Raw genomic sequence first — 72,089 nt, 5'->3', positions numbered from 1 at the left:
TTGTCCTCCAAAATGCTGACTATCTGCAGTGCCGGGGCATTGATGTGGTTCCTTTTCCAGGCTCTAGCCTTACTGGGGACGGCGATAAGAGGAGTGGGGAAAAAAATCTTAGATAGGCCCACAGACTTGTAGCCAGTATCTAAGATATACAATCAGCCTGGCCATCATGAGTTTAGGTCTTGGATGGACATGCAGGTCCTTAACCCCCTATGTGCCTGAGACCAGCTCGTCCTGCACCCGGCCCACGGGGAGCGCTAGTGCTCCCCCCAGGACCTCCCACCCACACCCCCAAGTCGGGGATGGAAGGGGAATCCCTTCCCCTTCCACCCACAACCCCCCCTCGGCAATCTGATGATGTCAGCATGCTCACAGCACGCTGACATCATCAGAAGCTGCCGAGGATGCGCTAGAATCCATTTGCTTCCAGCGTGAGGGGAGAGAGGACGTCCTCCTGGTAAGTCCTTCTCCCAGGAGGTTTTTTAGGGGGGAAAACAGACACGGGGGAAAGGAAAGAGTTTTTTCTTTCCCACTGTGCCTGTTTTCAGTGGATTCCTGGTCCACGATTGCAGGCGGGGCCCATGATCGTGGAAAGGAATCCCCACTAGGCACCAGGGATTTTCTCATGCTTTTATTTTGGGGAGCGACCCCTAGGGCAAAGGTCTCTCCCTGGGGGGCTATTGTTATTCCTATTTCGGCCCCCTTTGGGGAATATCTGCCATTTTTTCAGCCGATCTGCCCCCGGGGGGGTTGAAAACCTCTAGAACACCAGGGATTTTGTTTTCAGTTTTTTTAAAATGGTCGCCACCCGAAGGGGGCACAGAGCTGTTGGCCATTTCCGCCCCCCTTGGGGCCCAAGGGGGCCAGAATCCACTTAGGCACCAGGGATCTTGTGTGTGGGTGTGTTTTGTGTGTGTGGGGGAGGGGCCCCTTTGGCAAGCGTTGCTCCCCAAAGGGGGGCACATTACTGATGACCATTTCTGCTCCCCTTGGGGGTAGATCAGGCTATTTATTTTAGGCCTATCTGCCCCCCCAGGAGGCAGAAGCCACCAAGACAGGAGGGATTTTTCTTTTTTTGCTCCCCTTAGTTTTTTTGTGCTGGGGGCGCCCCCTTTGGCAAGGCCCTAACAGGGTACAGAGGTGTTGGCCATTTCTGCAACCCTTGGGGGCAGATCAGCCTATTTCTTTTAGGCCCATCTGCAGCGAAGGTGGGCAGAAGCCACTTAGGCACCAGAGAAAATTTGTAAATTCTTGGTGGTGGGGTGTTTGTCAACTGGCGAAGTATTTGTATTTGGGATTATAACAGTTTATTTCTTCTTTTTGTTCTATTTCAAAGCGTTTGCTTCCTTTGCTGTGGATCCTTGCGGTTTTGGCAGTAGTTGTCATGCGATTTGCATAGTTGCATGTTTTAGGTAAGTGAAAGCAATTTACTCCAAAAGACTATTGTTGACATGCATGAATGACATGTTTGTAGGTGATGTACTAAATGCAGTATTGTGTGTGGAAATGTCCTTAGATTTGAGCAGAATGATATTTGTGTTGTCATATGTCTAATTTGCTTTTTTCGTTTTTCTTTTTAGTGGGAGATCATTGCTGATTGCTGTGGGTGTGCAGAGTAATTGCTTGTGAGTAGCTCTTTCAGGCAAGTGAGTGGTATAGTTTTTAGTACATAACTCTTTGTGATAAAGCTACACTTTGTTTATTACTTATTTTAGTGCTGATTGTTGTTGGCAATCCATTTTTTGTTAGTGAGAATCATGGCTAGCCATAGAGTGACCGCTCAGCAGGTTATTGGCATGCTTTTTGAGTCATCTTCAGACCATGATTACGAGACTGACTCTGCATCTGAGGCAGAGGAAGAAATGAGAGATTCTGGCAGTGAGTTTTCTGTCCGAAAGGATTCTTCTGATGAGGAAGCCACTCTCAGTGCAGATGAAGGGCCTGTTTTAGAGGAGGACATTGATGTGCCAAGAGTTCAGCAGCCTGGGGCTGAAGGGTTTCCCATTAGAAGACCTAGCACCTGGATTGGATCAAACGTGGAGCAGCCACAGTTTACTGCATTTACTGGTCTCCCAGGGTGTAGAGTCAATATGGAAAACTTTTTGCCTGTCAGTTTCTTTCACTTGTTTATGGACGATGTATTTTTGGAAGAGATTGTGGAGCAGACTAATTTGCGGAGCAATATTTGAGGGACGACGCTGCCAGACTTAGGCCTCAGTCTAGAGCTACTCAGTGGGATCCCACATATCTGGAAGAGATGAAAAAGTTTTTAGGTTTGACTTTTTTGATGGGGTTGATAAGGAAGCCGTCACTGGCTTCTTATTGGTCTACGGCTATATTTCCTGCAACTATGACACGTAATCGCTATTTGCTTCTTCGTATGCTGCATTTTGTAGACAATGCTTTAGCCTTGCCATGAGATCACCCTGATTGTGACTGTCTTTTTAAGATTAGGCCTGTCCTTGATCATTTTGTAGATCGGTTTCCAGACAAAGAGATAAGTGTGGACGAGTCTTTGGTCCTTTTCAAGGGGCGTTTAGTTTTTAAGCAGTACATTCTTAGTAAGAGGGCACAGTATGGGATTAAATTGTATATGCTGATCAGAAAGGAGTACAGGATACATGTCTAATTTTTGGGTCTACACTGGTAGGGATTCCAGTATTGACCCTCCTAGTTGTCCGGCCACTTTTGGAGTTAGCAAAAAATTTGTGTGGGAGCTTGGTAGACGACTGTTTAACAAAGGTCACCATTTGTACGTAGATCATTTCTACACTGGAGTCCAGTTGTTCAAGGAATTGTTTGGAGTGGACACTGCTGCTTGTGGCACAATCCATTCTAACCAGAAAGGCTGTCCAAGGGAGCTTGTCTGTAAAAAACTTGAGAGGGGACAGTGCAGTGCCTTGCGGAATAATGAGCTGCTACCTTTGAACTTTTCAGACAGGAGGGATGTGTACATGCTATCTACCATCCATGATGAGAGTACTTCCCTGTGACTGTTTGGGGTCAGGTTGCCAAAGTGTGCAAACCTGCATGCATTTTGGACTACAATAGACACATGGGTGGTATTGATAGAGTAGATCAGAGGTTGGAATCTTACACTGCTCTTCATAAGTCTTCCGTGTGGTATAAAAAGTTGGCCCTACATTTATTTCATTTGGCAACTTTTAATGCTTTTATTGTGTTCAAGGATTGTTCACCTGAGTCAAGGATGAAATTTGTTTGGTAAGAGTTCCTAGAGTAGCAGTGGTGGAGGATGTGGCTAGATTGAAAGATTGCCACTTTCCAGATCACATTCCTCCCACTCCCAAAAAAGACTTACCCACTAAGAGATTTGGAGTATATGCCCGAAAAGGTATCCAGAGGGAGAACCGGATGTACTGCCCCGATTGCCCTTCAAAGCCTGGGCTGTGTGTGGCCGGCTGTTTCAGAAATTACCACACGAAGAAACATTTTGGGGAAATACCGTGAGCGTAAACTGCCTATTTTATATTTTCATATGTTCAGTTTCACAGTTGGCATTACTGTCATGTATTTAATTAGAGCTTTTGTGTTTGTAGTTTTGCACTTATTTTATAATTAGTTAGTGGTTTCTTTGTTGTTTCTAAACAAACAAAAAAAGTGATGGTGGTGAGCGTGAGGTGGCGCTTGGCTGGCGGTGTGCTTGGGGTGACGGTTTGCTGGCGGTGTGCGTGGGGTGGTGCTTGGTTTGCGGTGTGCTTGGGTTGGCGCTTGGCTGGCGGTTTGCGTGCTGTGGCACTTGGCAGGCGGTGTGCTTGGGGTGGCGCTTGGCTGGCAGTGTTCGTGGGATAGCGCTTGGCTGGCGGTGAACTTGGGGTGGCGCTTGGCTGGCGGTGTGCATGGGGTGGCGTTTGGCTGGCGGTGCCAGACAAACGTCAGTCCACAAACTCCCATCAGCTAGTTTGACTGCCGTATCAGGTATGTGGGCGTATGTAAGTGATGGGCCCTTGAGTGACGCTGTCTGTCGATGCGAGTGTTGTAATGTGCTGGGCCCTTGGCTGGCGGCGTGAATGGTCTTGTGCATGTCATGTATGAAAGGTGTGTGAATGGACTATAAATCGGTTGGTGCCTTGACGCAGCTTTACAGCTCATGAGCTGTGAGTCATTGGTTCAGTTTTTTGGCCTTTCAGTTATTAACAGTGCATTTCACTGTTGTGATTCTCTTGTTAATAAAATTTGCTCTGCCGAACCATCACTCACCCTTGTGCCAAATCCAACCAGTATGTGAGGTACAAATGACAAAACCTGCTCCGCTGTAATTAGGTGTCACAGCACACTTGTGACACACTAGGTGTTTCAGGTGGGACCCCGATAATAAAGCATGCCACCAACTTGGTTGGTGGGTGAGTGGTCTTTTTCACATAACTTAAGTGTGTTTCTTTTCACAATTTTAGTGTTTGGTACATCACGGACGTACGTGGACACATCAAAATGATATATCGCAAAACAACCTGTGTTTGGGGAGGAGGGGGCACCTATGTTTTTGGTCCTGGGTGCGGCCTTCATCTAGGGAAACCTACCAAACCCAGACATTTTTTTAAATTAGACACCCCAAGGAGTCCAGGGAGGTGTGGCTTGCGTGGATACCCCAACACTTTCTCACCCAGACTCCTCTGCAAACCTCAAAAGTTGCTTAAAAAAGCATATTTTCCTGACTTTTCTTAGTAGGATCACCGCTCCAGCACAAAGGGCCAGATGTAGGTAAGTAAAATTTTGCGACTTGCAAATTGCGAGTCTCACCGACTCGCAATTTGCAACTCACAAAACCATATGCAGAAAGGTGTCTCAGACACCTTCTACGACTCGCTATATGGTCGCAAAGACCCACCTCATGAATATTAATGAGGTGGGTCGCATTTTGCGACCCCATAGCGAGTCCATGCATTCACAGGGATGGTGGCCTGCTGAAGACAGCAGACCTCCATGTCTGTGACTGCTTTTTTAATAAAGCAGTTTTTTTTTTTGAATTGCAGCCCGTTTTCCTTAAAGGAAAACGAGTTGCAATACAAAAAAATAATGAAACCATTTGCTCTGAAAAATTATTTTTAGCGACATTCACAGAGGGGAAGGGGTCCCATGGGGGCCCCTTCCCGTTTGCGAATGAGTTACCACCCACTTCAAGTGGGTGTTAACTGCGAGTTGGTTTGCGACCGCTTTCGCGGTCACAAAGCAACTCAGCATCGCAGTGCAAGTCGCAAATAGGAAGGGAAAACCCCTTCCTATTTGCGAGTCGGATTCACATTTTGCGAGTCGGTACCGACTCGCAAAATGTGAATCAGCATCGCGATGGCCGTTTTGCATGTCGCAAACTGCGGTTTTCGCAGTTTGCGACATGCAAAACGGTTCCTACATCTGGCCCAAAATTCCTACTCCCCAGCGTTCTCCTCAGTCTCCCAAGTAAAATGACACCTCACTTGTGTGGGTCCCCAAAGCAGAGTCCGCCTAAAGATGTATAAAAGAAGAATATGTGCTTATCAACTCGCTGTGCTATCCCCTCAATCTCTACACATTTTTGGCCTTTTTCTGTTGCAGGCACCTGGCACACCCACACAAGTGAGGTACCATTTTAATTGGGACACTTGGGGTAAGCTGAGTGGAAGGAAATTTGAGCTCCTCTCAGATTCCAGAACTCACTGTCACCGAAATGTGAGGAAAAAGTGTTTTTTTAGCCAAATTTTGAGGTTTGCACAGGATTCTGGGTAAAAGAACCTGGTGATAGCCCCACAAGTCAATCCATCTTGGATTCTGCTAGGGGTCTAGTTTTCAAAAATGCACAGGTTTGGTAGGTTTCCCTAGGTGCCGCCTGAGCTAGAGGCCAAAATCCACAGGTAGGCACTTTGCAAAAAACACTTCTGTTTTCTTTGAGAAAATGTGATGTGTCCACTTTGTGTTTTGGGCCATTTCCTGCTGCGGGCACTAGGCCTACCAACACAAGTGAGGAACTGTTTTTATCGGGACACTTGGGGTAACGCTGGGTGGAAGGAAATTTGTGACTCCTCTCAGATTCCAGAACTCTTTCTCACCGAAATGTGAGGAAAAAGTGTTTTTTTAGCCAAATGTTTAGGTTTGCAAAGGATTCTGGGTAACAGAACCTGGTGAGAGCCCCACAAGTCACCCCATCTTGGATTCCCCTAGGTATCTAGCTTTCAGAAATGCACAGGTTTGGTAGGTTTCCCTAGGTGCCGGCTGAGCTAGGGGCCAAAATCCACAGGTAGGCACTTTGCAAAAACACTTGTTTTCTTTGCGAAAATGTGATGTGTCCACTTTGTGTTTTGGGGCATTTCCTGTCGTGGGCACTATGCCTAGCCACACAAGTGAGGTACTGTTTTTATCGGGATACTTGGGGGAACGTCGGGTGGAAGGAAATTTGTGACTCCTCTCAGATTCCAGAACTCTCTGTCACCGAAATGTGAGGAAAAAGTGTTGTTTTAGCCAAATTTTGAAGTGTTTAAAGGATTCTGGGTAACAAAACCTGGTGAGAGCCCCACAAGTCACCCCATCTTGGGTTCCCCTAGGTCTCTAGTTTTAAAAAATGCAAAGGTTTGGTAGGTATCCCCAGGTGCCGGCTGAGCTAGAGGCCAAAATCCACAGGTAGGCACTTTGCAAAAAACACCTCTGCTTTCTTTGAGAAAATGTGATGTGTCCACTTTGTGTTTTGGGCCATTTCCTGCTGCGGGCACTAGGCCTACCCACACAAGTGAGGTACTGTTTTTATCGGGGCACTTGGGGGAACACTGGGGGGAAGGAAATTTGTGACTCCTCTCAGCTTCCAGAACTCTCTGTCACCGAAATGTGAGGAAAAAGTGTAGTTTTAGCCAAAGTTTGAGGTGTTTAAAGGATTCTGGGTAACAGAACCTGGTGAGAGCCCCATAAGTCACCCAATCTTGGATTCCCCTAGGTCTCTAGTTTTCAAAAATGCACAGGTTTGGTAGGTTTCCCTAGGTGCCGACTGAGCTAGAGGCCAAAATCGACAGGTAGGCACTTTTCAAAAAACACCTCTGCTTTCTTTGAGAAAATGTGATGTGTCCACTTTGTGTTTTGGGCCATTTCCTGCTGCGGGCACTAGGCCTACCCACACAAGTGAGGTACTGCTTTTATCGGGACACTTGGAGGAATGCTGGGTGGAAGGAAATTCGTGACTCCTCTCAGATTCCAGAACTCTTTTCACCGAAATGTGAGGAAAAAGTGTTTTTTTAGCCAAATGTTTAGGTTTGCAAAGGATTCTGGCTAACTGATCCTGGTGAGAGCTCCACAAGTCACCCTATCTTGGATTCCCCTAGGTATCTAGTTTTCAGAAATGCACAGGTTTGGTAGGTTTCCCTAGGTGCCGGCTGAGCTAGAGGCCAAAATACACAGGTAGGCACTTTGCTAAAACAACTGTTTTCTTTGAGAAAATGTGATGTGTCCACTTTGTGTTTTGGGGCATTTCCTGTCGTGGGCACTATGCCTAGCCACACAAGTGAGGTACTGTTTTTATCGGGATACTTGGGGGAACGCTGGGTGGAAGGAAATTTGTGACTCCTCTCTGGTTCTAGAACTCTTTGTCACCGAAATGTGAGGAAAAAGTGTTGTTTTAGCCAAATTTTGAGGTGTTTAAAGGATTCTGGGTAACAGAACCTGGCGAGAGCCCCACAAGTCACCCCATCTTGAATTCCCCTAGGTCTCTAGTTTAAAAAAATGCACAGGTTTGGTAGGGTCCCTAGGTGCCGGCTGAGCTAGAGGCCAAAATCCACAGGTAGGCACTTTGCAAAAAACACCTCTGCTTTCTTTGAGAAAATGTGATGTGTCCACTTTGTATTTTGGGCACTAGGCCCACCCACACAAGTGAGGTACTGTTTTTATCGGGACACTTGAGGGAACGCTGGGTGGAAGAAATTTGTGACTCCTCTCTGGTTCGAGGACTCTTTGTCACCGAAATGTGAGGAAAAAGTGTTGTTTTAGCCAAATTTTGAGGTGTTTAAAGGATTCTGGGTAACAGAACCTGGTGAGAGCCCCTCAAGTCACCCCATCTTGGATTCCCATAGGTCTCTAGTTTTCAAAAATGCAAAGGTTTGGTAAGCTTCCCTAGGTGCTGGCTGAGCTAGAGGCCAAAATCCACAGGTAGGTACTTTGCAAAAACACCTGTTTTCTTTGAGAAAATGTGATGTGTCCACTTTGTGTTTTGGGGCATTTCCTGTCGTGGGCACTATGCCTAGCCACACAAGTGAGGTACCGTTTTTATCGGGATACTTGGGGGAACGCTGGGTGGAAGGAAATTTGTGACTCCTCTCAGATTCCAGAACTCTCAGTCACCGAAATGTGAGGAAAAGTGTTGTTTTAGCCAAATTGTGAGGTTTGCAATGGATTCTGGGTAACAGAACCTGTTAAAACCGTGACAAGTCACCCCATCTTGGATTCCCCTAGGTCTCTAGTTTTCAAAAATGCAAAGGTTTGGTAGGCTTCCCTAGGTGCTGGCTGAGCTAGAGGCCAAAATCCACAGGTAGGTACTTTGCAAAAAACACCTCTGTTTTCCTTGAGACAATGTGTTGTGTCCACTTTGTGTTTTGGGGTCTTTCCTGTCCTGGGCACTAAGCCTACCCACAGAAGTGAGGTACCATTTTTATACGGACACTTGGGGGAATGCGGGGTGGAAGGAAATTTGTGGCTCCTCGCAGATTCCAGAACTCTCTGTCACCAAAATGTGAGGAAAAAGTGTTTTCTTAGCCAAATTGTGAGGTTTGCAATGGATTCTGGGTAACAGAACCTGTTAAAACCGCGACAAGTCACACCATCTTGGATTCCCCTAGGTCTCTAGTTTTCAAAAATGCACAGGATCGGTAGGTTTTCCTAGGTGCCGGCTGAGGTAGAGGCCAAAATCCACAGGTAGGCTCTTTGAAACAAACACCTCTGTTTTCTTTGAGAAAATGTGATGTGTCCACTTTGCGTTTTGGGGCATTTCCTGTCGCGGGCACTAGGCCTACCCACACAGGTGAGGTACCATTTTAATTGGGACACTTGGGGTAATGCTGGGTGGAAGGAAATTTGTGGCTCCTCTCAGATTCTGGAACTCTTTGTCACCGAAATGTGAGGAAAAAGTGTTTTTCTAGCCAACTTTTGAGGTTTGCAAAGGATTCTGGGTAGCAGAACCTGGTGAGAGCCCCACATGTCACCCCATCTTGGTTTCCCCTAGGTATCTAGTTTTCAGAAATGCACAGGTTTGGTAGGTTTTCCTAGGTGCCGGCTGAGCTAGAGGCCAAAATCCACAGGTAGGCACTTTGCAAAAAACATCTGTTTTCCTTGAGAAAATGTGGTGTGTCCACTTTATGTTTTGGAGCATTTCCTGTCGTGGGCACTAGGCCTAGCCACACAAGTGAGGTACCGTTTTTATCGGGATACTTGGGGGAACGCTGGGTGGAACGAAATTTGTGACTCCTCTCTGGTTCCAGAACTCTTTGTCACCGAAATGTGAGGAAAAGGTGTTTTTTTAGCCATATTTTGAGGTTTGCAAAGGATTCTGGGTAACAGAATCTGGTGGGAGCCCCACAAGTCACCCCATCTTGGATTTCCCCAGGTATCTAGTTTTCAGAAATGCACAGGTTTGGTAGGTTTCCCTAGGTGACGGCTGAGCTAGAGGTCAAAATCCACAGGTAGGCACTTTGCAAAAAACACCTGTTGTCTTTGAGAACATGCGATGTGTCCACTTTGTGTTTTGGGACATTTCCTGTCGTGGGCATTAGGCCTAGCCACACAAGTGAGGTACCATTTTTATCGGGAGACTTGGGGTAAGGCTGGGTGGAAGGAAATTTGTGGCTCCTCTCAGATTCCGGAACTTTCTGTCACCGAAATGTGAGGAAAAAGTGTTTTTTAGCCAAATTTTGAGGTTTGCAAAGGTTTCTGGGTAACAGAACCTGGTGAGAGCCCTGCAAGTCTCCCTGTCTTGGATTCCCCTAGGTCTCTAGTTTTAAAAAATGCACAGGTTTGGTAGGTTTCCCTAGGTGCCGGCTGAGCTGGAGGCCAAAATCCACAGGTAGGCACTTTGCAAAAAACACCTCTGTTTTCTGTGGGAAAATGTGATGTGTCCACGTTGTGTTTTGGGGCATTTCCTGTCACGGGCACTAGGCCTACCCACACAAGTGAGGTACCATTTTTATCGGGAGACTTGGTGGAACATAGAATAGCGAAACAAATGGTATTGCCCCTTGTCTTTCTCTACAATTTGTCCTTCCAAATATAAAACAGTGTGTAAAAAAGACATCTATTTGAGAAATGCCCTGTAATTCATATGCTAGTATGGGCACCCCAGAATTCAGAGATGTGCAAATAACCACTGCTCCTCAACACCTTATCTTGTGCCCATGTTGGAAATACAAAGGTTTTCTTGATACCTATTTTTCACTCTTTATATTTCAGCAAATGAATTGCTGTATACCCGATGTACAATGAAAACCCACTGCAAGGTGCAGCTCATTTATTGGTTCTGGGTACCCAGGGTTTTTGATGAACCTACAAGCCCTATATATTCCAGCAACCAGAAGAGTCCACCAGATGTAACGGTATATTGCTTTAAAAAATCTGACATTGCAGGAAAATGTTACATAGTAAAACGTACAGAAAAATGGCTGTTTTTTTCACCTCAATTTCAATATTTTTTTATTTCAGTTATTTTCAGTAGGAAACTCTTGTAGGATCTACACAAATTATCCATTGCTGAATTCAGAATTTTGACTACTGTTCAGAAATGTTTAGGTTTCTGGGATCCAGCATTGGTTTCACACCAATTTCTGTCACTGACTGGAAGGAGGCTGAAAGCACAAAAAATCGTAAAAATTGTGTATGCCCCAGTAAAATGCCAAAATTGTGTTGAAAAATTGGGTTTTCTGATGCAAGTCTGCCTGTTCCTGAAAGATGGGAAGCTGGTGATTGTAGCACTGCAAACTATTTGTTGATGATGATTTCAAGGAAAAAACCACAAGCCTTCTTCTGCAGCCCTTTTTTCCAATTAAAAAAAAAAAAAAGAAAAGTTCACTGTGTTTTGGCTAATTTCTTGGTCTCCTTCAGGGAAACCCACAAAGTCTAGGTACCTTTAGAATCCCTAGGATGTTGGAAAAAAAGGACGCAAATTTGGCGTGGGTAGCTTATGTGGACAAAAAGTTATGAGGGCCTAAGCGCACCCTGTCCCAAATAGCCAAAAAAAGACTTGCACCTGAGGGGGAAAAGGGCTGGCAGCGAAGGGGTTAAAGTCTCATTATTTGCAAACAACAGACAGGTGTTTGTGTGGGAGATATGGGCTCTTACTGACCAAAGCATCTCTGATCTGGATGGTTGGAGTTGGCTCCCGAGCATCTTGTCTCAAGCGCGGGGGTCGAGACCTCTATCCAGCTACTTTAACTAGCGCAGGCCTAAATATTATCTCCTGGAATATAGCAGGGATAAAATATTCGAAGGAAAAGTTATTGTCCCTTAGCTCCTTAAAACCCAATTTGAGGAGACATGGTTCGATAGAGATCTATTGTGGGATGATTATTATGTTATCGATTGCAAGGCTACCACGTCTAGGAGGGGGCATGCCAAGGGAGGTGTGGCCCGTCTTCTGTCATATCAACTTAAGTGAAATTTAGACTGTTTTAATGACCCCAGTAACCTTTTTATGGCTCTATCTCTTCAGTTGCAAAACAATAAAGGTTTTACCTCTTTGTTATTGATACACGCTTACAACCCGCCTGATTCGCATCACAATGTTTTGATACAAAAAGTCTTTGCCCACATAAAAAATGCATTGGTTAGTGAGTCTCCCCCTTTATAGTTTTGGTAGGTGACCTAAATTGTAAGATATCTAACCATGCCATTTTGCAAGTCCGTGAGGTTGAGAGAGAGACAGCCCTGCGAATTCCAGCTTGCCTCTTCCCTTCCTCGATTAGAACAAATAAAAGAGGGAAACTCTTGCTTAATCTACTTACGGAAAGTGACTGCATTATCACAAATGGCAGATTTCCTTCTGACTCCCCTGGCTCTTATACCCACCTTGCTCCAGGGGGAAAGGCAATCTTAGATTATGTGATATTGTGGTATAGCACTTTCTCCTTGTTAGTTGATTTAAAAGTTATGAACACTTTGGTCAGTAATCATAACCCTATCTCTTTTTCATTAGATTTAAATCTGTTAATGTCCGGAGCTCAGGAGTTGGATGGGGTAATCCCAGTCTTTGATAAAAAGACAGTAAGGACCCAGTGGGATCCTAGAAGATTACTAGGTGTAAGGGAGTCGTTGGATTCTGTGGTTGCAGTCTTGGATACCTGGGAGGGAAATGAACTGAACAGTTTTACAAAATTTAAGTCTCAGTTGCTCATTAACTCTTCCTTGAACATCCCCAAACTTTATATATTGGTCCCTGGAGGAACATCTTATGTGTGTTTTTTTTGTAGGTGCTTTATTTCTCGATGTATCCTCCCTCAGGGACTGGTAGCATTATTATACCTCTATTTAAGAAGGGCGACCACAATTGCCCTGCTAATTATCGGCAACTCGCACTTCTAGATGCAATAGGAAAAATCTTTGCAAAATGTGTGCTTTTGAGACTCACTGATTGGGCAGATGAGGCGCAAGCGGGGTTCGGGTGCAATCATGCCACACAAGACAACATTGCAATGCTACAAATTATCACAGAAAAATATGTGAAATTAAGAGGCAGAGCGATTTGCGCCGCTTTTATCGATTTCTCAGCAGCGTTCGGTAAAGTGGATAGAGCTCTCTTATAGGAAAAACTGCCCACTTTGGGTATTCCTCCCACCCTTCTTGAGCTATTGATTGCTCTCCATTCCTCAGCCTGGTGCAGAATCCTCCTGGGGGCGGATAGAGGCTCATCGCCCGAGATGCCTACTCTGAATGGATTAAAGCAGGGATGCCTTTTGGCTCCCTTGCTCTTTTCTTTATACATCTCGGATTTGCCCTCCCTTCTATCTCAAAGTCAGGGTTTTCCCCCTCAATTAGGCAGACGCCCGGTCTGTTGTTTACTGTATGTGGATGAAATTATTATTTTTAATCTAACTCCCAAAGGCCTACAGAAGCATCTTCAATCTCTGTCACAGTTCTCTGAGTATCACTTTGTAAACATTCATTTTTCAAAGAGCAAGATTTTGCGCTTCCATGGCAACAAGAGAGCAAACTTTTCTAATTTCCATTGGGCACTTGTAACCAAAAACTGGAAATCGTGAATTCCTATACCTTTTTTGAGGGAAAATTGTATGCGGGAATCTTAGTGACTAGCCAACATCCCCTCTAATAAATCTAAATCTGATGCTCAAGCAAGAGGTTTGGGGGTGATATATATATGGCCACAGGAAGAAGACATTTTGCCCATCTCCTAGCAGTTTACCGAGCTAAGATCCCTGCTTCTCTTCTCTATGGTTTGGAATTCATAGATTCCTCCAAATGCAGGTTCTGAATCTTCAGGAGGGAAAGATCCTCAGAAAGCTGTTATCTGTAAATACAGCTGTTTTGGTGGCTGCCCTAAGGTTGGAATTGGGCTTTAGAAGAGTGTTTGCCCAGGGTCTAGCCAGGGTCATCCATTGGGCTGCTTCTCTCATGAAAGCAGAGGATAATACTCTGAGGGCCTTACTGCAAAAATAAATCTTTGCAGAAAATGATTGCTTCAGGTATACCTTTTCCAAGAATCTTAGATACGCCCTAGAAATGCTCGAAGTGATTTAAAGCAGGTCTTGGCTATTCCTTCCTTGCAATTGAAAAGCGGCCTAAAACAGACAACTTGGTCCTTAAGTCATCGATTGCACCTAGAGAGCTGTGCAAAAAGAAGAACATTTTCGATTTTAGCAAAATCCTTAATAGCAATAAAAGCACAACCTTACATAAACTGGAACTTACCGCATGGGTTGAGGCGGTTTTGGTTGCTTCTGCGATTGGTATTGTTACCTTTAAATGTATTTTTGTCCAAATGGTATGGATCAACTAAAGAGTGCAACTTCTGCTCTGACGAAACTCAAGACCTAAATCATGTTCTATTTCTTTGTCCTTCCCTTACCCCGTACCGGTGTAAATGGCTAAGGCCCATCTGTTTTAACTTCTCTCTGATGTTGGCACTGGAGTTTCTCCAAGCCTTGTACTCCCTTCCAAATGAATTGTTTAGTTATAGAGTTTTTATTTTTAAAAAATGTTTTTTACATTTGTTTTAAGATGCAAATGGTTCTTTTCAGTTGGTCGATATAGGAGATATAGGAGAGAGGTGATATGATCAGAGTTTCAGGGAAGCCACAATTGCGTGACATCAATTGATCAAACCGCTCTAATTATTATTATTATTTTATTACATTGTTATTTGTACATTTAGTGCAGTTGTTTAATGATTCATGTATATTTTGATATTTTATGCCTTGTTCATCTTTGTATGTCTTATCTTGTTTTATTATGTGGACCTCGTTTAGAGTTCCAAAACATAAATAAATTGATTGATTGAAATTGAATTGATTGATTGATTGGGCAAGCAGTGGACCTCCCCCATTTCCTGCAAAACCAGATAGCCAGGTACCACTGATCTGATTAAGACAGGGATGGAAAGGGGTGTGTTAAAGGAAACTTAGCCGCACCAGTGGGTGCGCTCAGCCAGACCTAACCTTGGAGATTGAAGTTTTGCCAGCTTGGATTTTTGGAGAAAGTTGCTCCCTGGGATTGATTTTGCCACACTTCCCAGGAAATGGTCACTCAAGAGGGTGGTGGCCTGCACATCATTGGACAGAGGCCCTCCCTGCATTCCACCCCCAGGACCAAGTATTAAACTGGCAGGGCTGTACCCCACCTCAGTACTCTACAAGGAACAAGACAAAGAAGAAGAAAGACTGCCCTGCTGGACCTCTGAACTGCAACAGGACACTGCACTCTGAGGGACTGAACAAACTGCACACTCGGGGTTCTCCACTAGAAGAACTTTGCCTACCTTCAACTGGAGCAAGAAGGGACTACCTGTTTTCTACTGGTAGAAAATAGCTGTCCAGAGGCCCCTGCATCAAGCCCCAAAGAAACTGACCAGCTGACCAGTTGCTCATGGTCATTTTTGGATTTGAACCAGGTGCATTCTGGGAGTTGGAGTCCTAACTCCGAAGGAGCAACTCAGAACTTCTGTAAACTTGGGGTGAGTTGTGGACTCCTAAAGGACCTTCAGAGACCTTCTGGAAAAAGATCCAGAAGCTTGAAGAAATTTTTGAAAAAAGCTCCATAACTGGACCGACCCAACATTGTGAGTCAAGCTGGCGTACTCAAAATTACCTTGTTTTGGAGGGTTGTCCGACATCAGAGTTCCAAAAAAAGTTTCTAAGTCCGAACTTAAAAAGTTGACCAAGGCTTCCCAAGCAGTGTATCTGAAGAGGGCTCCAAGGAGGTCGGCTTCTATTTCAAGTTTGTGCCGGATTAAGATTTCCATCACAAAAAATCATCTAAGTTCGAACATAGAATCCTTCACCGAGGTCTCCTACTATGTGCATCCAAAGAGGGCACCAAGGAGGTCAGATCCGACTTACAACTTCTTCCTGGTGAAGAAAACCTTCAAGAAAAAGACTATGGCCCTCATTACCGCAGCGGACCCGGCGGTAAAGATCATCACATTACAAGTTGTGGGGTTTGGCAGATGCCAAATCTCCACAACGTCTCCTGGCCCACCGGTGCAGTTGCACTTCCCACCCGGATTATGAGGCTGCAGACCGCCAGGCTTTCCGTAGCAGTCACCCCGCCACAAAAACCCATGCAGAAACGCACACAACTACAGGAATCCCCATTCCTGTCACTGGCACATGCCCCCCACATGTCCACACACATGCAGACCACAACCACCCATCCACACATTTCCAAACATCCCCCCTTCATGCACGCATGCATTCACATACACACCCCTTGGCATATGCATACATTCATACAGACAACCCCACGTACTCAGAGACGTGCACACACCCCCATTCACTTGCAGACATGCAGACACACCCCCCCATTCATGCGCACATACACACACACAAATATTTGCATTCAATCAAATACACGCACGCATTCACCACCGCCTCCCCCTGCACCGCATACTCGCACCCGCAAACACCCCCAACCATGCACATCCACTTACAAACCTGCGCTCACACATGTGCACCCCATCCACTTACACACAGACACCCCACTCACTCCATCACAAATACACACTCATACACCCCATTTCGCACACATACACGCACATGTACCCAACACTCCCCACCCCACCCTTTCGAACAATCGATTACCTTCTCCATCCAGAGGCCACCCGGATCATAATACGGCAGGCAGAGTCTTGCTGGCGTGGCGGTGCTGGCGATGCAACCGCTTCTTCGGAATTGGACTTCGGCCCATAAATGAGCGGGATGTCTCCAAAGACTCCTATTATGGCAGTCTGTTGGCTGCAGCGGCTTCAGCAGTCTTTCAAAAAGACCGCCAAAGTCAAAGTGAGGGCCTAAGTCTGAAGGTTAAATTTTGACCGAGGCCTCCCACTCACTGTAGCCGAGCAGGGCTCCATTGCAGTTGGCCTCAAATTTTGACTTTGCCCCCGGTCAAGTGCGGCCCGATGTCCAGATTGGCACTTTTAATTTCTATACGCTAAAAAACATTTAGGGCTCTGACTGCCACAGCTATAATATGACCGCTGTGTCCGTCCTGGTCTGACAGCCGGCATTGCCAAGTTGCTGTCAGCCGACGGCCTGGCAGTGCCGGTGGTCTCAATCTGCCAGGGAAGCGCTGCAAGCAGCGCTGCCCTCCAGATTACGACCCGCGTTTCCACCAGCCTTTGCATGGAGGTCCCACCGCCATGCAAAGGGTGGCAGAAAGGGGGTGCCGGGGACCACATGGGGGCCCCTGCACTGTGCTTGGCATGGGCAGTGCAGGGAGCCCCATGGACAGCCCTATCATACTTTTCACTGCCTGAACTATGGGTGCTGTCACACCCTACGCACTACTACATTACCGTTGGCTCTATTACGATCCGGTGTCAATGTTGTGGTGTGTTTCCCGCTTGGTGGGAACTCTGTTTCCGCCTGCCGGCCCAGCAGGAAACTCAAAATAGATACCAGGAGGGACAGCCGCATATGCGGTCATCCCGACCTGGGACTTTGGCAGACAGCCTCCGCCAACCACCAGAGTCATAATGAGGTCCTTATTCTTTAAAGATTCATATCTCTGGTTCCCTTTATTGGAGTTTTGTCATTTTAGTGTCATTTGTAAGATAAAAATATAATCTATTTTGATAAATTGGTGTTGAATTTTTGTTGTGTTTTGTGTTTTACTTATATACTGTTTTGTGATTTTTAAATGCTTTACACACCTGTCTCCGAAGTTTAGCCTTTTTGCTCACTGCCAAGCTACCAAGGGTTGAGCTGGGATTCATTTATTGAGACCTAACTGGACCTAGTTGGGGTTAGTGGCCTCTTGCTAAGTGTAGGTACTTGGCTGCCATTACTAATAATCCATTTTCCGACAATCTTGAAGAAAAGAAAGGACAGAAATACAATACAGACAGTGCTAAGAAGAGGAAAACTGGGAAATTATGGTGAAATTATAGGTTACCAATTGGAAAACAGTACAGATGTCACTTGTTACACAAATGTTGTTCTCAATGTACTTTTCCATTTACCCAATGTAGTAAACCAAATTGAACAAAAGTCAGATTAGAGAATTTGTTCTATACTTTTTGCTGTAACATTTAATAACTTATAGAAGAGTAGAATATTCAGCTTTAGGAATTCAAAATGTTTTAGATGTAAGGAGTGCTTCAACAATGTTTACTCTAAATACTCAACAAGATGCACAAGAATTCATTATGGTGATGCGTGGAGTTTTAAAAGAAGAACAAACTAATATTGAGAATCTTTTTTGACTCAGTTACAAAGGGACCCATGACTGTGAAGACTGCTCTTTTACATCTAGCACTGAAATCACCTCTGAGTGATTTCTGTACTTAACTTTCCCTGATTGTAAAAGTGTACCTTTTGAGAAACTGTACAGAAATGCTAACCAAAACATGACCTGCCCAAACTGCAGATCTCAACTTCTCTCTACAATATTTCTACAAAAAATAGGAAAGCATATTATAGTAATGCTACAACACCGCAGACCAGATGGTACCAAATTAGAAACTGAAATTATAAACTTTAAAACTGGACAAATAACACTTTCATGAAGAACTTTTACTACTTTTTCTATCACATTTCATGAAAGAGATACTACCACCTCTGGACACTACACTGTATATTTAAAAAGTAAAACTGGATGGAAAGAATGGAACGACATCAACCTGAAGTACAAACAAATATTTACCTTTAAACTACCAAACTCATATCTTCCCTTTTTTCAACCAAAGTTATAAGAACATATTATGGTTAGAAAACTGGTATACTGTGTTTCTTCTACATGGTTCATCTCTTGTTTAGACATTATTCGGCCTCATAAGAGAATTGTCATGGAAACAGTCATGTGTCAAAAGTCCTTTTATCAATCTACAAAGGAGTTAGGGGGTCATTCTAACTCTGGCGGGCGGCGGAGGCCGCCCGCCAGAGTTCCCCCGACAGAACACCGCTCCGCGGTCTGAAGACCGCCGCGGTGATTCTGTGTTTCCCGCTGGGCTGGCGGGCGACCGCCAGGAGGCCGCCCGCCAGCCCAGCGGGAAACCCCTTCCCACGAGGAAGCCGGCTCCGAATGGAGCCGGCGGAGTGGGAAGGTGCGACGGGTGCAGTTGCACCCGTCGCCAATTTCAGTGTCTGCTCAGCAGACACTGAAATTCTTTGTGGGGCCCTCTTACGGGGGCCCCACGACACCCCATACCGCCATCCTGTTCCTGGCGGGCGAACCGCCAGGAACAGGATGGCGGTATGGGATGTCGGAATCCCCAGGGCAGCGCAGCAAGCTGCGCCGCCATGGAGGATTCCAGAAGGCAGCGGAAAACCGGCGGGACACCGCCGGTTTTCCTGTTCTGACCGCGGCCAAACCGCTGCGGTCAGAATGCCCTGCGGGGCACCGCCAGCCTATTGGCGGTGCTCCCGCCGACCCCGGCCGTCAGAATGACCCCCTTAATGTATGAAATCGATGCAATGCTCTCTAAATAAACTGAAAAAATGGAAGAACATACTAAAATTACAGCAGCTCTATGCTGAAACAATAACGTTTCTTCAAAACTTTAAAAAAGTGCCCTTTTGTTTCTCTAACAACACTTCTACATCCTAATTGAGGAGAAAATCTATTGAGTTAAATTTTGTATAAATGGCTTATCAACATCTTACACATCATTTGGCCTACTAAAGATGATGTTATTCAGAAGGACTGCCAAAAATGAATACTACTTTACATTTATTTCTCATATTGTACCAGATATAATTATTCAATAAAAATACAAAAATGTAGTTGTTTAGATTACTGTAGTAACTATAGAGAAAATCACTAATTAAAGATATGAAGTGAGTGTAATGCATACTGTCACTTATTTGTAGTGATCTACTGTTTTGTTTTTTTTACAATCCATTGATTGTTCCCCCCCCCAATGCTCTAAGATAAAGCTTTATACAAATCATCGTTATATGGTGAGGAAGTATAAAACCTGAGAACAGTGAAAAAATAAAAGTGATATTTTAAGTATGTTGTAATAATGCTTAATAGTCATGCAATGGATATTAATATGGTTGTGTAACTGGAGATGGTCTTGTGGAAGAGGTGGAGCCTGTGGACAGTGAGGAAGAGGAGGCACAGGATGAAGATGTGGACAACAGAAGTTTTCTCATTCAGCAGTACTTCCAGTGACACACAGGTAAGACACTGTAACTTCACTTTACATTGCAATTTTGTGTTTGACATTGGATATGGCAGCCTGATATCCCTATGTCTATGGCCACTTACTGTACCCTTTGGGATCTCTATTTTCAGATCTCTGGCTCCTGGTGTGTTTACTGCTGCCCACTACAGGTCATACCAATGTATATATAACTGTACATATGAATTGCAATGTTTATAGCTTGTAGAACTAATACATATTTCAATCAATTGACAGACTCCATACTTGTATTTGTTCCAAGGGTCTTTATTTAAGTGCTAAGAGTTGGAGGGGGATGTGCAATGGGCTGGGGTGATGGTGGAGGATTGTCCAGATGGAGTCCAGTCTCTTTGTATCAAAGGTGCGTTGTCCTAGGGGGCAAAGGAAGTGGAGCAAGGCAGTTCAAGGTGGACAGGGTGACATAGTGGGACACAAGGGTGACATTCAGGAGAGTCCTATTTCCAGGCAGGGGTCTTGGCAATGTTCTCTGGCTTCTGCCTGGATCACAGGGACCATTTGAGGGGTGGTTCTCCTTCTGCAGGGGGCGGGGTGCTGGTGGCCTGTTGTTCCTGTGGTGGGGCCTCCTGTCCACTAGCGCCAGCGGAGGTGGAGGGCTGATTTCCGGTGTGGCTAGTGTCAGTGGCCCGTTGGTGTGCCACTGCCTCCTTCATGGTGTTGGCCATGTCAGCCAGCACCCCTGCAATGGTGACCAGGATGGTGTGGATGTGTTTGAGGTCCTCCCTGATCCCCAGGTACTGTTCCTCCTGCAGCCGCTGGGTCTCCTGCAACTTGGCCAGTATCTGGCCCAAGGTCTCCTGGGAACGGTGGTATGCTCCCAGGATCCCTGCAAGTGCCTCGTGGAAAGTGGATTCCCAAGGTCTGTCCACCCCCTGTCGCACAGCAGTCCTCCCAGCTTACCTGTTGTCCTGTGCCTCTGTCCCCTGGACCGTGTGCCCACTGCCACTGACCCCAGGTCCCTGATTGTCTTGGGTTTGTGGGGTTGCCTGGGGTCCCTGTAGTGGTGGATACACTGCTGATTGACGTGTCCTGAGGACAGAGGTATGGGCCCACTGGGTGGGTACTCTGCTGGTGTTTCGTGAGGGAGGAGGCTCTCTGGTGGTATGGGACTGAGGCAGGGTAACGGACTGTCCAGTGGTCCCTGATAGGCCAGGTTGGTCATCATGATCCAGGCGTGCAGAGCTGCTGTCATCACTGTGGGTCTCTTCTTATGGGGGGGCTGAATGTTGGTGGCACCTCTTCTCCGGTGACGTTGAGGGGAGGGTCATGTGGGGATGTAAATGCAGTGTTATTGTATCTGTGTGTGCCATCTTGTGCATGGGTGTGTTTCCCTGTACGGGTGTGATTGCCCTGTCAGCTTTGCCTTGTGTGAGTGGGGATTTTGTGGGCTAGGTGATTCTCTCTAATGGGCATGCTTTAGTGATGGATGTCCATGCAGGTCTGTGATGGGTGTCCATGCATTGGTGATGCATGCAGGGCTTGGTATTGGGATGGGTGGGTTGTGATAGTGGGGTATATGTGAGGTGGTGGAGTGATGGGGTGAGGGTGGGAGTAGGAGTTTGTGATGGCATGCAGGTAGGGTGAGGGATATAGTAGTAAAGATTTGACTTACCAGAGTCCAGTCCTCCTGCTGCTCCTGCGAGGGCCTCAGGATGCATTATTGCCAAGACTTGCTCCTCCCATGTTGTTAGTTGTGGGGGAGGGGGTGGGGGTCGCACTGCCAGTCCTCTGTACAGTTACCTGGTGTTTTGCAACTCCAGAACGCACCTTCCCCCATAGGTCGTTCCACCTCTTCCTGATGTCATCCCTTGTTCAAGGGTGCTGTCCCACGGCATTGACCCTGTCCACAACTCTCTCCCATAGCTCTATCTTCCTAGCAATGGACGTCTGCTGCACCTGTGATCCGAATAGCTGTGGCTCTACCCAGATGATTTCTTCCACCATGACCCTTATCTCCTCCTCTGAAAACCTGGGGTGTCTTTTGGGTGCCATGTATGTGGTGTGTGTGGTATGTGTGAGGATGTGTGGGGTGATGTGTTGGGGTGTGTGCTGTGAGGTGGGTGGATGGTGTATGGGTTATGGTGTTCTATGGCTCAGACTGAGTGGGTGCTCCTGGCTTGTTTCTCTCTCTGTTAGCAATCTTTTTTTTCATTGAAAGGGTTCTGGGTAATGTGGGTGTGTGTTTTATAGTGGTGTGGGTGTGTGGGTGTGATGTGTGTATAGTTTTGTAAGTGTGTGTGTATTTTGAGCACGGTGGTGTGAACCGCCAATGGTTTACCGTGGTTGAAAGACCGCTGCGATGATTCGTGGGTCCTGATACTCTGGGCGTATTTCTGTTGGCATAACGGTGTGGGTTTTGATACCGCCAGTTCATCACTGACCTTTGGGCTGGCGGACTTTTGTGGGTGTCTGTATAGTGGCAGAATTCTCTGTGTGGTTCATAATACCCGTAGCGGTATACCGCTGCGGGCACGGTATGTTGGCGGCCATCAGAACGGCGGTAGGTGGCATTTACCACCAATGTTGTAATGAGGGCCATACTGTCAAACAGCTGAAGGGGTTCTGCAAGGATATAGAAGTACCTACCCAAAAGGCCTCCAGAAAGGAGGGATTCCAAATGGCACTGAGGGCCTGGGCAGAAGCCCATTCTGATGAGAATGTTGAGGAGGAGGGTCCAGAGGAAGGCCCCTCAGAGGATTTTTTGCCATTAGTGGAGGATGTTACCATGTGATTGTGCCCCCTGCCAAACCAGAGAGCAGTGTCTCTCTGATCAGGGCCTGACCGCAGAGGAAAGGAGAGAGGAGAGAGAATTCCAATTATAAATGGCAAGGTTAAAAATTTAAGCTCAACAGGAGGAGAGGAGGGCAGAGAGAGAAACCAAACAAGCTGAGGCTGCATTGATGGTGGCAGCATACATGCAGAACCTGTTGGAGAGAAAAAGGTTCATATACCCAAAAGGGTGCTGCCAGGTTATGTGGTGGAAGATGACATTGATAAGTGGTTGGCTGCCTATGAAGTTGCACCTTGTGGTTTTATGCACCAGTAGTGGGGAGGGGCACACTTCTTACACTAGATCCACAAGATCAAAATGTATATGCACCCATGAAAGCCGCTTTACTGGCCAAGATGGGGCTGACTCCTGAAAAATACCATCAGAGGTTCAGGGACAGCACCAAACTTTCCACACAGACTTGGGTAGACTGTTTTTATTTCTCCAATAAGGCACTGAATGAATGGGTGCTGGGTAGCAAAGTAAATGATTAGAAAGGATTATATGATTTGATTCTGAGAGAGCATATGCTCAGTATTTGTTTTACAGAGTTGTGCCAGCACTTAGTAGACAGTAAGCTGCCTGATCCCAGGAAGCTTGCTGAGGAGGCGGACCGCTGGGCTAGCACCAGTGTCTAGAAAGGTGCCTGGGGTGACACCCACAAAGGTGGTCAGTTTTCCCAACAGAAGAAAGAGGGGGGAGAAATACTTAAAGGTAAGGAACTCTCAAAAGGCCCCCAAAACAATTCCCAAGGGCAGGTGGTAACCATTCCTCATCTAAATTTGGGAAGAAGCCAGGGTACTTTGATACGAAGTTAGGGAAGTTCATCCCCAAATGCTTGGAGTGCTACCAGTATGGACACTCTATGGCGACTTCCAGTGTCCCAAGAGGGCACAGCCCACCACTGGAGGGCAAACACCTGGGTTGGCTAGTGTAGCGCTCGGGGGGAGACAGTCCCAGTTAGTTTTGGGGAGCGGATAGAGGTGTCCCTAGTTTCCCTGGTAGATAAGGAAATGGTGCCAACAGCCCACATGCCTGGCAATACTTCCAAGTATAGGCAGTGGGTCACTGAGTGGGGGGTCTCTGGTACTCTAAAGGTAGCTATGAGTCCTGACATGCCTGTAGATTGTCTGTGAGGCAATGATCTTGAGCATACTGCCTTGAAAGAGGTAGAGCTCAGATCCCACATGGAGATGTTGAGTTTGCCTGAGTAGGTCTGCATGACCACAAGGTCCATGGCTGCCCAGGAAGGGAGTCAAGGGTATCTGGAGCCTGGAACAATGGCCCAGATGGCTGCACAGAGGAAGGGCAAGAGGTGGGGGAAACCCGCCTCAGATATTCCCAAGGTGGTGGACGGGGTCCCAGAGGAGGAGGCCCCTGAGCCAACTGGAGAGGATATTGCTGACCTGGGTAACCTGCTGGCTGGCAAGTAGAGGGTGGGCCAACCCAAGAGGAGTTCTGAAAAGCAAAGGAGTACCCCACTCTTGAGGGTCTGAGGCAACAGGCCACAGCTCAAGCAGCAGGTGAAGCCTCTGGCGATCACCATATCTACTGGGAGAATGATCTCCTTTACAGTGAGTCTAAGGCTCCGGCCATTGGGGCAGCACGTGTTACTGGGCCTTCCTACTGGGCCAAGCTCACAACATCCCCCTGATAGGACATTTGGGCCAAGACAAGACCTTTGCCAGGCTTGTCACCCACTCCCATTGGCCGAGAATGCGGTTAGCCTCAGATCATTTCTGCCGGGCCTGCCCCCACCTGCCAGGCCAGTGGGAAGACAGGGCAAAGGCTTAAGGCCCCCTTGATCCCATTCCCCGTCGTTGGCACCCCCTTTGAAATGGTGGGCATCAACGTCATTGATCCCTTGGACTCCAAAGCTGCCTTAGGCAGCAGGTTTATCCTGGTTTTGGTGGACCATGCCACCCGCTACCCAGAGGCAATCCCTCTGAGGACAGTGACTGCACCGGTGGTGACCAGAGCCCTGATGGGAATATTTACCCGTGTGGGGTTCCCAAAGGAGGTTGTGTCTGACAGAGGCACAGACTTTATGTCAGCCTACATGAAGTCCATGTGGGATGAGTGTGGGGTAACCTACCAGTTTACCACCCCTACCATCCTCAATCCAATGGGCTTGCTGAAAGATTCAACAAGACCCTAAAAGGCATGATCACTGGCCTACCAGAGGCCATGAGGCGTAAGTGGGACGTCATCTTGCCATGCCTTCTCTTTGCTTATAGGGAGGTCCCCCAGAAAGGGGTGGGGTTCAGCCCCTTTCTAACAGGCACATATGGCAATTTGCATTGGGGCACAGTCCCATACCCAATAAAGGCCATTTTAAAGGTTGAGTCGTCAAGTCACAGTCCAAGTGGCACGTTTCATGCACAAATTGTTGATGACCTGATAGATGATGTGTACACATGTGTTGCAAAGCAGGGTGGTTACAGGTTACTTCTGTGTGATTAACAGTTGTGATGTGTACTGTGCATCATGTTATCAACTTACAACATACCTTGTCACAGTTTGTCATTGACATGCATCATGTATGTTGCAAGGGACGCATGGAATGAGGGCAAAAATGTATTCCTTGTCATTAATAGGTACCCAGGGAGGGGAAGGATCAGACAAGCCCCTGTATATCGTCTACAACCAGACCTTCAGACCATGGAAGAATGCCACTTCATCCAGATCCACTGTCTGAATTGGCAAACAATTGTGGATCTATGTTATCAGTTGGAGCCAGATCTGATGCCTGCCATTCATTATCCAAACAGCATACCACCCATTGCACAAGTTATGTCAGTGTTGCACTTCTTGGCCAATGATACTTCCAAAATACAGTGGCCCTATCTGCTAGGATGTCCCAGCCTATGTTCAGTCTTGTTTTGAAGGATGTACTCTCAGCAATGTTGAAACAGTAAGCAAGTAATATTTATTTGCATGATTAATTAAAATCTTAGCAAAAGAGGGAGGGGAGGAAAGGGGTAGAAACAGAATACATAGTCACCACAGACAACATACTTAAGAACAATCCCTAAATTTCAGCACAAATTCTTGATGCTTTACATAAAATCGTTAAAACTATTATAAACATCAAGTCTCTTTAAAGTGCTGTGAGTGTTTAAATTTGTTCAGATATGAAGCGCAAATAGAGGGGAAGCAAAAATACCTAAGCTCTCTACATAATACTTCACATAAATCCACTAAAGCTATTGCAAGTATTAAATCATTTTAAGCGCTATGAGTTTTAAGTCCATCAAGTATAAAGTGCTAATGAAGGGAGAGCAAAAGTATGTGTACTTTTCAAAATGCATAATTATAGTTGAGGCTTCATGATTACAATACCCATACTTGTTGCTTTACTGACATCAGTTGAAACTATAAAACTATACAACTTAAATTCATTAAGATATACAATTCATGTAACTTTACTAAAACAATAACATTTATGTAAAAGAGGTCATTAAGTCCTCATAATGTACTAAAATTTACTACAAAATTGAATGTTATAAAATTCTTAGAAACACAGTGCTTACTGATTGACTTCAACACACTGTAAAATCAACATCTAGCCAGAGAGAGCTCGTTAGAAGGTCAAAGACTGTGAACCTTAATAGTTGGATTATGCCTACACAGATGTAGCGAGTTTCTATGATAGACCTTATCTTCACTACAAAACCCTAGCGCATCTCAAAGAAGGGTTATGGGATAATCATGTGCAGCCAGTTAAATATTTAGTTTGCAAAGCTAGGATTTTCACCAGTCTGCAATTTATCTGCAGTTTAGATGGGTCAGATGCTTTCATTACTGACGACTGACAGGAGCGGACCCCACCCATAACAAAAGCTGGTTTTAACAGTTGACGACAGGCTTCTCTTAGGGCCGAACAGATACAAATCAGATGGACCATATCCCCTATTCTGGCGTCGCATAGCCTACATAACATCTCAACTCTATTCTTCCATGTTGGTTGATCCGCTAGAGATGGCAAGAACCCTCGTCACATGGCAAGCAGCTGGCGTTTAATGTGCAATGGAAATGTTGAGACTTAATACTGTGCTGGCACTAGACTGCTATAATTGTGCATAGCAATCCAGGCATGCGATTGGCCTGCAAGTTTGTGCTTGTCATCCAGAAATGATTGGAGCTTGACTTCTCTTTTTAGTGCACAGCAGAAAAGGGGGTATGACACATTAGAGTCCCATAAGTGTGTCATTTGAGTCTATTGCAAGGAGCACTACAGATACCCAATATATACTGACTTTGGATCTTTGGCCACAGAATTCCATGAGGCTGCAACTAACGGGCTCATTTTATTTCCCCTGATTTTATACCAGGTCTGAATCGTATAGAATTTCCTGTCTAGCTGCTGCTGTTTGAGACCAAATTCTAGCCTAACTTGTGAAGGAGAAGTGGTATGGGGGAGACAAAAAGCTTGTTTATATATTTGTATTTGTTGATGGTCCAGAATTAAGACGTTTTTCCCATGGAGTGCCGAACTTCGATATATTATGGCTGATAAAGGTTTAGCAGACATGACACACAGTAGGGGTTTGTAAGAACTCCCATTCAACCTTCTGGCCAGGGCACAAATGGCAAATGGCAACACTTTACATTTCTGTGTGATATGTTGTTTTTGCGCTACAAACTTCAGCTTATTATCTATGTTGAGGTCCTGATATTTTTAATGACTCATCTCTTCCAATCCTGTGTTCCTTAACCCCTTCGCTGCCAGACCTTTTCCCCCTCCTGTGCCGAGCCTTTTTTTGGCTATTTGGAGCAGTTCGCGCTTAGGCCCTAATAACTTTTTGTTCACATTAGCTACCCACGCCAAATTTGCGTTCTTTTTTTCCAACATCCTAGGGATTCTAGAGGTACCCAGACTTTGTGGGTTCCCCAGAAGGAGGCCAAGAAATTAGCCAAAATACAGTGAAAATTTCGTTTTTTCAAACAAATGGGAAAAAGGGGCTGTAGAAGAAGGCTTGTGGTTTTTTCCCTGAAAAGGGCATCAACAAAGGGTTTGCAGTTCTAAACTCACCAGATTCCCAGCTTTCAGGAACAGGCAGACTTGAATCAGACAACCCAATTTTTCAACACAATTTTGGCATTTTACTGGGACATACCCCATTTTTACAATTTTTTGTGCTTTCAGCCTCCTTCCAGTCAGTGACAGAAATGGGCATGAAACTAATGCTGGATCCCAGAAACCGCAACATTTCTGAAAAGTAGACAAAATTCTGAATTCAGCAAGGGGTAATTTGTGTAGATCCTACAAGGGTTTCCTTCAGAAAATAACAACTGAAAAAGAAAAATATTGAAATTGAGGTGAAAAAAACATACATTTTTCTCTACATTTTACTCTGTAACTTTTTCCTGCAATGTCAGATTTTCGAAAGCAATATACCGTAACGTCTGCTGGACTCTTCTGGTTGTGGGGATATATAGGGCTTGTAGGTTCATCAAGAACTCTAGGTACCTAGAGCCAATAAATGGCCTGCACCCTGCAGTGGGTTTTCATTCTATGCCGGGTATACAGAAATTCATTTGCTGAAATATAAAGAGTAAAAAATAGCTATCAAGAAAACCTTTGTATTTCCAAAATAGGCTCAAGATAAGGTGTTGAGAAGCAGTGGTTATTTGCACATCTCTGAATTCCGGGGTGCCCATACTAGCATGTGAATTACAGGGCATTTCTCAAGTGGACGTCTTTTTTACACACTGTCTTACATTTGGAAGGGAAAAATGTAGAGAAAGACAAGGGCAATAACACTTGTTTTGCTATTCTATGTTCCCCCAAGTCTCCCGATAAAAATTATACCTCACATGTGTGGGTAGGCCTAGCGCTCGCGACAGGATATGCCCCAAAACACAACGTGGACACATCACAGAAAACAGAGATGTTTTTAGCAAAGTGCCTACCTGTAGATTTTGGCCTCTAGCTCAGCCGGCACCTAGGGAAACCTACCAAATCTGTGCATTTATGAAAACTAGAGAGCTAGGGGAATCCAAGATGGGGTGACTTGTGGGGCTCTGACCAGGTTCTGTTACCCAGAATCCTTTGCAAACCTCAAATTTTGGCTAAAAAAACACATTTTCCTCACATTTCGGTCACAGAAAGTTCTGGAATCTGACAGGAGCCACAAATTTCCTTCCACCCAGCGCTCCCCCAAGTCTCCCGATAAAAATGGTACCTCACTTGTGTGGGTAGGCCTAGCGCCTGCAACAGGATATGCCCCAAAACAAAACGTGGACACATCACAGAAAACAGAGCTGTTTTTAGCAAAGTGCCTACCTATAGATTTTGGCCTCTAGCTCAGCCGGCACCTAGGGAAACATACCAAACCTGTGCATTTCTGAAAACTAGAGACCTAGGGGAATCCAAGGTGGGGTGACCTCTGTGGCTCGGACCAGGTTCTGTTACCCAGAATCCTTTGCAAACCTCAGAATTTGGCTAAAAAAACACATGTTCCTCACATTTCTGTGGCAGAAAGTTCTGGAATCTGAAAGGAGCCACAAATTTCCTTCCACCCAGCGTTCCCCCAAGTCTCCCGATAAAAATGATACCTCACTTGTGTGGGTAGGCCTAGCGGCCGCGACAGAGGACACCCCAAACGCAACGTGGACACATCCCATTTTTTGAAAGAAAACAGAGCTGTTTTTTGCAAAGTGCCTACCTGTGGATTTTGGCCTGTAGCTCAGCCGGCACCTAGGGAAACCTACCAAACCTGTGCATTTCTAAAAACTAGTGACCTAGGGGAATCGAAGATGGGGTGACTTGTGTGGCTCGGACCAGGTTCTGTTACCCAGAATCCTTTGCAAACCTTAACATTTGGCTAAAAAAATACATGTTCCTCACATTTCTTTGGCAGAAAGTTCTGGAATCTGAGAGGAGCCACACATTCCCTTCCACCCAGCGCTCCCCCAAGTCTCCTGATAAAAATGGTACCTCACTTGTGTGGGTAGGCCTATCGCCCGTGACAGGATATGCCCCAAAACACAACGTGGACACATCACAGAAAACAGAGCTGTTTTTAGCAAAGTGCCTACCTGTAGATTTTGGCCTCTAGCTCAGCCGGCACCTAGGGAAACCTACCAAACCTGTGCATTTCTGAAAACTAGAGACCTAGGGGAATCCAAGATGGGGTGACTTGTGTGGCTCGGACCAGGTTCTGTTACCCAGAATCCTTTGCAAACCTCAAAATTTGGCTAAAAAACACATGTTCCTCATATTTTTGTGGTAGAAAGTTCTGGAATCTGAGAGGAGCCACAACTTTCCTTCCACCCAGCGTTCCCCCAAGTCTCCCGATAAAAATGATACCTCACTTGTGTGGGTAGACCTAGCGGCCGCGACAGGAGACGCCCCAAAGCGCAACGTGGACACATCCATATTTTTTAAAGAAAACAGAGGTGTTTTTTGCAAAGTGCCTACCTGTAGATTTTGGCCTCTAGCGCAGCCGCCACCTAGGGAACCCTACCAAACCTGTGTATTTCTGAAAACTAGAGACCTAGGGGAATCCAAGATGGGGTGACTTGTGTGGCTCGGACCAGGTTCTTTTACCCAGAATCCTTTGCAAACCTCAAAATTTGGCTAAAAAAACCCATGTTCCTCAGATTTCTGTGGCAGAAAGTTCTGGAATCTGAGAGTAGCCACAAATTTCCTTCCACCCAGCGTTCCCCCAAGTCTCCCGATAAAAATGATGCCTCACTTGTGTGGGTAGGTCTAGCGGCCGCGACAGGAGACACCCCAAAACAGAACGTGGACACATCACATTTTTTCATTGAAAACAGTGCCTACCTGTAGATTTTGGCCTCTAGCTTAGCTGGCACCTATGGAAACCTACCAAACCTGTGCATTTTTGAAAACTAGAGACCTAGGGGAATCCAAGATGGGGTGACTTGCGGGGCTCTTACCAGGTTCTGTTACCCAGAATCCTTTGCAAACCTCAATTTTTGGCAAAAAAAATGCATTTTCCACACATTTCGGTGACAGAAAGTTCTGGAATCTGAGAGGAGCCACACATTTCCTTCCACCCAGCGTTCCCCCAAGTCTCCCGATAAAAATGATACCTCACTTGTGTGGGTGGGCCAGGTACCTGCAATAGAATAAGGCCCAAAACTTGTAGAGATAGAGGGGATAGCACAGCGAGTTTATAAGGACATATTCTTTTATACATCTTTAGACTGACTCTGCTTTGGGTACCCACATAAGTGAGGTGTCATTTCACTTGGGAGACTGAGGGGAACACTGGGGAGTAGGAATTGTGTGCTGGAGTGGTGATCCTACGAAGAAAAGTCCGGAAAATATGCTTTTTTAAGCAAATTTGAGGTTTACAGAGGAGTCTGGGTAAGAAAATGTTGGGGGATCCACGCAAGCCACACCTCCCTGTACTCCTTGGGGTGTCTAGTTTAAAAAAATGTCTGGTTTTGGTAGGTTTCCCTAGATGAAGGCCGCACACAGGACCAAAAACATAGGTGCCCTCTCCCCCCCAAACACAGGTAGTTTTGTAATATATCTTTTTGATGTGTCCACATACGTCAGTGATGTGCCAAACACTAAAATTGTGAAAAGAAATGCACTTAGGTTATGTGAAAAAGACCCCTCACCCACCAACCAAGTTGGTGGCATGCTTCATCATCGGGGTCCCACCTGAGGCACCTAGCGTGTCACAGGTGTGCTGCGACGCCTGATTACAGCGGAGCAGGTTTTGTCATTTTTACCCCACATACTGGTTGGATTTGGCACGAGGGTGAGTGATGGTTCAGTGGATCAAATTTTACTAACAAGAGCTTTCACAAAAATGAAATGCACTGTTAATAACTGAAAGGCAAAAAACTGAACCAATGACTCACAGCTCGTGAGCTGTAAAGCCGCGACAAGGCACCAACCGCTTTACAGTCCATTAACACAACTTTCATACATGACACACACAAGACCATTCACACCGCCAGCCACGGGCCCAGCACATTACAACACTCACATCGACAGACAGCGCCACTCAAGTGCCCATCACTTACATACGCCCACATGCCTGAAACAACAATCAAACCAGCTGATGGGAGTGTGTGGACTGGTGTTTGGCTGGCAGTGTGTTGCAGTAGCCAACAGCAAGTCAATATGTACACTGTCAGCCAAGCCCCACTCCACACACAATGGCATCAGTTTTTTTTTTAAACAGAGGAACCCCTAACTAAGTAGAAAGAATTAAAAAACTACAAACACAAAAGCTCTAACTAAGAACATGACAGAAATACTAACCATAAAACTGAACACATGAAAATACAAAACAGACATGAGTTTACACTCATGGTTGTTCCCAGAAATTCTTCTGGGTGTGGTAATTCTTAAAACAACCACCGACACACAGCCCAGGCTTTGAAGGACAATCTGGGCAGTACATTCGAGTCTCCCTCCGGATACCTCTTCGAAAACACACTCTACATTTCTTAGCTGGAAAGTCTTTTTTGGGTGTGGGAGGAATGTGCTCAGCAAAGTGGCGATCTTTCAATCTAGTCACATCCTCCCCCACTGCTTCGCTAGGAACTCTGGCCTGTTCCACCACAATAAGGCTCTCTATCACTGACTCCTGAAGTTTCACAAATGTCATCTTTGACTCTGGAGACCTATCCCTAAACACAATTAAAGCATTGAAGGTTGCTAAGTGGAAGAGGTGAAGTGCTAACTTCTTATACCAAACGTAAGACTTACGAATAGCAGTATAAGGTTCCAACCTCTGGTCAACTCTATCTACACCTCCCATGTGCTTATTATAATCTAAAATGCACACAGGTTTGCACACTTCAGCAACCTGGCCCCAAACAGTCACAGGGGAAGTACTCTCATCATGGATGGTAGTTAGCATGTAGACATCCCTCTTGTCTGAAAATTTCAAAGCTAGCAGCTCCTCGTTACGCAAGGCACAGCACTGTCCCCTCTCAAGTTTTTTACAGACAAGCTCCCTTGGATAGCCTTTCCGGTTAGAACGGATTGTGCCACAAGCAACTGTGTCCACTCTAAACAATTCCTTGAACAACTGCACACCAGTGTAGAAGTTATCTACATACAAATGGTGACCTTTGTTGAACAGTCGTCTACCAAGATCCCACACAATTTTCTCAGTAACTCCAAAAGTGGGAGGACAACCAGGAGGGTCAATATTGGAATCCCTACCAGTGTACACACGGAAACTATACACATATCCTGTCCTACTTTCAGACAGCATATACAATTTAATTCCATATCGTGCCCTTTTGCTAGGAATGTACTGCCTAAAAACCAAACGACCCTTGAAGAGGACCAAAGACTCGTCCACACTTATCTCTTTGCCTGGAACATAGACCTCCGAAAACCAATCTACAAAATGATCAAGGACAGGCCTAATCTTAAAAAGACGGTCAGAATCTGGGTGATCTCGTGGCAAGGCTAATGCATTGTCAACAAAATGCAGCATCGTAAGAAGAAGCAAATACTGATTACGACTCATGGTCGCAGGAAATATAGCTGTTGCCATCAAGGGACTAGTAGAACAATAAGAAGCCAGTGACGGCTTCCTTATCAACCCCATCAAAAAAGTCAAACCCAAAAACTTTTTTATCTCCTCCAAATTTGTGGGAATCCACTGGGCAGCTCTAGAGTGTGGCCTAAGTCTAGCAGCGTTGTCCCTCAAATGCTGCTCCGCATACAAATTAGTCTTCTCAACAATCTCTTCCAAAAACATATCATCCATGAATAACTCAAAGAAATTGATAGGCAAAAAGTTCTCTGTATTGGCGTTACACCCCGGGAGACCAGTAAAGGCAGGCAACTCTGGCTGCTCCATGTTTGGGGCAACCCAGACATCAGGTCTTTTAACGGGAAACCTTTCAGCCCCAGGTTGCTGCACTATTGGCACATCAATGTCCTCCTCTAAAACAGGCCCTTCATCTGCACTGAGTGTGGCTTCATCATCAGAAGATTCCCCTCCAACAGAAACATCACTGCCAGAATCTCTGACTTCCTCCTCTGCCTCAGATGCAGAGTCCGTCTCATAGTCATGATCAGACTGTGACTCAAAAAGCATACCAACCACCTGCTGAGCGGTCATCCTGCGGCTAGCCATGATCTCTCCTGCTAAAATTAACTGGACAATTTCACCACCAACAACCAGCACTGTGTAAGACAAGTAACAAAGTGTAGCTTTGTTAGTAAGATTTATAAACTCAAAAACTATACCGCTCACTTGCCTGAAAAAGCTTGATTCACCAGCAACTACACAGCAATCACCAATGATATCCCACTAAAAAGAAAGAAAGAAAGGCAAATTAGAAATAAGACAAAACAAATATCATTGTGCACAAACCTAAGGACAATTTCACACACAATCCTGCATTTAGTACACCACCTACAAACATGTCATTCATGCATGGCAACAATACTCCTTTGGAGTAAATTGTTTTTACTTACCTAAAACATGCAACTGTGCAAACTGCAGGTCAACCACCGCCAAAACCGCAAGGAGCCACAGCAAATAAAGCAAAAGCTTTGAACTAGAACAAAAAGGAGGAAAACATTTTTTATCACAAATGCAAAGACTTCATCAGTTGACAAACACCCCACCATCAAACATTTAGAAATTGGTGCCTAAGTGGATTCTGCCATAGGGGCAGATGGGCCTACTAAAAAAATAGGCCTGTCTGCCCCAAGGAAGCCAGAAAATACCTTTAGTAGTGTGTCCCCATGGAGAGCAACCCTTGCCAAAGGGGACAGCCCTCAAACAAAAAAAACAAAAAACACACACAACACTATCCCTGGTGCCTAAGTGGCGTCTGCCCCCCTGGGGCCTCCGCCGCCCGCCAAAGTTAGAATCACCCCCTATATCATCGGCGTGTCAAAGATGGAATATGGGCAGAGTTTCCAACTTCGGGGGATGTGAGTTTGTCGCATCCACCTTTGGGAAAAGGTCAGCCATGAAGAGAATAAATAGGTGTGAGGCCAAAACACATCCTTGTTTCAGACCAATACTTGTTGGACTACCATAGACTACCATAGAAAATGGAAGCTGGTTGAAGGGCAGTCAACAGAGTGAATATGTGGAACACAAAGGAGATCCTTCAGAGGAGGTCACTTGCTGGTAGTGGTTGGTGTCTTGACATCCGCACCTCCTGGATGCTTGGGTAGACATCCCCCCTTGCTACTACTTACTGCTACTACTGAGGCAGGGGTGTCTGAAGTGTGTCCTTCCCCTGACAGGGCCTTCCTTCCAGTGGCTGCCACAGATATTGAAGGAACTGGTATTGCTTGGCCAAAGGAAGGGGTGTGGTGTTGCTCATGGTCCCTGACCACGATCCTGCTTATCACCCTGAACACCCCTGGTAGAGGGGCCAGAATGGTGATGGTGGCCTCCCATGTTTCCAGTGACGCATGATGGAAGACCCTCTGTAGCTTCTTGATCTCCCTGAGTTCCGCATAATGCCTTGCGATTCTTGATAGGCTCCCAAGACTTGGCTGATGGTGTCCTGGCCAGGATTATCCCCAGTAGCCTCATGTGGCTGGCCCACAACATCCCTTTCATGCACCCTCTACCACGTCCCTGTGCCCTTGGCACAGCTTGCCCCCTCACAATGGTTCTAGGACCATCATTGTCAGATATGTGTTACTGTGACTCAGGATCCTGGACTGGGGGAACACAATGGTTGTCACTGCCCTTGGGACACAGGTTGGGGGGCGAGTGGCTGCCTGCGATGTCGATGCAACCGGGCTGGGAGGAGTTGATGTGGTCGTGGTTAGGCTCACTAGTGTTGTCTGACCAGGTTTCCAGAACCGTCCTCAATGTCTTGACGTTCAGGAGTGTTGTCCTCACTGAGGGCTTCATCCATGGGCGTAGTGGAAGTCTCCTGAGTGGGCTTGGTGTTCCCAGTGGTAGTTAGATCTGTTGATGTGAGAGATACAATGTTACAGGTTGTGTACGTACCTCTAGTAGTTTACAGTGACATTTAGCAAATGCCATGTACACATTGAATTTGTAGGTTTTCCTTATGTGACAGGTGCACATGCTATCAATTGTATTGACCTGGCATTTGAGTAACATACCAATTCCATTTCAGTCACCAGTTGCAGAAAGTATGAGTTAATTAGCACTTGGAAGGATTGTCGCAGAGATGCATCTTGCCAGCAATGCAGACAAAACAGTTGCTGGGCAGGATGTGGCTTAGATCATTATAATGCCTATTTGAATATTTTGAAGGCAGGCCCAGAGCGTTGTTGTATATGTGATTGTTGACATCATGTGGTTAGTGCATTGTGATTGTGTCTGCTGCCAATACCATTCAGGTGATGCATCTTGAGGGCTTCGATTTTTTCTTTTTTTTGCACACAGGTTGAGCTGTCCTTCTGTCCACAATAGGTTTATCTTAGCATAGCTGCTCAAGATGGATCTAGGTGGTTAGCTACATCACAGAGTGTTCCATGATCTGTATTTTGGTCCCTCACAGGTGGGTAAACTTCATTTGTGAGTTCACAGAGAGATGCACAATGTCACATGAACACTGGCCTGGTTATTGGAGTAACAGGGACTGGCCCTCATGGGATCTGCAGTCATGTTACTCAAAGAACTACACACAGTATATATAAGTCATCCTCTCATGGGAGTACACTTCCATTGTAAGTTAACGAACAAGGATATTTGGACAGATGCACACTGGGCTTGTGTTTGAATATGGGGAGACAGAGCCTCCTGGCCTTAGCAGTCATGTTACTCCCTGTACTTCACGCACTTGTTATATGTCTTGCCCCCAAATGTGTACACTTAATGTGTGATTTCCCACATAAGGGTACAACTGCAAGTGGTACATGGAGTGACAGTAAGAAGGCCTCCTGTGAGTTGCAGCCATGTGTCGCCCTGTATTACACACACTATACTGATGGTTTCCTCCCAGATGAGTACACTTCAATGATGATTTGGAATGCAGGTGTATTTTGGGGGAGGACAGAGTTTTGGGGTGTATAGTTAGGAGAGCAGTACCTGATGTGAGTTGCAGCCCTGTCACTCTCACTGCTTCATAATACCTGACAGATGCCAGCTCTCCCAGTTATTACACATCATTTGATATTTGGAATACTGTTGTCTTCAGGGAAGGGGACAATGTACTGGTGTTTATAGTGACAGAAGCAGTGCCTCCCGGCCTTAGCAGTCCTGTCAGTGCCTGTACTACATACACATTATAAAGTTCAATGGTGAATTCAGGGACAAGGGTCATTGGAGCAGAGACACTGTGTTGGCTGAGTGAAGTGACAGTAGCAGTGCCTCCTGACCTTAGCAGTCCTGTCAGTGCCTGTACCACACACACACACTATACTGATGTCATCCTCCTGGGTGGGTACACTCCAAAGGAAAGTTGACAAACAAGTTTAATTTGAGGAGGACACACTGTTCTGGTTTTTGTAATTGTAGAACAGTACTTGCTGGGAATTGTAGTGCTGCCAGTCCCTGTACCACACACAATATACGGAGATGTTGCTCCCCCAAGTGAGTCTACTTCACATGTGGGATGCCAGTCAGGAGTCTATGGACAGGTGGACACCGGGATGGTAAGTGGTGTGACGGTGAAGATGGTAAAATGTGAGCATGCATTGCAGTACATCTTGGTGATATGGTTGTGTTGTGACTTACCAGACTCCACTCCCCCAGGTATTCCTGTTAAGCCCTCAGGATGCAGGATGGCCAAGAACTTCTCCTCCCAGGATGTGAGTTGTAAGGGAGGAGGGAGGGACCACCGCCAATCTTCTGGACCTGATGTTGTTCCTTGTGTGTGGGGTGGAGCCTACAGAATTCATTCTGTCGACTATCCTTTATCACATTCTCATTTTTGTGGTGATAGCAGTGTGCTGGACTTGGGCTCCTAATAAATGAGGCTCTACTCTTATGTTTTTGTCCACCATGACTCTTAACTCATGCAGCAGATTGGACTACGGCAACGCACTCTATGCAGGAATCCCAGCAAAATACCTCCAACGACTCCAACGCATCCAAAACACCTCAGCCCGACTCATCACCAACGCACCCCGCCACAGCCACATCACCCCTCACCTCAAAGAGCTCCACTGGCTTCCCGTCGACAAAAGGGTCACCTTCAAGCTCCTCACCCACGCACACAAAGCACTCCACAACGCCGGCCCCACCTACCTCAACGACAGACTCAATTTCTACACACCGACCCGCCAACTGCGATCCGCGAGCCTCGCCCTCGCCACAGTCCCCCGCATCCAACGAACCACCTCCGGCGGCAGATCCTTCTGCTACCTCGCCGCCAAGACCTGGAACGCGCTCCCTACCCACCTCCGACAGACTCAAGACCTACTCGCCTTCAGAAGACTCCTCAAGACCTGGCTCTTCGAGCAGTAGCAGTCTCCCACCCCCCCCCCCTCAGCGCCTTGGAACCCTAACGGGTAAGTAGCGCGCTCTATAAATGTCTGTGATTGATTGATTGATTGATTCAGTGAAACAGGGATTTTTCTGGGGTGACATGGTGGTTATCAAAAAATAAGTAGTGGGAAATGAACAGGTGATGGTGAGTTAATGGGACTGGAAAGTGCAAATGGATGTGATTGGAAATAGAAACTGGACGTCGGACTGCCTATTTCCTGCCCACAATGGTGCTGGCTGTGTAGCTTTTTTGACTGGCTTTTGGTGGTCCTGCCTGTATGACTAGTAATACCATGGTCTGTATTAGTGCCAACATGGACGTCTTTTGGCTTTCGCCACTATGGAGGCTTTACGGTCCTACTCGCCAAACTCGTAATCACGCCGAAACTGTCCGTTCCTTCAGTTCCCTCTGAAAGATAAGAAAAATAGCAAGAGATCCAAAAATTGGCATCCCCTCAGCAATTGTCTTTGTGAACAGCGCAACTGCCTCAGTGGCAGATGTAGTTTCTATAAAGAGATCCCACCTGATTTGAAGTGAAAACCTTCTCTTAACTGATGGTTGCAGTAATTTGTTTTTGCTCTGAGCAGCTTTGCAGTTTGAGTAAATGACAGGAGTAAACTACTTTATGCAGTTCTAGAATGTTTATGTTTAGTACTCTAGCATTGATTTTAAACTAAAATGAAGAAACTTTGACAGCCAGTCAGAATTTCTTTCAAATTATGACTTATACATCCAGAACAAAGCAGTCACTGTAAGTGTGTCTGCTTTGTGTTATTTTTTTTTCAAACTTCATGTTCTTGATTTCCATGCCGTGAAACTGCATCATATAACTGTGTCACAACAGGCAATGTTGTTTTTTAGAATGTACTCCATGCTCCATCAGTTATAAGTCTTTGGAAATAAGTGAGCATGTCTGCTGTGCTGTACATGAACCTTGGATGCCTCTTCATTTAAGTGGACTTGAGTTTCATAAGACAACTTTTACGACAGGCATTCAAACTATTAATTCATAAAAGAAAAAAATCTGTATTCGCTTTCAAAATAAGGGTTTCAATTATGCTTACTTTTAAACATTTTCCAAATGCATGACATTGAAGCTGGGGAGTCTTAAACTCTTAAAAACAGACACTTAAAGTAAGGTTTTCGACATACTAGAAAAACATTAATATAGATACAGTATTAGAGTAGAAAAAGCAAGTGCTAGATGGTCATTTAATAGTGTCAATAGAAAGAGTGGTGCATGGAAGTTCACTCAGAAATTACCAATTATTTCAAGGTTAACAACAACTCAGCATGGTTGGAGAACATGTGGTAAGCCTTTAAAGCTTATATATTATTGGACCTGGTCCTTTTTGCAAGGTCATCCCCAAACTTTTTGCCTCCTTCCTGCTATTTTTCCTGACCTGTTTTTGTTGGCTTTAGAACTCTGAGCACTTTACCACTGCTAACCAGTGCTAAAGTGCATATGCTCTCTGTGCAAATTGTACTGTTAATTGGTTTATCCATGATTGGTGTATTTGATGTACTAGTAAGTCCCTAGTAAAGTGCACTAGAGGTGCCCAGGGCCTAGTAAATCAAACGCTACTAGTGGGCCTGCAGCACTGGTTGTGGCACCCACATGAGTAGCCCTGTAATCATGTCTCAGACCTGCCACTGCAGTGTATGTGTATGCAGTTTTAAACTGTAAATTCGACTTGGCAAGTGTACCCACTTTCCAGGCCTAACCCTTCTCTTTTCCTACATATAAGACACCCCTAAGGTAGCCCTAGGTAGCCCCATGGGCAGGGTGCAGTGTATGGTTAAGGTAGGTCATTTACTAATGTGTTTTATATGTCCTGACAGTGAAATACTGCCAAATTCGTTTTTCACTGTTGCTAGGCCTATCTCTCTCATAGGTTTACCTGATTAAAGCATAGATTCCCTTTGGGAGCAGATAGACATGTGGAGTTTGGGACCTCTGAAATCACAATTTAAAAATACATCTTTTAGTAAAGTTGGTTTTAAGATTGTGTGTTTGAAAATGCCACTTTTAGAAAATGGGCATTTTCTTGCTGTAACCATTCTTGTGACGCTGCCTGTCTGTGGATTCCCTGTCTGGATTAGTTTGACAGTTGGGCTGTTTGTACCTCTCTCCAGACAGTGACACAAAGGGGGCTGGGGTGTAGCCTGCATATTCTGATGAGCCATCTGTGCTAGGAGGGAGGGGAGGAGTGGTCACTTGCACCTGAAAGGGCTGTGCCTGCCCTCACACAATGCAGTCTCCAACCCCAAGGTGTGTGTCTGAGGCCTTGCCTCAGCAAGGCAGAATTTCACAAACAAGTGAGACTTTTCTTTGAAGTAAGCCTACTTCAAAGGTCAAAATGGGTTTAAGAAGAGGACCCAAAACCACAGACTTTAAACACTTCTTGAGGTAGACACTCTACGACTGGACAAGAAACCTGCTGGTGATGAATCTCTGAACCAGACCTGCCAAGAGGAACTGCCTGACTGCCCAAAGGACTCACTGGGACTGCTTTTCTGACAAGTACTGCTGTCTTGCTGTTTCCTTGCTGCCTTGCTGCTCCCTGGTTGTACTGAGAAGTGCTCTCCAGGGGTTGGATAGAGCTTGCCTTCTGTTCCCTTAAGTCTCAGGACCAAAAAGACTTCACTCCTGCAACTGGACTTCTTGTGCAGCGAAAATTCAATGCACAGCCTGCTAAAAACGACGCACACCACAGCCTTCCCCATGGTGAGAAATTCACTGCACGCCGAACCGGAACAACGCTGCCTGACTTCGCGAGGAGAAGATTGACGCAGCACCTGTGTTGCAACCGGAATTTCGACGTTTGGTCCACTGGATCAATGTACAGCAGACCCGGGATGACGCAGCACCTGCTGTGCAGGAGAAATTTTCACGCAACGCTCACTGGATCGACGCAGCCAGAACCTGTAAAGTTCAGAAACACATATCCATCTTTTTAATAAAATGCATCTTGCCTCTTGGGCTCAGTAGGTCATTTCTTTAAACAGCAAAGTCGAGTTAGCAGTCAACCACTCCTCTGCCAGCTAGCAGTGGCGGGCTGGAGGGATCATACTTTGCTTTGTTTCACTTTTGATGGCACAGTAGGTGCTGCAGCACATAAGAGACACTTTGGGGGTCATTACAACCCTGGCGGTCAAAGACCGCCAGGGTTGTTTTGGCGGTTTTCTCCGCCAGCAGGCTGTCGGTGAAATCCCTGGTATTACTGCTGCGGTAGCACCGCCGGGACCAGCGGTTTCCCACCACTTTAGTCCTGGCGGGAGTAATCCTCCAGGGCAGCGCTGCTTGCAGCGCTGCCTAGGGGATTACGAGTCCCCCTCCCGCCAGCCTTTTCATGGCGGAGGCTGGCGGAAAGGGGAGTTGCGGGGCCCCTGGGGACCCCTGCACTGCCCCCTGCCATGGCCCCGTGCAGCTTTTCACTGTCTGCTGTGCAGGCAGTGAAAAGCGCGACGGGTGCAACTGCACCCGTCGCACAACCGCAACACCGCCGGCTCCTGTGTTGCGGCCGAGATCCCCGCTGGCCCGGCGGGCGGAAACCAGGTTTCCGCCCGCCGGCCCAGCAGGGATCTCCCGATGGCCGCGGCAGGAGTGTGGCTGCTTTGGAGGCCGCCCGGCGGTCAGACCTTGGCGTGCAGCTTCAACCGTCCGCCAATGTTGTAATGACCCCCTTTATCTTTTGAGCCCTGTATACCATTGGTACCATAAACTAAGGACTTACAAATAAGTTACTTTATGGCTGAAGGTGGTTGAATGAATCAGACAAACATTTTCAAGGTTAGAGCACTGGTACTGAAGTATGTTTGTCAGGTCTCAGTGCCCCTTTCAGAGCTGAAAAACATCAGTTCAAAATCTGGGGGAGATCATACAAAAAGAGGCATTTCCTTATGTGGATAGTTAGCTAGCCAAATTATAAAAACAGCATTCTTTTAGGTAGCTATGACTATCCTTGCACTGTGAATACCATTAAGTAGCCTTTGACAGTCTTACAATGAAAATAATTAGCTCATCTTTAAAGGTTCTAACATGAATTGCTCAGTTTGAGTTTGGCCTGGGGGAGTCAAATCACATCGTCCCAGTCCCGGAAGCTACTGTACTGGCCACCAATCCAGTATTTAGCTAGTTCTAACCACATTAGTTCTGATTTAGAAGAGGGCAATAACAGACGATTTGCATCAAATAGGTGATACATTGTCCAGGTCCTTAGGAGCAAAACCACAATATTTTGAGTTCCCTTGGTGAGGGATATTCTGCTAGTACAGACTCCCACCATCGCCTCATCCAAGGTGCAGTACCAAGTTCCAATGAAGGTGGTGATTGATTAGACATTTGCCCAAGTGTGACTGGTATGCCACCACATTTGATGGAACTAGCACCTTGAAAGATCAATACGGAAAGGATGACAGGCTCTCATGTAATCCCATCCCAAGCATGCTGTAAAATAGCATCACAAGCATGTTAGGAATGCTTAACATGTGGACACAGACATATTGCCTCCTGTTGGACAGCATTTCTAGTGTGATATTTGATGGTGGAAATTACAGTATTCAAAAACAGGAATTGGAGGAATTCCTCCTAAAAAGTTGTTCAACTGTAGTATTGCAGAAAGCATAGATTCACCATTCAGAAAGCTATCCATGGAGTCTAGCCATGGTACCTATCAAACATATTGGTCCCTACCAATAAACTAGAGGCCAAAGAATAGCTGTCACTAACAAACTCCATTCAATCAGTTGAGATAATACAGGTATCATGCAACAGCATTAACAGTTTGTGTTAAAAACTGCCAGTTGCCCTAAAGATGCCCCTTCTTCTAATCAAAGAACTGTGATGTCTCCTCTTAGTCCAAACCTGCAAGTAGGTTAGGATAAAATGTAATACCTGGTTAGGGTAGGGGAATGTCACAAGTACACATTCCTGTCTGTCACATGTCTGTGCTAGGCTAACAGCAAGCATCAAGTCCAATTATAATGCACAAAACATGAAGGTAAAGTACAATGCTCAAAAGGCTGTTTCTACATCCATCTCTTTAAAATAGGCAAAGGTTTGCTACTTCTGACTGAGTGAAATGGAGATGTTAAATTCATAATAGCCAAATAGGTAAGCAACTGCTTCAACAATAATATTAGGAGATTGATTGAGTCTACAGAAGTTTTAGTTGGATCAGCTAGAACTGTGTGACTATTGTGAGGGTGTTGGATGTCATTTTGGCTTTGTCCAATCTGCCTGTTGTAAGGGACTGAGATATTGTTCCAATTTCATGCAAAATGTTGTCAGTGGGTCAGGAGTATGTGAAACCAGGGAACTATAAAGACTAGAGATCCCTTTATTTTTCAGTTATGCTGTAGTGATCCTTGGCTCAAGGGGTTAAGCTCCACTATGGGGTCTAGTTTGTGCTGACATGCTTCAAGCGTGAGGCATAGCTGTATGTAACAAAGACCTATGACTTTTGAAAGGAGTGTTCTGTTGCTAGCTGCTCAAACGTTTTAATATGATATCGATCCCATACCCCTCCCAGCTAAGAAATGCTGACCATGTCCCAGGATCATTAATTGATGGAGGCATGCACCATGCACGAGGGGGCCTCAGCAGTTACAACACACTCCCATTTGATCCTTCTCCATGACTAGTGCCAGCAAAGTATGGAGAATTTCTGGCTGAGGCCGGCTAGGTTTCCTAATAGGATAGTAGAGGGGGTTCAGCAGACCATATTGATCTAGTGATTGTAGCTCCAGTTTGACACAGGGGTTACTTTGGTCTACAATCATGTAATCAATGATCTGGACTAGCTGTGATGCACAGGAGTATAGTCTAATGTCTGCTAGGCCTTAGTCCCCTTCATACTGGAACAGGAGCATTTTTGTACAGAGCCAGGATGCCGCACCAACCATAGCAAATTAATTATTGAGGACTATTGGACCTGAAGGGAAATTTGGGGTAATTTGGTAGGGGGAGTATTACATTACATGTGAAAGGTGAAAAATAAAATCACCTTAAATAAGTCATCCCAACTGCTACAGATAGTTGCAGTATACCCCAGATTTCTTTATCTTGCCATAGATCAATAGAGGAGTGCTTATTTACGACTACTCTGTTTATCCCCTGCAATGTATGTATCCATGTTCTTAAAATGTATGTAAAATGGTCCAGTTCTCATTTAAGTTTGGAATTAACTGGAGTTGTGTTGTAATGTCCTATAACTGGGGCATATTTAGAATTCCGCTAGCTGACTCCATCCCAAAAGGCTTCTCCATATATTTATAACATTTACATCAATAAGAGCATTGCTTTTTCTGAGTTTCTGGGGTCTTGAAGTACATAAACATCAACCATATAGAAATATTCTATCCTCATAGTCACTTCCAAGCCTTAAATCACTATGCTGTACCTTCAATTTAGGGTGTTTCTAGGAGAGGGGTAACCATGTTGAGTTTTGTGGGTGATGGGAAAAGAGAGAAAATTACCCCGTTTACCCATAATTGTGCCTAAGGTGAAGAGAAGAGTGTTGGTATGCATCTCATAAAGAGGAGGCCAAGGTTTGTGTGGTCAAGAGCCCGGAGGATAAACGTTCAGTTATCCAAATCAAATGCTTTCTCAAAGTTCACAAGGAGTAGAGTACTAAGTTTTCCTTTTTAATCTGCTTGGAGAAATGCTAGATGTAGACAGAGGCAATGAACTACACCCCTTCCGGACATGAAGCCACTTTGATCTTTAAGTAAGAGGGACTGGATCATCCCAACCTGTCTATTAGCTAGCATTTTGGCCAATATATTGGATTTGATGATTATGAGTGAAATCAGCTGATACAAGAAGAAATAACTCAGGAATTTCCCAGTTTCCAAAATCGGTGTAATTAGGGCCCCATGCAGATCATACTTTAAGGAGCCACTTTGGAAGGCCATCTGAAGATGTGTTTATAACAAGGGAGTCACTAAGGAGGAACACTTTTTAAAGAATTCTGGAGGGAATTTGTTTGACCTCAGTCTTTTCCAGCTAACATAGGGGAAATTGCATTCTTCTGTCAATGGGAGGTCCAGGGTATGCCTATACTCAGTTGAAAGACCAGGTATAATTAAGTCTACTATAATAGGGTTTGCTCTTTATGCATTTAGGGGATGTATATCCCTTATGTCATATTACATCTTGTAGAAGAGGCTGAGTGAATTGTAAGAGATTTGTTATTGAATGCACACAATGGTCATAGAGAGGGTGTCATTCATAATTCTATATCTGTTCTCTAACCAACATAATGATTCCCCTGAATGACCATTTATTTATTAGAGTCTGCTTTAAGATACCAGCAAAATCAAAATGTCTGCCAAAGGGACTGCCTGGGTGTTTCCAGCTGTCTGAGAATGCCTTCATTAAATGCCTTGGCTAGATTATTTGCTGGTGTCTGAATTTTGGTTTCATGTGCTACAGTCCTTTTTCTGTTTTTCTTTTTCCTTGAAAAAGTAGGACATAGCCTGCCTGCACACTACTGTCTTTTAGCCACCCAGTCTATAATTGCAGACAGCACAAAAAAACAGTCCTTTCAAAGATAAGTTGAGGCATCTTGGAGAAACACTGTGGAGCCCCAAAAGGCATACATACGCCATAGAACCCATGAACCAGCTTGGGATGTCCAAAGCTAATCCTTACAGGTGATTGATCCAACAGACAGCGAGGCAATGTGCAGATTTCTATCACTTAAGGCAATTAAGCAGCAGGAAATAAAAACATAAATAAATGAGCCAAAAGAGCAGTTATGGGATGCTGAATGATTCCCCATCTCCTGGCAACTATCACCTAGTATTACTAAAACCGTTTGCAGGAAAAGTGATGGAAAAAAAAATAAACAGGCATGCTATTTATATTGAGCCAGATTCACAAAGATAAACTTAGACCAAAATATAAGTTTAAACCAAAAGTCTCAGTTTAGACCTAAAGTCTAACTTTAAGTTTGGTCTAAGTTTAAACTTTTGGTCTAACTTTACCTTCGGGAATCGGACCCTTTATCTTCAATCAAAATTTCTACTTGGCAAATTGCAATTATGTTTTTGTGCCAACTACAGGACCAAAACTGCCATAGAAGTCTCCACTGACTGTATAAGGAAGATTATGGATCAGAGTGACTCAGCAGCTCTGTTCCTGTTTGATCTATAAGTGGCTTTCCACACGGTTATGCACCCTATCCAACTTGAAAGACTTTTAAAGTTGTTATCAGGTCTTAAACATTAAAATGGTTTGGCTCATTCTTAATAGGAAGATTTTAAACTGCCTAGACCACTTTCTTTCAAACCTCTGTGGGTGCCTTCAACCAGGGAGTTCCTCAGGGTTTACCCCTGAGCCTAACACTTGTTAACAACTAAATGGTTTCCTTGACAAAAAACGTGTGATCTTTCATCTTCTTTGCACGTCTGTTATCCTGCGGCTGTTCCAGAAATGTTTAAATTGAACTGGTATGCATACATACAGGAATCCTCTGCTTGGATGCATTCCAGTTGCCTGAAGCATAATTCTAAAAAGATTGCGGCTCTGTTACTCGCAATTCCGGCTACTCATGGTTAGAACCTGGAGGCCTATCATACTTGGCGCAACCCCCAGCCCAGTCACCCATTTAAGAAATTTGGGTAACATTGTTGAAAAGACCTTCAATGTCATTTCAGGCGAATACCATCATATCCTCCTGCTTTTATATCCTGGAAATGCTCTGAAATGTTTTCAAATTTCTCCCAAAGGAAAGTATTCCGAATAATCATGCAAGCGCTAAATGCATCTAATCTTGAATATGGTGATGTCTTATATTTAGACCTGTCTTCCAAGCTAAGCTCCAAACTGCAGAAACCTCGAAACTTGGTAGCCGAATTGATTTGTAAAATTCCCCCCACCTCCAGTCAAGTCCACACTTCTGCTGTTTATGCGCTCCACTGGCTTCCCATCAAAAGGAAAGCCATTGTCAAATCTCTCTGCTTAGCCCATTAGCCCATAAAAAGCTCCATGACTGGGACTCAAAAACCTTCACAGCTCTAATCATCTGTATCCACAGGATGTATTCGTACAGCAACCACTAGTCTTTCAACAGTACTTCTGAACCGCACAATCTCAAAGTGGAGGCTGAGCCTTTTACTTCCTTGTACCTACACGCTTCAATGAGACCCTATCTCTTCTGAGGCTGGAAAATAACTTCCATTTCTTTCAAACAAATATAAAACTTGTTTTTTCACTGCTGCAGACTGATTGCCTCCCCATTTCTTCTATTCTTCTTTTGGATGTTAGTGCTAGGACATCGGTGTCTGGGTAACAAAACAAGGTACCCTATAAGTAACCAGAGCATAACAGAACAATATGTGTAAGCATGATTCCCGGGAAGCTGGATTCTCCAGACAAAGCTAAGGCCCAAGACACGCATCAATTTGGGAAGGATGAGTCACCTACCTGACTTATGCTTCTGGTGCCTAAAGTAGGGTCCATGAAAGCACTGAAATCACCTCCAAACACAGTCATGCCAGGAAGTAAAAGGAGCATTAGATGAATGATCTTTTTTAAGGATATCATTAGCAAGACTCAGTGGGGCATGTAGAGCAACTATTGTCCATTCGTCCATTAACCCTGTGATGACCACACATCTCACCAGTTTGCCGTGTGTAAATTGCTAACTCTCAAAGTAAAGGATCTCAAGGGAAGGGAGTTATGGAGGGGAAATTGTGATATCACAGGAGTCTATGATGAATCATGAACGGTATATTCATGAGTACCACAGCCAGTCAATAATAGTACAATTCTTGCCCAAAAGCTGTGATTCATGCACTAACAGAGGCTTTGGGCAATGTCCAGTGGCAGACTGTCCATAGGGGGCATCAGAGCACCCTCCCATTGTCTCGCTCTGCAACTAATTGAGTGACATTACAGCTTTTACATAAAAACAAATGATCTCATAAATGTTTGCATATAAAAAATACCATGTCACGTTGGAACCAGCAGAGGACTACACCAGATGTATTGCACGTGTCAGGTGGGGGTTGTAACAGTCCTGCCTCTCACAGTCGCAATACATATCTGACAAGCTGTGCTACTTTCTGGCAATGTAGCATGCGATGTAATGGAGCTTCAGGGCTTGTCAATCATGCACCCTTGTGCCCTATCAGAAATCAGAATAGAGGAAAAGGCCTACTTCGGTACCTTCAACTCTATTCCGGATTCTGATTGGGATGAAGCTCGTGGACCTGTCTCTGGTGTGGTGCCTGCTAAAGATGGGGCTCAATGATAGTGAAGACTACAGAAGGCCATGTTGAACAGGGCAGCCTCATGTATGCTTTGTTTTCAGCAGCCTTTGCAATTTGGTATACGTGTGTGTTTGAGCAGTTGGGATTGTGTATCTGTGTGTGTTGATACGCATGCATGGGACCTGCAAGTGTACCGCAATGTGCGTGTTTGTGGTATTTTCTGCCAGAATTTTAGCATTCCCACACAGACAGGAGGTAAGGTAGGGTGAGGGATAGAGACGGATTTTACTTATGGAATACATTACATACAACGTAAACTGAAAGATACCACCACACAACCCTTACAGCAGTTCCGGGAGAAACAATACGTGACTGATCGAACTATTGCTATAGCAGTTTTACCAAGACAGATTATTTTCAAAAGTTGCATGCACATTTCTACTTGAGGGAGACATGAACCAAAAAAGTGATTCAAATGCTTTGCATATGATAGGCTTCACATTGTCGTTTACTTTACTATGGTTTGTTTATTCATGCACATCCCATTGCTAAGCATGCACATGTGCTATAACGAGTTTTACAAAATGTACATTATTCATGTGCCTGCTTCATCGGGGATGCACGCTTAAAACTACCACTATACTGTACACAGTGCTTACATTATACATGGCTAGGAATTGAAAATATTTCTATTCTGTTTTTATTCTGTTCTGTCTCTTTTACCATATTGTAAATATGCGTGTTTAAGTGTATCTGTTTTATTCTTTTTTAGTTAAGGCAAGAGAGTTCTATTATAAATGGAAGAGTTTTGGAAATCGTTAATGTTTCAGCCAATTAGGTTTTGGGGAGGAAAAGGGGTTTGGCCAATAAAAATCTGAGATGTATGTTGGTGCTGTCTCTTGAACCAAGAAGCCACATTACGTAAATAGTTGTGAAAGTCGGAGCAGGGATGCAGATGTCAAGCCACTTCCCTCCCAACACCAATGTAAATTTAAACATACTATGATGAATGGCAATACGATACTCCAAATGTTCCATTATCGTGCAGTTTTTCATCTATGAGTACTACCCTGTGGGTGATACAGGAAACAACCAATGCATGTTTTGTACCCTCGTGGTGCTTTATCAGTACAGAATCATAAGTAAGTCATAAATTAGCTCTGATCCATTGTCCTAAGGCATAGTGTTATGCTCCACTTATTGGATGACAGTTGTGATGAGCTATGTGTCTGAGTGCACAATAAATGTTTGTGTGGGTTATTCTGGATTCGGCTAGATTATCTACGAAGGCACCTTTCCATTGTGGGATGTACTTGCAGCTTCGGGAGAAGTCATTCATGTGGCAAGTTAGTTAGGGCAACCACAATATAGTTCATTGAATAGTAAAGTCATTTTAGAACAATGAGCTGGATGTGGGATTTACTCGAAGATATGTAATGGATGCTTGTCTTAAACTGTGGATGTGAAATGATTCTGCAGCATCAGTCACCATACATAGAGCAGGTTTTTATTACAAATCCATGCTGCCATTCAGTTACTACTCCAATACATATAAACAATCTTTTTACCACTGTAAGGAGAGTGTCATGTGGCCTAGTGACAGCTGCTGTTGACACCCCTTGATTCTTGGCAAAATAATCTCCCACCTCTAACACCCTTGAACCAAGTTTGTGCTATAAAAAACTGCAACAAAAAAACCTGTAGGCCAGTCAATAGGACACTCAGAAAAACCTGCATTAAACATTTCCATTGCTATTCCTTTCTCTCAAATTGATACGAGTGGCACTCCAAAGTAGGATTCCGTGTATATATTTGGCACACAGAATGTGGAAGATCTAATTCAGTGACATATGAGAACTACTAGGATGATGTAATTTGTACATGTTTATGTGTCATAAAATACCCCATTTTATGGTCATGTGAATGTTGCTAGGGATTAACCCCTTCGCTGTGAGGCTATTTGGAGGAATTCTCTCTTAGGCCTCCATTACTTTTAGTCCAGATAAGCTATCCATGCAAAATCTTTTGTACTTTTTTCCCAATATCCTGGGGATTCTAAAAGTAAAAATGGTAGAAAAGTGCTTCAGAAGAAAATGTCTGTTTTGTTTCTTGCAACTCGCATCAACAAAAGGTTTGCAGAGCTAAAATCACCATCCTCCCTGTTTTCAGTAACAGGCAGACGATTCAGAAAACCGTTTTTTTCCCACAATTTCGGCATTTTACTAGGGAGATAGTACATTTTTCCAGTGTTTTGTGCTTTCAACCTCCTTCGTGTTTGTGGTGGAAGCGGGTGTGAAACCCATGTTGGATCCTAGAAGGCTATACATTTCTAAAAAAACAAAGCAGAATTCTGCAATGGGTCATTTTTGTAGATCCTTTAAGATTTTCCTAAAGAAACCAAGCATTGAATTAAAAAACAAAAAAAGCAATTAGGGAAAAAAGGGCATTTGTGACAATGTTTTTATTCGTAAATTATCATCATGATAGACAAAAACCTAAATACCATTTGCATCTGCTAGACCCTTCTGGTTGTGGGGATATATAAGGTTTGTGGATATTCCAAGAACTTAAGGTACTCAGAGCCTGTAATAAAGCTGCACCTCACAATGGTTTTTCATTGTGTACCAGGTAAAGAGCAATTTATATGATAAAATACAAATAGTGAAAAATAGGTATGAATGAAACATGTATTTACAAAATGGGAACAACATATGGAGTTGAGAAGCAGGAGTTATTTGCACATCTCTGAATTTGTGGCTACCCATACTAGCATGTGAATTAGAGGGTATTTCTCAAAATGACTTCTTTCTTACACATTGTATTACATTTGGAAAGTGCAAATGCAGAGAAATACAATTGGTAATAACATTTGTTCCAATATTCTGTGTTCCCCAAGTCTCCCGATTCAAAGGGTACCTCACTTGTGTGGGTAGGCCTAGTGCCCATGACAGGAATGGCCCACAATGCAACATGGACACCACATTTTCCCACGCAAAACTGACCTTTTTCAGTGGGTAACTGTGATTTTTGGGCCCCACCTAAGCCGGCACCTAGGGAAACCTTGCTAACCTGTATATTTTTGGAAACTGGACACCTAGAGGAATTCAGAATGAGGTGACTTGCACATGGCTCCCACCAGGTTATGTTAATCAGAACCCCTTTGCAAGTCTCAAACTTTGACTAAAAAAACACATTTTCCTCACATGTCTGTGATGGAAAGTTCTGGAGTCTGTGGAGAGCCACAAACTTCCTTTCACCCAGCATTCCCCAAAGTCTTATGATAAAAATGGTACCTCACTTGTGTGGATAGGCCTAGTGGCCGTGACAGGGAATAGGACAAAACACAACATGGATGCATCAAAGTTTTCTACGCTAAACTGACCCTTTTTTTTGCAAAGTGGATAGCTGTGGTTGTTGGGCCGTGGCTCAGCTGGCACCTTGGGGAAAACCTAGTGCACCTGTGCATTTCTGAAAGCTAGACACCTAGAGGATTCCATGATGAAGCAACTTGCATGGCTCTCACCAGGTTGTGTTACCTAGAATCCCTTGCAAACCTCAAACTTTAACTAAAACATGTTCCTCATATATCTGTGATGGAAAGTTGTGAAGTTTGTGCGGAGCCCCAAACTTCCTTCCAGCCAACATTTCCCTAAGTCTTTTGATAAAAATCATGCCTCACTTCTGTGGTTATGCCTAATGGTTGTGACAAGAAATAGCCCAAAACGCAGCATGGGTACACCAAATTCTTCTTGTCAAAACTGACCCATTTTTTGCAAAGTTGATAGCTGTGGTTTTTAGGCCCTAGCTCTGTCAGGACCTAGCAAAACCTAGCAAACCGATGCATTTTTAAAGCATACACACCTAGGGGAATTCAGGATGGGGTGACTTGCTTGGCTCTCACCAGATTATGTTACCCAGAAACCCTTTAAAACCTCAAACTTTCACTAAAAAAACACATTTTCCTCACATTTCTGTGATGGAATGTTCTGGAATCTACAGGGAGCCACAGACTTCCTTCCACCCAGCATTCTCCTAAGTCTTCTGATAAAAGTGGTACCTCATCCCCAAGCAAGGATCCACTAGGGAAAGGTTCTATTTCACAGGGGTTTCAAAGTAGCGGAATTTGCTTCAATGAGTGACTCAATTTGTCAGGGTACAAAAGCAAATAAGTAAGATGCGTTGCTTTTCATTGTTACTTACCTACAGCAAATGATTTTTATTTCTGATTAACTAATGTTAAATAACCTGGAATGATCATTACCTTCGATGATTCAATTCGAAGGTTGGGCTTGGAACATTCAATGTGTAGCGTAGCGTCCTTATCAAAATAGTTCAGTGTGCAAGCAATCATGGGCCATGGAGATGCACCAGGTGGTGGTTTGGGGAGAAGGGTCTGGTGTGCTCTCTTAATTATAAAGTAGGATGATCAACTATTGGATGCCATTCAGGACTTTATCAAATCAGGCAGGAATTGCACAATCCCTCTGCCCCCGCAGCACTACCGGTGAGCCAGAGATTGTTCTTTCCTGACTGACCCTCTGCATCATCTGCCGGTTCTTCCTGTTGGAGCTCATATCTTGCAGGCATGTCACCTCCAATTGTGATGTGTACAGCTGGTTCTTTGCGAGTGAGATTCTGCCATCAGCCTCTCGGAATCACTCCTTAACCTTCAAATCATGACATGGGAAGATGACCCCTAGCCCACCCTCGCAATTCTATTCTCAAGGGCTGCACATGTGTCACAAATGGCTTGAAAGGTCTTTTCCAGAGTCCAGGCAATCTCAGGCTCTGCCGTCATGTTGCTACCTCATTGGTTGAAGCCATCCGCCACCCTACGATTATGCAGGTTTATGTATATTAGACACCATCGCTTAGCTATGCATCATGTCAGTGGAGCTGTTACCTTGATATTACTGACACTCAATGCTGAACCAAACCATCAGACCACGGTTGAGTGGGGATGGGTCCAAAGTTATGTGGGGCAGTAACCAGTCAGCGTACTCCCTAGTTTACTCAGGAGAACCAAGTCTTTATCCGCTCTCACACCTGTTCAAGGGTGAGAACAGGAGGAGAATAGGGAGGATTGGCAGTGCTTACACTCTTTTCTTCTGATACAGTAGTGATGACTTTAACAATGGTCCACTTATAAAGAGAAGATGTCCACTCCCTCTCTGCAGCTCCATACCATGAATCACCACAGTCTGCCAATCCTCTGGTGTATGAGGACAGCCTGCTTCACAACGCTGGTGGGCACTTGCCAGATGGAAAAGGAAATAGTTGGGACCCTCCCTCAGAGTTCCCAAGCAGTAATATCTGTGCTTTTGTGGCTACAATCTAGTCATCACTTGGTGGAGCCCACATGTTAGGTCATCAGGGTTTCATCCACCCCACTCTCCAAGTGTCAGCTCATCAAGAATATGGTAGCAAGGGTCCTGTAGTTCATGCATACTCTGGGAGCCAATCAGCAAAGTGGGGTGCTAGGTCTACTCACCCAGGATTTAGGATTATGGCCTTTGTGTTTTGGGGCTGTCCTCAGCCTGTCAAGCAGCACTCTGGCAGACTCTGTGATGGGATTCCCCCCTCCCCCAATGCCACCTTTTCCCCTTACTGGCACCTTTGGTCAGATCAGCTGAGATGACATGCGCTGGAGTGGCATTTCACATTAGAGAATCACTGGTGGCTCAGGACCTCTCCACACTCAATTCACCAGGCCCCTGGTCTGCAGAAGTGAAAAAACAAAGTTCAGGGCACAGTCAAGTCAGTCAGATATGCTAGTGCTTATTAGAGGCTGTCTGCACCAGGGAGAAAGAGGAATGCAGTTGAAAAGGACTCAGATATTGGGGCCTCATGCCATTATGACCCTGATGACAGTTCTGTAGTTTCTTTAGACCTTCTGTTAGATTTAAATCCATTCAGAAAGGGTGACATGGGCAAGGGTGTCTTGCTTTGATGGTGGACTGACCATGTAGTTTCAGGATGCAGCAAGCAAAACAGACCTACTAGGATTGCACCCTTTCTTACACGGCCAGACCACCTCCAAACTGATAATCTTGAACGTCATAGTAGAAGCATCAACCAAATTACATTTAATTGTTTGTCAGGTTCATCTAAAGCTTCTGCATTTCGCATACCATATTGCTCACAACAACCATGGTCATGATTTCATTACCTAAGAAGAAAGTTATTGTGCTATCAGCAGTTTACTGTCCTGGTGACAATATTAAACTTAATGATCAATGATCACACTTTTTGCAACATTTGTAGTTTTAGAAGGAGGCTGTAGAAGGAGAGCCCCAATACAATGCTAATCTATTACACTAACTAAATGGCCACAGCCTTGTTGCATCTAAACACACTAAAAAATCCATAATTGAAAAAGTCAAAGAAATTACCTATATTCTACTTATCAGAATCACCAGAAACAGAACTATTGGCAACCTCACATAGTTGGTTGCTATTAACTAATGCCTTTTTTGGTGGCAAAATGCTGATTTGGTCTTTTATAATCAGAAAGATAATTGATGTACCTTATCAATCTTAAATCCTATAAATCCTATAATACTAGTGGCTTATAGATGGATAGCTGAAAATTCAATACAAGGCAACCAAAGCTCACATCAAGAAGCCCCATTTATAATAAGCAAATTCCAATTATTCTGTTGAAAATGGCAAGTATTATTGACTACACTGTGTAAAAATCATACTTATTTCATACCTATTTCATGAAACAGCATTGTACTGAAATATTCAGTACATCTATCCAGGTTTATAACCTGCATTTACACACGCCTATAAAAAACAATCTTTTCTGGATCACTATCAGCTGTTATTGCTGAGAAATATTCTGTCCTTCTAATCATTTGTTTCTCTTGATTTCACCTATACTCTGCTCTTTAACCACGTTTTGCCTGTGAAGAATAGTGGCAATAAAAGTCCAGATAGTATCTTAATACTAGCACATTGCAGATTACTTTGTTTGTTAAGAACCTGTTAACGTACAACTTAAAACATGTTATGACTGCAGGAGTGACCTGTAATAATTGTTGCAGGCCAATTGCCCCTAGCCTTCAAATAGTTTGCTTGGATTGTCACAACCCTCACAACAATAGAGGGATTCAGGTTTCACCCGAGAAGCATTCTAGTAAAAGAGTGTTTAAGAGAATTTCTAATGTATTTTAAGGCATAGAATACTGCCTGACTGAAAGGATCAAGTAGGACTGTGTATTTGGTAAACATAAACATCAGTGTATAGGCAGTCAGTCCGCCTATAACATCAGGAAATGTTGACCTGGTTCCTCGCTAGGTCAGAGTGCCACACCTAGACCCCTAAACATACCAGGGTAACAGATGATATCTGTAATCTCGAACATGACTACTTAGATTCCCAAGGAAATCATGGAAACAGATCTACCCTTTCATTGTCACACTACATAACCAAGACAAGACACAAGAAAGATGCAAAAATGTTTTTTGAACCTTTATTGCAACAATTGTATTCTTACATAAAAAACAAGACAAAGCATGGTAACCAGCATTACTAAAGTGGTAAAAAAGATAAACAGTTCAGCCATGATAACATTATTGTGTAGGTACACTCTTATCTGTTACTACTTACACTATCAATAGCATAGTGGGAGTACCCTCTCCCAAATCAACTGGGATGGCTTAACCTCCCATACCTGGATAAGATGTAGCAGGAATTCAGGGAGCCCTTCTGGTATAGTGCAGGCTCTTGTCCTTTGCCGTGTAGAGGCCATAGTCAGCAGGGCTGCATCCCTGCCACAGTGCACAGCGTTCGAGCACAATCCTAGAAGAAGTGCTTCTCTTCTGAATGTAGGCAGAGGTGGTTTCTATAATACAAGCACCTTTTGTGTTGCAATGTGTCAGAAGTGCAGAGCTGATGTGATGATATGTCTGCAAATGAGGACCTGTCTCCATGGACAATCACAATGTTAGGGCTTTGCATTATGTGTGTCTCGCCTTGGGTGGAGTGTACAGTCTGGACGGCAGCAATGTTTACAAGAAACAAGCTGCATGTTCAGTGAATTCTTAGTACATTATCACATTAGTGAAATTCTATATAAAAATGTTATCATTAGAAAGAAATTCTAATTTAAAATGTGCATTCTAAAATGAAGCACTAAACAGGCCCTATCGTACTTTACCAAAATCCCTTCTTGGTTGTGGGAGACTACGCTCAAACTAAAAATATGAAAGCTAGCCTAAAATTTAAACATTAGACGAATATATGTGTAAAACATGAAATGTGCTTTAATAATAAAAGCAAACAGAAGCCTTGTTAAAATATGCCAATTAAAAAGCCAATAAAATGAATAAAAACTAATTTCTTAAAAAATGAAAAGAATCAAAACTCCAGGAGGTTTGAGACATAATTCCATGTCTAAAGTCAATGGGATCCAGGAAGAAACCTGCAATTACAGGCAACTGATCCATCGTGGCCTAAGAAGCTAGTATCAAAGTACAATCATAGTCAAATCTAGCCATCTCAGCAAACGCTGAAGGCGAAACTGCCAATGGTGTAACCGCAATGTTAGAGCTAAATACCAGGAATCCGGAAGCTGAGACATCCATATCGACTGGAAGACATGACTCAAAATAGGTATCTAGCAGCAATGGCCACCTCATAGGACAGCAATGAAGGTGGATTCTCATCAAACTCACATACAAATTCATACCCAGAGATTGAACAAATTACGTAGCCAGACACAAGTCCAGTGACACTCCAAAGGGCACAGCAGACAGCGGAACACAGGCTGTACACATTGTAACAAGACAGTTCTAAAGGATAGAGGGGCTGAGTACAAGTTCGGTGGTCCGAGGACCGCCATGTTGGGGGTGGCAGTTCGACCGTCAATGGGCTGGCAGAGCGGACCACATTTTATGAGTCGAGAAAATAGAAGACCACCAGCGATCCTCTGCCATTGCCAGGCAGCACAGACCACCACAGTCTCCTGGAAGCTCAAACAGGCCGACGGAGACCATGTTTCCACCGGACCTATTAGTAGGTTGCACACCACCAATGTGACTGCAGCGGTCCAACCACCACGTATTAGGAGGTGGAAAAAGACAGCATAAAGAGAGACCTGCAGACAGCCATGCATGTCTGGAGCCACCATGGAGCCATTCCTAAACATCTTCCCGCTGCTCCTACTTGCTGAAAGTCAATTAAATCAATGCTGTCGTGGACGACAGCAACTGTCAGTACACAAACCTACCTGTATTATTGATATTACAAAAAAAACATATCATGGGGAGGATGCTAGAGGCAGCAGCTAAACATAACATCTGACATAAACACACTCATACTGCAACACGGAAAACCACACATTGACAATATGTACACTCCAGCCGGCACACACACACACATACTGCATGGCAATGCTGCTTATTTACACACGGCTACACAGCACAGACTCAGGGACACAGAAGGCCTCACAACATTCACGCACAGAAACAACAACACAACAACTTCACATATGCAAATACATTCCATACACTCACACCCAACACTGTCCAGGGACTGGCCACATATACAGTACACATATACATCCATGTGCCATGGCACTCACACACACACACACACACACACACACAAACTACCAACAAACAACCCTGCAATCAACACACATCACATACACATCTAGCACAATGGAAGCACAATGCCATGCACAACGACCAATAGATAAAAGACTTAATGCACACCACAACAACAATACTGGCACAGCTGGGATGGAAGCATTAGGACCAAAAATGGAAGGATGCTGCCTGGGACACATATCACGTTGAACAGGGCCACAAACAACATGCACACAGGAATTTGCCCCAATTGGATCTCAGGAACAAGCAATTGTCATGTACAGTCACACAATGGGGAAGGGCAAGTTTACAACCCACACACAACTCACACTCCCTGGGACCAGCAGAGAGGGACACACGTAAATGGACACATCCACACTCAAGTGCAAAGCAAACAAGCACAACTCAGCACACTCCATGTCTGCACTGACAAAACTCAAGAACACACACCACATGTAGACAATAGCCATATCAGGAGGACAAGTCCTACACCATACATGCCCACATTGCACAACACAAAAAGAAACACATAGCACAACAAACACAATAAAATGCCATGACCCCAAGATTCAATCTACATACACATACCCATCACACACCCTTCCTTTTGGGGACAACAGAACTGACCACAAACGTGCATACTGCAAAAACACCACATGGAGCAGTAAGCAGCACAAACACACTCAACTACTGGCACACAACCAAAGTCACTCAGGAACAACAGAAAGCTAAGGAGAGCAATGCAGGACAAAGATGTACCCAAAAAAACAACAGCTGGTTGGCTTTATTATAAATAAATGTATTGCAACGAAAGTCCAAGGCCATAGGCCGGTCCACAATTTTTGGGCCAAAAGGCACAGTGTAGGGCCCCTACTTAACTCCTGACTGCCATGTAACCTCCACAGAAAGGGATATCAAGGGGGAAGGCAGGCACTTCAGGGATGATGTGGCATGGGTGGTGAAGGGGGTGGTTTGAGCTTGGGAGGGGGAGCTATCTGGGGAGGGGTGGGCTGCTTCTTGATGGGGAGAGGGGCACAAGGGCTTGCAGGGGGCTAGGGGAGGTCTTGGAGAGGGAAACAGTCCTTTTGGGGGTGGAGTGGGGGGCGAACAGGGGTATGGTCAAGCTCACAAAGGAAAACTTTCTTAGGCACATGGGGATGAGAATCAGAAGGGGGTTGGGATTCGGAGGTTGAGGGAGTGGTTGTCTGATGTGTAGGTGTGGATGTCTTGGGTGCGTGTTTGTGGGACGTGTGCTTGGTGAGTGGGTGAGTGAGGGCCCTTATGTTTTTTGCGCTGAGTGGGTGGTGGTATGGGGGGATGCCGTGGTGGGTGGGTGTCTGTTGTGGTGGTGACTGCAGGAATGGTGGATGGGCTGGATGTAGGTGTGTCTGTGGTTGTGGTATCTGCAGGTGTGGTGACTGTGGTGGATATCTGAAGGTCTGCTGGGGTGGTATCTGTGGGTAGGATGGGTGTGGTGGCTGTATCACTGACAGTTGATGTGGTGTCTGTAGGTGTGCCAGATGCCATGTGTGTGATACTGGGGTGGGGGTGTCAAGGCATGTTGTGACTGTTGCTTTGTCTGCAGGTGGATGTTGTTTGTGTGTGTGCCAGTGTGTCTTGTGGTGCTTGTGTTTGTGTGCACTACCCTTGATTGAAATGGATGCATGCAAGTCTCTCTGTGTGCTTTGGATGGGTTGGGGATGGGGCATTTAGACTGGAAAGAGTAAGGTGGAGTCGGGTCGGAAGCCAAGAGGTGACTGGCTGCCGTCAGCGTGGAGGCAAGAGCTTGAATAGATCTCTGTAGGCCAGCCATTGCACAGTGTAAGCCCTCCTGGAATGCGCTACTGGACTTGGGTTGCCAGTCCCTGGATAGCATTCACTATAGTGGCCTGACCCACAGAGATTGACATCATGAGGTCCATAGCCTCCTCATTGAGGGCAGCAGGGCTACCAGGGGTTGGGGCAGAAGTGTCTATAGCAAAGGAGACACCCAACCTCTTGGGTGAGCTGGCACAGGCAACTGGGTGGGGAGCAACAAGGAGGGAGGTGATAGAATGGGGGATGGCGGACAAGATGGTAATGGGGAGTCCCTGAAGGGTCCACCACCACTAGGGAGTGGCCACTGGAGGAGGAATCCGTGGATGTAGATGCAGATCTGGTCTTCCCTGTGGCACTCCCCTCACCGTCCAGCCAACTGGGTCCCTCTCTGTCAGTGGTGTCTTGACCTGAGGTCCAATGGCCAGATGCTTCCCCACTCAAATCAGCCTGTCTCCTTGGCCTGCCGGTCTTGATGCTGCCAAAAGAGAGTGAAGTAGGGTCCTAACATGGACATGAAAACACTTTAATCAAAGCTACCACACGTCATGTGCCCCCCCCCACATGAAGTGGCAGAAAAGTGGCACCATCATGTGCCAATAAAAAAGCATGCATGGCATCTGGAATTACAAAGGTAACACATGAGCATATCTGGGTCAACTACAATAACATGGATGAAGTCTAGTTACCACACTAACCATACCACAACTATGTGACGACTCCACCCCAAACCTGTGCCACATGCAGCACACCCCAGTGAACCAGTAGCCAACAATTGGATCCCATTGTAAGGTACCCTACCAATAACACAGACACAATCCTATGTGCACATCTAACACGCTTTGATTTAGTGTATCAACAATAACATATATTGCTATGGAAATGCAGACAACACTGATACAGACATGCCATACCTGGATTAGGTAACATGGAAACATCCATGTCACTATGGAAACATCCCAACAATGTACAGTTCTAGAAATGACACCTGCCTAAAATTAGTCAAGTAGGTAGGAGCAAGGTCACTCAGTGGTGCCTCACATATGGTGTTTCAAGGAACAACAATGAAGTCAGGTCCTAAACATCTTGGAGAGATGTATCCAGAATACACACAAGAATGGTCCTGTAAGGCCTGGGAAAGCCCCCACCAATGTCTTACACCCATCTCCATGTTTACTTCTGATTGTGTTTGTAGTAGACAACTGTCCAATACAGTAATGAGAGACACAGACCTTGCAATCACTAACAGAATGATACTAAATTGTTGTACAAAGAGAAGCAACATCACTACCCACATCTCAGACATGGCAACAATGGCATCTGTCTGTGGATGTATCCCTGACCTCAAACACATGTGATGCAAACATCACTGCAATACATGATGCATCCCAACAGTCAGGGAACCATTCCCTATCAACACACAGGTGCTGTACACCTACAACCAGCATTCTACATCAAGGGTACAAATGATCATGAAGTGGATCCACACACTGGCCCTACTTGTCATGTTCATCATTGCTACTGCAGTTACACATGACTAATGACATACTACGAGGCATGAATGAATCTGTCTGACAAAATATGATGCTAACACAGTCCTGTCTGGGGCATCACAGTAAATGGAAAACTATTATAGATGTACCATAACAACAGGAACCCATGGCCATATATGTCAGAGATTTCAGACATCATCCCATCTCCCTGATTAGCACATACCTACATCTAATGCATAGACAGGTATCCTAGTGGGAATAGAGCACATGCAGACACGTAGGCACAAGGAATATTGGCTACATTGATGATACATCACCAATGACAATGCACATTCCCCAATTACCAAGGGAAAGTAGTGTAGTGTGGTTAGTTTTACGTATCCTTTGCGCATTAGCTTCAGGCTTTAGGCCTTTGTGCACTTTGACCTGAATGTATTTTATTCATTTGCTGACAGCTTAGAGCCTCTGTGCACTTTGCTCTAAATGCTTTTTATTGGGCTTCGTACTGTTATTTTTCAAATAGCCAGTTCTACGGTGTTGTTTTTTATTCATATCACACTGTTTTGCCTACTTCAGCACTGGAGTTCTCCATAACATATTCACTCTGTGCTTCAGTCAAGGATACAGTCTGGTACATTGCCGATAGACGTGGTAGGAGTTTAGATTTGGCATTCCTGCATAGGGACATTTTGTGATCACGATGACATGTTAGTTATAAAATCACTTCCTTGTCCCAATACACGCAAGAGGGAGATTCCGACCAGGGAACCACAACTAGATGCTGACTGCCTCGTTGCAGATGCTGAACCAGATCACAGGCCTTTGCTCAGGTATGAGGGCTGATGTCTCCCCAGTGATTCGGAAAGGGAAGCTAGAAGCTTAACATGCTGTGCTCTAAATAGAACAAGCAGAGGGAGAGTAGAAACTGTTAGGCACTATGATAGCTTTGTTCTTATGTTTTACTCTCCTGGTGACTATTTCAATCCTACTGTGTTGTATTGTTCTGGTTATTGCGGCTCACGCCTTATTATCTAAAATACAGTCGTTTTATTAAAACATTATATAAAACTTATACTGTCTTTGTCATTTGTATATGAGATCATATTGTAAATGAGAGAGTCGGTTTGGATCTGAGTGACCACGACTTCCCTGAGAAGTTCCAAAGATGTCATGCGCTCGGCTGCCCAATCATTTCTTCCCCTTGGGAGAAATGAGGCACTGCTAGTTAGCCGGAGCAAAAAACGGATTTAGGGGACAGAGTTCTTTACACGTGGGTCAGACTCAGACCCCCACACCGTTATCGATCCTGCTGCCTAGAAATCCAGTAGTCTCATTTAGGATAATGAGAGCCCACGCGACAGTAGTTTGCTACAGCTGCCAAGATTTTTTCATATAAGTCATGTCAATGTATGATGGACACCCATGCTTCATAGACTGCTGTGAGGTACCAGCACCCAACATACAATGAAGAGAACTTGCCCATGGGTTGCAGATGCCAACCTACACATATCCCCAAACACATGCCGGAGAACAGTGAGCCATATCCCCCCTACCTTTGTACTATGACATTTGGGAGGAGTGTTCTGTTGGTGGAAACTAATACCCGCCAGAGTAGGTAAAACAGAATATTTAGCTGTGGACTGGCAGGGTCTGCACCTTTTTGGCGATGGCTCTACAGATCCCCTTCTTCTTATAGGTGTTGACCTGCATGAATGCAAATGGCAAGCCAGCATATTATGTCCACAAGTCCCATACAAAATGGCTGAGTCACATACAGGTCAGTGCACCAAGCTAAAAACATTCTGTCTTGACCATCCTGTCCACCTGTGCACATAGCATTCATTGGACACAGAGACATGACTGTAAACACTTTACAATAGGGTCCCCTACCCCCGCCCCCTCCCCCAGCTCAGTCCCTGCACTGACCAGGTAGGCCTACTGTGACTTTTGTGGGACATGAGCTAGCCATATGATATTGACCAGGAACACAATGGAACACATCACACAAAGTGGAAAGTGACAGGTAAACCACCCAGCAAAAAATGCACACAAACATCTACTACCAATGAATTTCACCCGCTGCATACAGTCCCTATAGGTCACAGCCAGCCTAAAGGCTGAACCATTGCACTGTGGACCACAATGAAGAGAGTGAAACGTTGAGCATACAAAGACTCATGCCTGCCCAATAATTGGACATTTGAAGATACAGATGCAGGCACCAGCTACTTCAGGGGGCGGTGAAGTTTGTGTGTCACATCAACATTACAATACACAATTGTACACATGTGTGTTCACTAAACCTAGAGTACCTTTGTGAGAATCCTGGCCATGCATCGTACATGTCCTTCTTTATGCCCAAACCACAGAGTCCAATATCATGGCACATCCCTTAACGACACACTGTTTTCAGATGTGTACTGTCTAAAATGCAGGGAGCCTGCACAGGAATCATCAGGGCTGGATGAAAGAGACAACAGGACTGTGGTATCAAGGGACCTGGCAGGGCTATGTAACACACATTGTCAGAGTTGATAAGAGCACATCAGTAACAGATCACCACCCTGCCCCCAATGGCCATAGTAATCAGTGGATAGAGGCTGAGGAAGCTGCATAATGGCAGTGAGGCATGATGTGACAACATCACATGCTGTGCAGGGATACAGGGGGTGGGCACAGTGTCACACTTGCATTGTAAAAAGAAATTACAACCAGCCCAGATCTCGACTTTCGCTGTGAGTAACGTTAGGCCATGGTCTATGCAGGCTGAGCAGACAGACCTCCACAAAACACCATATCCGACAAATCACATGCATCACAATACATCTTGTAGCCCACAGGCATTTCCTATTGGGTGTGTAGGCCATATGTGGCCAGTGATCACTGTGCAAACACCGAAAGAGCTCAGATATCAATCATCCAACACATGCAGCATGCATTCACCCCTCCTGCTGTCATGCAATCACGTGTGACTAGACATTAAAAACATCTTCTGGCAAGAGTAGCCTAGGGATGGCCGACCTCTCACCTAGTCATGTGCATCCAACACAATTTGGATCAGGGAACACTCCATACACACTCACCGCATTGCCACCTGTCCCCTTCCACTGGTTCCAGGTCCATCATTGTCAGGGTTAACGGGTTGTGACTCGGAGACCTGTACTGGGAGGCAAAAGATGTTGGAGACTACAGGGCTCGGAGGAGGAGTCGATGTGGTCAGGCTGAGGCTGACCGGTGTCGTCTGCCCACGTTGTCCAGATGGGTCATAACCGCACCCAATGTCCAGTGGTCCAGGAGTGCTCATTTCACTGAGGGCTTCATCCATGGGGATAGTGGCAGGCTCCTGTGTGGTATTCGTAGTTGCAGTACCAGTTGTAGTGGCAGCACAACCTGTTGATGATGAGAGACAATGTTAGTGGTTGTATTGTGACATCGACCTCCAATAGTTGGCAGTGACATTGGGCTAGGGCCATGTCCTTTATGTGACAGGTACACATATTGTCATTTGTAGTGAGCTGACATTGTAGCAACATACCAATTCCTGTTCAGTGACCCTGCCTCAGACTGTCTGAAATCCTTAGCTGTTGGAGGGATGGTAATAGACTCATGTCTTGCAGCAGTGTAGGCAGGATATTGGCCTGGCAGGATGTTGTCTGAGTCTTCTTGAAAGCTATATGTTTGTCATGGTTGCATTGTCAGAACCTTGAATGGTATGTGATAGTTGTCATCCTGTAGCCAGTGCATTGTGGATATGACTGCTGCCAATGCCATACAGCAGACACATTTTGGGGGCTTTGATCTGTGTAGGAAGTACTTTCCAGACAAATTGAGCTGTCCTTCTTGTCTACACTATTTTCATTTTGGAATGTCATCTTTAGATGGATCTGGGTGTGTTGCTATATTGAAGGATGTACCATGGCCTGTATCCTTGTCCCTCCTGGGTGCAACATGTTCATTGTGGGTTCAGGGACTGTGGCACAACATCATATGGACTGTGGCCTGGTGTTTGGGGGTTGCATGGTCTGGTTCTCCTTGAATTTATTCAGACGTTACTCTTATCACAACTCACAATTCACAATGTCCATCCTCTGAGGTGAGTATACATTCATAACAAGTGTACCAACAGGGATATTTGACCGGATGCAGAGTGGACTGGGTATTTGGAATGGGGAGACAGAGCCTCTTTGCCTCAGCAGTCATGTGACTGCCTGTACTACATGCAGTTTTTCAATTTGACTTGCCCAGGTGTCTACATGTCATGAGTGTCTTTCCAGAAAAATGTATTTAGGCAGGTGTACAGTGTTCTGTTGCTTGGAGTGTGAGTAAGGGATCCTCCTATGAGTACTAACCATGAGACATTGTCCTCCTGTCAGGTGAATACAGGTCAGAGGCGTAGGGGAAAAGGGAGAATGGTCATAGTAGCTGGGACTACGGTTGTGGCTAAGTGTAGTGAGAGTTCCAGTGCCTTATGGCCTTAGCATACCTGATTGTAAAATTGCCACTTTAATAGTAGGATTAAATAGTTATAACCATTAGGGACTGGCATAACATAATATTATCTGTGAGAAACTGGGGCTGATTGCAGAGGCCCCCTAACTTTTTGCCCCCATTTTCCACTTTATGCTGGTGTTTTCCTGACTCTGATGGTGCCCTGGGTACTGCTAACCAGTCCCAGTGCCTGTGCTCTATGTAAAATGGATATGCAAATTAGGCTAATTATAATTGGCTAAGTTAACCTACCTATAAGTCCCTAGTATATGGTAGGGCATGTAGGTTTAGGGACCACAGCATAGGTGGTGCACACATAGGTGCATTGCTGAGGTGCCCAGTGTCATTTTAAAAGCAAGCCTGCCTTGCTGCCTGCTTTTAAATTAAAGTTATATGCAAATTCGACTTTGGAATTAAAGGTACTTCCAAAGTCTTAAACTACCTTATTTTTACATATAAGTCACCCCTAAGGTGTGCCCTATGTGCCCCTAGGGCTGGGTGCCATGTAACTATAAGCAGGGACTTTATAAAAATAGATTTATAAGCCCTGGTGAGGTAAAAACAGCCAAATTCGTTTTTCCCTCATTGAAGTAAATGGCCTTCATAGGCTAGAATGGGCAGACTTTATTTTAAATTTTAAAGTCTCCTTAAATGTTACATACCAAGAATTTGGTATCAAATTGATTGTTATAATAAATCCCACAACTTCCAGTTGTTGGATTTAATATAACTAGTGCAGGTAAAAAGTTTAGACTTTACCTAAAAAGTTGCCAATTTCAGCTCTGCATTGTTTTTGCTGCTGTGCTCTGATTGGCCAGCCTGCAGCAGCTTCTGCCAGGCTACTTTAATGAGGTGTGAAGTGGCCTGACTTCACACAAAGGAATGTGCTTGGGGGAGAGAATCTCCCCTTAGCAGATGGTGAGGCAGGAAGGGGGAGGGCTGCCAAACTGGTCTTCAAAGGCAGAGAAGGACATCTGGAGCACCCAGCAACACCCCCACATCCTGCAACCCCAGACAGCTAGGTGCCCCTTTGATTAGATTAGGAGAGGGCAGGAGAGGGGTGTGTTTATGATTTTTAGCCACACCAGTGGGTGGGCTCAGCCAGATCTCTCCTCCAAAAATCAGATTCATCCATTTTGGATTTTTAGAGACTGTTGCCTTCTGGGATGGATTTTTGCCACACTTCCCAGGAAGTGGTCATCACAGGGGGACGACCCTGTCCCTGATTGGAGGACCAGGGCCCCCCTGCTTTTCACCCAGGAGCAAGGATAAAACTGGCAGACCTGCACCCACGCCTCAGATCCCCTCCAGAATTCAACAAGAAAGGAACTAAAGAAGAAGAAGGACTGCCCTGCTGGACCCTGCACTCAGAAGGACTGCACCAGCTGCACACTTGGGCTTCACCACAAGAAGGACTTTGCCTGGCTTCAACTGGTTCAAGGAGGGACTCCCTGTTTGCTACAGGTGAAAAATTGCTAAACCAGAGTCCCCTGCACCAACTCCTGAAGAAAGCGACCAGCTGACCACTGTCCAGTGGCCAAAAAGGAGTTTGCGCCAGGTGCATTCTGGGAGTTGAAGTCCGCACCCCCAAGGACCATCACAGAACTTCTGGACCCTTGGGGTGAGCTGTGGACCCCAAAAGAACCTTAAAAGAACATCTGGGTGAAGCCCCAGAAGTTTGGAAAAGATTGGAGAATTTTTGAAAAAAAGCTCCATAAAGTGACCGACCCGACGCGGAAATTCTAGCCGGTTTGCCTCAACCGCGACCCGGCCTGACTTCGTGGTTCGTCCCGGTAAAGAAAAACATCCAAAAAAAGAGACTAAGTCCGAACGTAAAAAGTTGACCGGGACCTTCCAGCCATCGTATCCGAGAAGGGCTCCACGGACGTCGGATCAAGATCCAGGTTTACCCCGGTCGAAGGATTTTCATCTCGAAAAAACGACAAAGTCCGAAGGTAAAAATCACCACCGAGGAAACCGACTTCGCGTATCCGGACAAGGGCTCCAGGAGGTCGGATCCAACTGGCAGGTTCGTCCCGGTGAAGAAAAACTTCAAAATAAAGACTAAGTCAGAAGGTAACTTTTTAACCGAGGCCTCCCGCGACCTGTAGCCGAGCAGGGCTCCATCGCGGTCGGCCTGAAAGTTTGACTTAGCCCCGGTCCTGGTGCAACCAGATGACCCGATTGGCGCTTTTTGTTTCTAAGCGCTAGAAAATAATAATACTTTAAAAATTCATATCTCCGGTTCCCCTGAACCGATTTTAATCGTTTTTGTGTCATTTTAAAGATAAAAATATAAGCTATTTTTATAAATTGGTTTTGGATTTTTAAACTGTTTCCTGTGTTTTATTTAATTACTGTTTTGTGATATTTGAATGCTTTACACTTTGTCTCCTAAGTTAAGCCTTGACGCTCGATGCCAAGCTACCAAGGGTAGAGCTGGGATTAATTTACTGAGACCTAACTGTACTTTTGTGGAGGTTTGTGGCTTGTTGCTAGGTGTAGGTACCTACCTGCCCTACCAGTAACCCATTTTCCAACATAATTGGAAGCAGCGACGGGATCCTGTACTTGTGTTCAATATCACGTTACAGTTTTAGATAAAACAAATTAAAAATCCTTTAAATTGTCCTAGTGCAAAAATTGTTTTTAATTTTTTTTTTTTTTTTTTTTTTTTATTTAAACTAATTTGGATTAATTTCAATTATTGAATTTTTGTAATTTTTTCTAAATTCTTGTTTCCAATTTTTGCAAAAAGTTTTTGTTGACACAAAACTAGGGAACCATGGAGCTTGATCTGGCTAGCCTACCCATACTGACAGTAGTCCAGCTTAGGGGGTTGTGTATTGAGAGGGGGTTGCCTGCAACCCCTGATCTCAGGAAGCAAATCCTGATTAAATCCCTGACAGCATGGGCTGAGGCACAAGAGGTAGAGACAGAGGAAGCTCCAGAGGAGGAAGAAAAAGAGGAAGATGCTAACTCTAACCACTCAGGGGAGGGAAGGCATCAGACCCCAAGTGAGGAAGAGGAGGAACGGTCCTCACTGGATACAGTCACTAGGGGCAGACCCAAAGCTAGTGGTAGGAAGAGGGTCCTTTCAGGAGGAGAGAACCCATCCATCAGGGAAAGAGAGCTGGAAGCCCAGCTAGCCTACATAGCTTTGGAAGCAGAGAAGCTGGCCCTAGAAAAGAAAAAGTGGGCATACAAAGAAAAAAGAGATGGAAGCAGCGATAAAGAAGCTGAGGTGTCCATGGGTGGGGGAGTTTGCCCCAGATTACCCAAGGGGGTGGTCCCTGCTTATGTAGAGGGGGATGACATAGATAAGTGGCTGGAGGCCTTTGAGAGGGCACTCCAAATGAGAAGGGTTAGGCCTCAATACTGGGGTTCCCTTTTGTGTGAGTTGGTCCCCAACTCAGGGAGGGATAGGCTTCTGACCTTAAGGGGGGAGGAGGCAGATTCATACCCTAGTATGAAAAGGTGCTTAGCCAAGAAGTTTGGTCTGACCCCAGAGCAATATAGAATGAAGTTCAGGGACACCCAGAAGGTCAGTACCCAGTCTTGGGTTGACTTTGTAGACACCTCACTAAAAGCACTGGAGGGCTGGATTATTGGCAACAAAGTTAATACTTATGAGGGGTTATACAATCTGATCATGAGAGAGCACATCTTGACCAATTGTATCCAAGAAAGGTTACGCCAGCATCTAGTGGACTCTAAGCAGACCAACCCTAGAGAGCTAGGGGAGGCAGCTGATGAGTGGTTGAGAACCAGGGTGGTTGTCAAGTCCCAGGGGGGAGACTCCAAGAAGGGGGGGACAGGTCCCCAAAAACCTAAGGAGGGAGGTGGTAAGCCCACCACAGAGACTCCCTCTGTACCCCAGAACCCTAAGAAGGAGGAGAGTAAATCCCACTCCCAATCTGACATGCAGAGACAGGGAGACCCAGGGTTAAAAAAGCTCTTGGACAGTAGGGCTTGCTTTGACTGTCAGCAGACAGGTCACTTCAGAGGAGATGCAGCCTGTCCAAAGAAAGTGGTTAGCACTGGGCTGTCCAGTGTAGCCATAGAGGAGGATTCCTCAGATGATGAAGTCCTCCTAGCATTGTGCTGGGAGACAGGACCAGATGGTAAGCTGGTGATCCCTGAGGGTGGGAGTAGGCACTTCCACCACATTCAAGTGAATGGGATCCCTACCACTGGCCTGAGAGACACCGGTGCCAGTCACACTATAGTGAGTGACCGGTTAGTGACCCCAGACATGTATGTCCCAGGAAAGACAAAGAAAGTCAGGATAGCCACAGGGGAGGTCACCTCCAAACCTGTAGCCATAGTGCCCCTAGAGAGGGAGGGTATCCTTGACTGGATTAAGGTGGTAGTCAGTGCTGACCTTCCCCTAGATTGTATCCTGGGCAATGACCTCCCAGAGGTGAGTCTGGTCACAGATGGGATGGTCGCCCAGGGCGCCCCCCCAACCCAAAGTCCTGGGGAGTCAGTCCCTACAGTTAGGAGACAGGGGTCCCCAAGAAAAGGAAAGAAGAAAAGGAAGGGTAGGCCACTCTTAAAGAGAGTTCCAGGGAGCCAAGGGCCTTCTGCCCCAGTAGGGGGGGAGCCCAGAGTTGGCACTGGTGAGGCCTCACCTGACCCCAAGGAAGTCCTGAGTAGTCAGGCAGCTGTCCAGATGCAAGGTGTTGCCCCTGCACTGACAGAAGGGAGAGTGGAAGGAGGGTGTCTGCCACAGGAGGTGGTAGCCCCCCACTCTAGACAGCAAGAGGGGTGCCAGGACCCCAAAGTTGCCCCTAAAGCAGCTCAGCCACCTGTCAGTGGAGAGCTTAGGGTGTGGTTCTGGGTACTGACAGCTGTCAGTAGCCTCTGCTGGGTGCTAGCCTTCCTGGCAGCACTGTACTTGGCCTGGGAGGCAGACCCCAGGGCCAATAGCAAAGTAGGCCCCCTGACCCTATTGGTCATGGTGGGGTTGCTCAAGTGTTGGGTTACCTCTTTGGGTAAGCTAGGTGTTGCCCTAGCAAAGTTTGGAGTAGGGGAGGTGGGCACCTCACTACCCAAGTTGGCAGAGAGAGAGGAGGAAAACCCCCCTAGAGGGAAGTTTCAGTTTGAGTTGGGTCCTTTTACTGTTGGGATGGCTTCACTACCCAGAGGGAGTGACCCTGACAGGAGGATATAAGGCAGAGTAGGCCCTGCAAAGGGACAGCCAGTTTTCTTCACTGTCTTCCTCGCCTAACAAGCCAGGAAGACTCTCCCAGGGTTGGGCTGAGTCTCCTGGGCGTGTGGGCTGGGGGGGGGTTGTGTGAGAAACTGGGGCTGATTGCAGAGGCCCCCTAACTTTTTGCCCCCATTTTCCACTTTATTCTGGTGTTTTCCTGACTCTGATGGTGCCCTGGGTACTGCTAACCAGTCCCAGGGCCTGTGCTCTGTGTAAAATGGATATGCAAATTAGGCTAATTATAATTGGCTAAGTTAACCTACCTATAAGTCCCTAGTATATGGTAGGGCATGTAGGTTTAGGGACCACAGCATAGGTGGTGCACACCTAGGTGCATTGCTGAGGTGCCCAGTGTCATTTTAAAAGCAAGCCTGCCTTGCTGGCTGCTTTTAAATTAAAGTTATATGCAAATTCGACTTTGGAATTAAAGGTACTTCCAAAGTCTTAAACTACCTTATTTTTACATATAAGTCACCCCTAAGGTGTGCCCTATGTGCCCCTAGGGCTGGGTGCCATGTAACTATAAGCAGGGACTTTATAAAAATAGATTTATAAGCCCTGGTGAGGTAAAAACAGCCAAATTCGTTTTTCCCTCATTGAAGTAAATGGCCTTCATAGGCTAGAATGGGCAGACTTTATTTTAAATTTTAAAGTCTCCTTAAATGTTACATACCAAGAATTTGGTATCAAATTGATTGTTATAATAAATCCCACAACTTCCAGTTGTTGGATTTAATATAACTAGTGCAGGTAAAAAGTTTAGACTTTACCTAAAAAGTTGCCAATTTCAGCTCTGCATTGTTTTTGCTGCTGTGCTCTGATTGGCCAGCCTGCAGCAGCTTCTGCCAGGCTACTTTAATGAGGTGTGAAGTGGCCTGACTTCACACAAAGGAATGTGCTTGGGGGAGAGAATCTCCCCTCAGCAGATGGTGAGGCAGGAAGGGGGAGGGCTGCCAAACTGGTCTTCAAAGGCAGAGAAGGACATCTGGAGCACCCAGCAACACCCCCACATCCTGCAACCCCAGACAGCTAGGTGCCCCTTTGATTAGATTAGGAGAGGGCAGGAGAGGGGTGTGTTTATGATTTTTAGCCACACCAGTGGGTGGGCTCAGCCAGATCTCTCCTCCAAAAATCAGATTCATCCATTTTGGATTTTTAGAGACTGTTGCCTTCTGGGATGGATTTTTGCCACACTTCCCAGGAAGTGGTCATCACAGGGGGACGACCCTGTCCCTGATTGGAGGACCAGGGCCCCCCTGCTTTTCACCCAGG

Source organism: Pleurodeles waltl, chromosome 6 (genome assembly GCF_031143425.1).
Source record: "Pleurodeles waltl isolate 20211129_DDA chromosome 6, aPleWal1.hap1.20221129, whole genome shotgun sequence".
Taxonomy (NCBI): Eukaryota; Metazoa; Chordata; class Amphibia; order Caudata; family Salamandridae; genus Pleurodeles; species Pleurodeles waltl.
Note: the sequence above shows the minus strand (reverse complement) of the source record.